General features: G+C 35.3%; 1 protein-coding gene and 1 non-coding gene across 2 annotated transcripts; both read right to left on the reverse strand.

Moving 5' to 3' along the window:
- Positions 1 to 15256: 15256 nt before the first annotated feature.
- Positions 15257 to 26349, reverse strand: LOC148548163 (zinc finger BED domain-containing protein RICESLEEPER 2-like). Its single transcript, XM_088495583.1, has 4 exons — positions 26161 to 26349; positions 18983 to 19139; positions 18729 to 18775; positions 15257 to 16822 (listed from the first exon to the last, which is right to left on the reverse strand). The coding sequence occupies exons 1-4, from the start codon at positions 26347 to 26349 to the stop codon at positions 15257 to 15259; spliced, it is 1959 nt and encodes a 652-aa protein (XP_088351709.1).
- Positions 26350 to 42405: 16056 nt separating this feature from the next.
- On the reverse strand, positions 42406 to 42513 carry LOC148548164 (small nucleolar RNA R71). Its single transcript, XR_015897097.1, has one exon. It is a non-coding gene; the product is annotated as a small nucleolar RNA R71 (small nucleolar RNA).
- Between the last annotated feature and the right edge of the window lie 29576 nt (positions 42514 to 72089).

Genomic DNA, 72089 nt, shown 5'->3' on the forward strand with positions numbered 1-72089 from the left:
AGTGTAGCTTAAATTAGGTTAATTAATATCAAAAATTAAAAAATTATAAGCCTAAAACACTAAAAAATTTTCTAACTATCCAATTGAAAATCCAAAGCCTAAACTCTGAAGGACATAAAAACCCACTAAAAAAATTCAAAAGTGAAATACCTACGATGAAACATACAAAACTAAAATTAAAGTTTATAAAATTCATGAAGGTTGTGTCAAACATCCAAAATTAGAAAATTCTAAGATTAACACAACCAAAAATCTCAAAACTGTTCAAGTAAATATCTGAAACTTAACACGAGAAAAACATCCAAAATCTACTAAGAAAACACCCGAAAGAACTTATTGTAGAGTATCTAAAATTGCAAATTGATGAGTCAAAAACGTTTGAATATTGGCAAGTATATCAAATCGCTCCAAGTAATACCATGATAAATAAATATCATTTTCACGAGAATAAAAAAATTGAATCAAGTAATTTCTGATTAAATCTTTTAATTAGATCAATTGAACCTTTGCAAGAGAAAGAATGTAAATCTTGAAATAATATAGAACCGTGAAAGAGTGTTTGGTGTGAATGAATGAAAGCTTATTACTTTGAAGGAAGAAAACAGTGAATCAAGAATATTAAAGGTTTCGAAAATGTTTAACTTTCAAAAAAGAAAAACCTCATGTTTCTTCGCTTGGATTCATGCAAAAATATTTTTACAACAAATCATATATAATCAAATTCCAATTACTTGGCAATTTAATTTTTCTTAACTTATTTAACCATTAATTCTTTGGTCAACTAACTAAGAAAAGAGATTAATAAGCACAATTACGATTTAACTCCGCACAACTTTCAAAATACTATTCCTAGTCAAGTTGAAAATTATGAGAAAGAGTTTCAAGCAAATTCTGATATTAAATTTTCTAAAATAATAACAGAATTCAAGACAGAATTAGAATATTTTTCAATACTTCTAACCATTAAAGATGAAGAACGAGACTCAATCTTAAAAAGTATAAATGCGTAAATCAAAATGAAAGAAACAATTAAATTACCAATCCATGAAAAGTCAAACAGAACTCCTAACTTTTAAAAAAGGAGGTTTAGTTACTCATGATGAAGAAGAAAACAAACTAAAACTAATGAGATGCTGGATCAATTTCAGTTTGGTCCTTTCTGTGAATCATACATTCACTTATTTATATCCTAACTTCTATCCAGTAATTTAAATTCAAAAACTAAATCTAATCTTATCTTTAAAGAAAAAGATAGTTAAAAATAATAATTTAAATCTAAACAAAAACTAAACCAAATCTTATCTTTTTAGAAGAAGTTAATAATAACTAATCATTCAAATACTGAATCTTTGAGTTGAATTATAGCTTCCTGGGAGAGGAGCATGGACTTGGCGCTAGACTTGCATGATTGGCACCTAACTTGAATGCAATTTTGGACCATTGGGAGTGACAAAATCACTTGAAGGCAGGTTCCAAGAGTTTGCGTTATGTGCCCATGTTGTGTTCTTCAATGGGCGCTGGGCTTGGATCATTGAAGTAGGGTGCTAGCCTTAAAACATCATCAAAGGCGTCGGGCTACATGGTTCAGCACTGGGCTTGGTTGCTTGAAGCTGGCCGCCACCCTTGGACATTGGGATTCTAACTTGGGTGCCTGGCTTGATGTCTTGAAGCTGGGTGCTCCCCTTGTTGGTTTGCATGCTGGCGCTATGCTTCAAATCTTTAAAGTCTGGCACTAGCTTCTCTTCTTCTCTTGGAGTGAATTTTGTGTTTAATTCTTTTATCTTGATTGTTTTAAAAATAAATCCTAAAAATATAATAATTCTAAAACAACTCCAAATATATGATTAGATATGAAAACTTCATAAAAAAAAATATAAGAACTTTTATTTAAATCTAAGAAAACTATTCAAAAAAATATATAAAAATCACTAAAGATTTTAAAGTATCACAAATCCAAAGAACATACATAAGAAGTCATGAATGATTAGAAAAAAAAGCAGATCAAAGGCATCAGAAGAGCATAGACAAAGAATAAAGGGAGGGTATATTATTAATGAAGGAGCAGGAAGGTGGAGGAGCTTATTAGACTAGCACCACATCTAGTGAGACTAACACTCTTCTAGGAAAAAAAATTAAAAATGAAAAGATGACAACCATTACCATCTCAAATTTGAATGGAGTGGAAAATCCGAATCTTGCTCTATCTGGATGGATCTTTATACGTTGATGAACTTATGGTGGAAGGCAACGCTGTGTTGAGCCATCGACCTGGTTGCTATTAGACCAATTTATCTGCCCACAAAAATAACAAGGATCCTCTCATGCAACCCACACAAGCCACGTAAGCACAATAAGATATTTAACAATTTCTTCATCCTTTCTTTTTTCTTCACATGTTTATTTCCTTTTCTTCTAGCAACAGTTAGTTATGGTGATTCATCACTCATACTCACCACAAAGAATCTTTATAGTAATTTTGTATAGATTTTACAGATTTTACAAATTTTTATGATCTATACTTAGAAACACTCTTGTATGTATATTAGTTGCCTCAATCATTTGAATCAATACAGAAAATTCATACACAAAATACTTTCTCTGTCCCTTTTATATTTTCTCTTTTTGGTCTTGTTATTATATCAGAGCTCTGTTGGTATTCATGATGAAAATATCAAACCTAAATAACCAGTCCTTATCCTCTTCTTATTTCTCTCTAATGGCAGAACCATCTTCTAATGTAGCACAAGATCTCACTAGCCCTTTCTATATCCACCCTAGTGAAAATCCTACCTCTGCCCTTGTCATTCCTGTTCTTACTGGCAGTAACTATCACTTTTAATGTCGATCCTTTTCCATGGCCATCATCTCCAAGAACAAATATGGCATCCTCAACGGTTCTATTCCTTCTCCTCTACCTAATAATACTCTATTTTCAATCTGGGAGCGTTGCATTAACCTGGTATTGTGTTGGCTATTTCATTTCCTCTCTCCCTTAATTACTCAAAGCATTGTTTATTTTTCTGCTACCTCCTTTATATGGACTGACCTTAAAGAACATTTTTCTAGAATGATCTTCTTCGTATTGTAGAATTACAAGAAGAAATTTATCCTCTTAGACAAAGAAATTAGTTAGTAACAGAATTTTATACCTCTTTGAAGACCTTGTGGAAGAGCTTCACAACTCACGTCCTCCTTCCGTATGTGTTTGCCCAAACAAAACACATCGCTCATAGGATTTCATCATTTGATTTCTTAAAGGTCTTGATGAACACTTTTCTGTAGTCCGGTCACAAGTTCTTCTTCTTGATCTGCTTCTGCCTGTAACCAGGGTCTTTTCTCTTGTTGCTCAAGACAAACGTCAACTTCAAAATGCATCTGGGATTCTGGATAATCAACAAACCATTGCTAATATGGCAGAAGCTCGGTGTCCTCCTCTTGGCCATGGTTGTGGGTATGCCTCTTCGAACCCAAGACGCAACAGTAGTGATTCCTCGAAGGTTTACTTTTATTGTGGTCAATGAAGGCACACCGTGGATGTTTGTTACAGCAAACACAACTACCCTCCCGGCCACCCGCGTCACCTAGGGAGACCACGATTCCATGACCGCACCTCTACCTCCGTCAATGTTGTTGTTGTGCCATCACCGCCTCCTGGCTCTTCCACGGTGCCAGTTTCCTCTCATACCCTAATTCATGAAGAAATGGCTCCTCATCAAAGAACTCACACATAGTAGGCTTTGGGCCTCACTCCAGCCCAAACGACATTCTTCTAGCATTTCTAAAAAAGGCAAAATCTTAATCTTCAGATAGCAAGGATAAAAGTCCATCACACTCCAACCAAATTGTCTAGCCTAACTTTGGGTACCTATTGTTTGTGTTCATTCCGCACTTATTCTAGTTTAAATAATTTTATTGCACAAAATAAATTTATAGGCATTTAGATCATTGATTCTGATGCCACGGATCATATTACCTCCAACTTATCTTGGTTCATATCTTATTCTAAAATTAACCAAATTACTGTTTAGATATCTAATAGTTCTAAAGTTACTTCCTTTTATAAGGGTGTTATCAAATTTTTAACTTTATTAATTTTTCATGATATTCTTTACCTATCCTATTTAATTTTAATATTATTTCTATTTTAAAAGTAACTTCAATAATGCTCAATTGTCAACTCAATTTTTCACACTCTTCTTGTTTCTTACAGAACAACAATTTGAAGATGATTGATTTAGATAGTATGAGAAAATGGTTGTATGTCCTTGAAACTTCCTTCAAAACAAATAATCATTTTCTACTCATACAATAAACACCACTCATTCAACACCGATTACACCTTCCAATTTATGGTATTTTTTAGGGCATCTTTCTCGATGAAGATTAAAATTTTTACATAGACAATTTTTCTTTATTTCTATGTCCCATGATGAGGTTTGTTATTTTTGTTATCTTTCTGAAAAAGGGAACTTTCATTTTCTTCAAGTTTTAATAAAGCTAATATAGTTTTTGAATTATTGTCTTTTAATATATGGGACCGTTTCGACAAAATTCAATTCATAATTATAAATATTTTTTAACTATTGTTGATGATTTTAGCCATTTCACTTAGATATTTTTATTGCAATTAGAAAGTAAAGTACAAACTCATATAAAGAATTTTATTACGTTAGTCGAAACGCAATTTAACTCCTGAGTTATGTATATACGTTCTGACAATGGATCGAAATTTTTCTTATATGATTTTTTTCTTGAAAAGGTATAATTCATCAATGTAGTTGTGTTGAAACACCCCAACAAAATAGGAGAGTAAAATGTACGCACCAACATATTTTAAATGTGGCTCGTGTTCTCATATTCCAATCTAATTTACCTCTATCATTTTGGTCCTATGCTATCAATCACATGATTTATCTAATTAACCAAGTTTCTTTTTCTATAAATAATTTTAAAACAGCTTTTGAATTTTTATTTAATAAATATCCTAACTACATTGATATAAAAATTTTTGGTTGCTTATGCTATGTATCAACTCCTATGGCTAATCACTTTAAATTTGATCCAAGCATAAAGAAAGCTATCTTTTTTGGTTTTAAAAATGGAATTAAAAGGTACATTGTTTATGTTTTGGAAAACAAAAAATTTCAAATTTCTAAAAATATTCTTTTCTATAAAATGCTAATGCCTTTTGCCACTAGGACTAAATCATCTTTAAACATACCAAAAACACACATGTTCAAAATATCATAATTCTATGAAACACCAACCAAGTAGCCTATTTTCCTTCCCATTTGACTTGAACCATTACCCATTGACCCATCCATACTTGATCATCAACCTAATGCACCTTAGTTCATTTCTTTTCCTCATTCGCTCTCCTCAACCACGTCCCCTGCTTCCTAATCAGGCATTATCACTCCTATATCTTCTTTTGAATTCACTCCTATCATATCTGCCACACCTTCTCATATCACACCTCCCACCGAGAAAACCTCCCCTTTATCGTCTTCCCATATCCTTAACCAATTCCCCTCACCACCGTCCTCAACCATTCCTCCCACCATCCGTCATAGCCTCCGTCAACGGCATCCCCCCCACCCCACGTCTTGTGACTACATCTGTAGCTCTTCTCTCACTACTCTAAATCCACTATCTTCAACTTGTAGGTACTTTATTTTCTTTATTTTGTCTCTAAGCTCTCTCTCCCTTCTCATAAAAAATTTATTTTATCCATGTATTATGAAATTGAGTCAAAGTCTTTTCAGAACACTAATAAATACTCTCATTAGTGCAGTGCTATAAAGGATGAATTTGTTACTCTAGATTTAAACCAAACTTGGTCTGCTGTTGATTGTCCTCCTTTGTGAAATCCATTGGCTGTAGATGAATATATCAGGTCAAATGTCATTTTGATGTTCTATGGAATGATACGAGGCTCGTCTTGTAGCAAAATGATTCACTCAAACAAAAATGATGGATTTCTTTGAGATTTTTTTCCCTAGATGTTAACAATGTATTTTTGCACAAAAATTTATCTAAAGATGTATACATGACATTGCCTCCTGGAGTTAGTTCTAGTCATCCAAATCAATGTTGTAAACTGCTGAAATTATTGTATGGTTTGTAGCAATCAAGTCGTATGTGGTATGAAATATTATCCAAACTTTTAATTTCTTATGGGTACTAGCAGACTCTCTCTGATTACAATCCTTTTGTCCAATTTATTGGTGCTGAAATTTCTATTTTGTTGGTCTATGTTGATGATGTTGTTCTAACTGGCAAATCTATTTCTGGGATGGCTACTATTAAATCTATTTTAAATCAGTATTTCAAAATTAATGATTTGGGCATTCTTAAAATATTTTTTCCGGTATTGACGTTGCTCATTCTATTCAAGGGATTTCTTTATCTCAAAAAAATGTATTGTGTTAATTTGTTGGGTGCTAAACCAGCATTTGTTCCCATGGATAGTGATGTAAGGTTATCGTTGGCTTAGAATTTCTTCTCAATAAAGGAAATCACTTCGTTGCAAGTATAGTTCCAAACCGACAAATAACCTTCAATCAAAGTTTAATTTTTGGTTGTCACAAGTTCAACCCAATAAAAATAACCGAGAGTATTAGTCCCGGGTCGTTCTCCCTAGGAATCATAATCGAGTGCTCAATTATTGGTTATGAGTTTCATGGGTTGGGTTAATAAAGAAGCTAGAATTTAAATGACAATAAAATAAAAAAAACAACTAAGGAAAGCAATTACTAAAAAGAGGCATTCATGGCAAGGATTAGGGAATTGAGGCTTTTTATCCTAGTCATTAATTATCATATAATAGTTATCAAGAGCTAATCCTATTTCGTCATCTCCAACATCGGAAGAAGGTATAATATTATCTTCACATTGAGAGAAAGTCAAATGGCACTAGTTAATCCCAATCCATAAGTAATGTTATTGGATACAAGACTAACTAATCACTCTAGATCACCAATCTAAATTGGGTATTAATGACTAAAGATTGCTCAATTTCTCTTTCCAAGCCAAGAATGCTCAAAATCTACTCTAAACCTAAGCAAGCATTTTATCAAACAAATGGAAGGCATAAAAGGAAAGCACATTAAAATAGCAAGAAATATAAATTCTACAACTACCCAATGCAAGGAAAAAACAATAACAACTTAATTAAACATCAATAACATGAAAACATAAAATTGCATTAAAGAAAATCCAAATCCAACAATAGTGCATGAACATAAAAATGACATAAAAGGGAAATTAACAAGAAGACTTAAGAGAACAAAGATGTAAGAACAAGAAATTGCAAGAAAAACTAAATGAAAACAAGAATTAAACCCAAATCTAAGAGAAATCTAACCTAATCTACCCTAATTTTAGAGAGAAGATGGAGCTTCTCTCTCTAGAAAACTACCCTAAAACATGGTCATAAGCTACACTAATTGCTCCCCCTATTCTCCTTCTTGATTTCAGCATCAAATAGCTTCAAAAATGAGTTGGATTTGGGCCTCAATGGCTCAGAAATCGCCCCCAGCATTTTCACTTTAATGAGGTCACGTGACCAACGTCACGCGTGCGCGTGGGTGGCGCGCGCATCTCCTGGAAAATGACCTTCTCACGCGTACGCGTGAGTGACGCGTGCGCTTGGCCTTGAGTTCAGAAAATCCCCATTTCTTCATGAATTCTCCACTTTGCATGCTTTTCTCTTCACTTCTTCCATCCAATCCTTGCCTTATAAGCCTGAAATCACTCAACAAATATATCAAGGCATTGATTGAAATTAAAGTGAATTAAAATTAGCAATTTAAAGGTCTAAAAAGCATGTTTTCGCTCTTAAGCCCAAATTAGGGAGAATTATAAAATCATGCTATTTTATTGAATAAATGTGAGATAAGTTGATAAAATCCCCTAAATTAAGCACAAGATAAACAACAAAATTAGGGTTTATCAGATACTTCTACAAAGTTGTATCAAGATAGTAGCCCTTTGCTTCTTGATCCCTTAATTTATCGTCGTCTTGTTGGCCACCTCATCTACCATACTACAATCCTGCCTGACATTACATACGCTATGTAGCAGCATAGCCAATTCATAACTTCTCCTACTGAATCTCATTTTTGTGAAGTAAATTGGGTTTTGAGATACTTAAAGTCTAATCTAGGCAGATGCTTTTTCTTTCCCGTGACTCCTCTATTCAGATATGTGGATTTAGTGATTTTGCCTAGGCAGGTTGCCCAGATACTCGTAGCACTTTCACTGGTTATTACTTTTTTTGGGAAAATTTTTGATCTCTTGAAAAACAAAGAAGCAATCTATTGCTGCCAGGTCTTCAATAGAAGCAGAATATAGGGCTCTTGCAAATACCTCCTGTGAGCTCCAATGGTTGATAAATATGCTACATTTTCTTCAAATTTCAATTGATCGAACTCCCGTTCTTTATTGCGACAATCAGAGCGCTCTACACATTGTGGTAAATCCTATTTTTTATGAGTGAACTAAGCATTTGCAAGTTGATGCTCATGTGATATGTCAAAAAGCTTAAGCTGGAATGATGACAATTCTTCCTATATCCTCTTAAGCGAAATTGGCCGACATCTTTACTAAGTCATTATCTCCTCATCCTTTTTACCTTTATCTCTCAAAACTAGGAGTTCTTAACATTTTTCATCATCATTGCTGGGGGACATATTAGACTAGCCTAGTTTTTCTACCCATAAAAATAGCAAAGATCCTCTCGTGCAGCCTACACAAGTCAAATCAACACAATAAGATATTTAACAATTTCTTTATTAATTCTCTTTTCTTCACATCTTTATTTTCTTTTCTTTTAGAAATAATTAGTTATAGTGAGCCATCACTTATACTCACCATAAAAAATCTTTATACTGCTTTTGCATAGATTTCATAGATTTTACAATTTTTATGATCGGTACCTAAAAGCACATTTTTATATATATATTAGTTTCCTCAATCATTTGAATCAATATAGAAAATTCATACACAAAATATTTTTTCTGTCTCTTTTATAATTTCTCTTCTTGGTCTTGTTAGTTGCGGCGAAAGGGAGAGAGATACTGCGCACATCACGTTTTGCTTCCTTCCACCTTGTTACTATGCTATCCCACTTGCTATCGTGCCCTTGCCAGCTGTCCATCTCGCCATCACACTTTTGACCCATTGCATCTTTGTCAGTGTCTTTGTTCTGCTATCGTGCCTCTACCTAACCGCACAACTTCTGCCTTAACTGTAACTTATGTTCGTATATAGATACATGAAAGTATTAGGACTCAGGGATAGATTAATAGAGGAGAGGAAAGTCATGAGAGAGAAATTTGTTAGTGTATATTGGAGTAAAGGTAGTGGCATTGTGTAGCATAGAAGAATGTTGGTGTGGGTGAAAGTGAGAAAGAGAAAAATAGTTTAAAAAGAGAAGAAAAAACTTGGTTGAAAATGGCTCTTAAAAAATTGTCTCTCTTTTTACTTTCTTTTTGTGAAATTAGTTGTCATTAATTGTAGGGTTGTGCATTCAGCTGGTTGATCTGAATTTTATTAGACCTAAACCTGGCTTGAATATTTTATCAAGTATATTTTAAAAATCTTAATCTGACCCTAAACTAATTAAACCAAAATATATAGGCTTAAACTAGATTAATTCGAATTATATATTTGTAAATTTTAAGTTTAATTATTCTGTTAGTCCCTATAATTTTATTAAATTTGTCATTAGGTCTTTATATTTCTTTTCAATTGGGTCCCTATACTTAGGTCCTTGTCAGTATAAAAAATATTAGAATTCATAGAATATTTTTTCAAAAATTGAAGGTCCCCACAATTAAGAAATTAATTAGATCTTTGACCACATATTTTGAGAAGAATATTTTGTTAATATTAACATTTTTGACACAAAAAGAACCTAATTACAAAACTAAAAACAATGTAGAGATCCAATTGAGATGAAAAAAAAATAAAGTGTACTTCTTGTCCCTAACGTCTACGATCTTTTTGAAACCCCTAACGTATAATTTTATTCAGTTTTGTCACTAATGTTTTTTATTCCTTCAATTTTATCTCTAAAGTTTTTTATTTGTGTCAAAATTATCCCTAAATTTTTTTTATTTTCTCCTTAACATTTTACATGAAGTTAATGTTCAAGATAATTTTGACACATATAAAATATGTTAATAACGAAATTGATTACAACTAAATGTTAAGGGTATTTTAAAAAAAAAATTATAAATATTAGGAATAAAAAGTATACTTTACACAAAAAAATATAGAAATCTAATTATAAATTTAATAAAATTATAGAAACTAACAATCTAATTAAACCTAAATTTTATACAACAAATTAATAAAATATAACAAATATTATATATATTTATATCATAATAAATAATTTTAAAGATAAACTAATATTATATAATATAAAAATATTAATTAAAATATAAAAATAATATTTTATTATTAATTTCAACATAAAATATGTATTTTAATTATATAATATGACGTCGAATTTTACACACCTTTATTTAATTGTGTGGCTTTTTGTTTCTTGGTCAATGGATATTATCTGGTGTTAATTATGACCTATTAGTTGCTGTGCTGGGTTATCAAATGTATCGGGTCTTTCAATTTTAGTTTATTTTTGGGGCCAAAAAAAATTTCAATATAAAAATATTATTGGAGATGTGCTCGTAGATGGAAATAGCAGATGTTATTCTTAGGTGTGGTAAGTCCTTTACTTCTCGCTCTATGTGAGAGGACTTAGTAAATTTTTAAAAATTCTTTTCACCATCTCGAAAAATGTAAAAATTGGAGAGGATTCATTTCCCCAAAAGAACTTCCTCCAATGCATCTCGCTTAGTGCAAGAAAGTTTTTTTATTTTTAAATAATAAATTAAACCGTTAACTGTGAAAAGCATGTTTTATTTGTAATAAATTGAATAAATATTGGTTTGACATGATATTTTTTGCAGTTTATCAAGAGCGAAAAACTTACTTTATCAGATCAATCTAATAAATTTAGTCTTTGATTTTGTACAAAATATTCATATTTTAATATTATTTATAACCAAATTTAATTATTTTGAAGAGAAAAAAAATTAAAAAATTAATTTTTACTTTCTTATATAAAAGAGTTAATCGAGTGAATGAGATACAAATTCATTTTCATTTCTCTTCAGATTCACTTTCACTCCTTTCTTTACAATTTGTGATTTCTATGATTATTACCTTCTAAGTATTTCATAGTTCTTTAGTTTATGTGTCATAGTTATTTACTTTAGATAAAGGGTTAAGTACTTTTTTCCATCCCTAACGTCTTTGGTCAAAATCAAAATCGTTATCAACCTTTTTTTCTTATCAACTTCATCTTCAAGGTTAGAAATTGTTTTAAAATCATCAATTTTACATGAAATATTAATTCTTAGACGATTTTGTCCCTAATAAAAATAATTATAATTTAAAAAAATTTATTTCTAGCCAAATAAACTAGTACACTATCCTCTCTAATAGCTATATTTTTTATTCCATCTCCATCAAATACACACTAATATCTCATATCTAGAAAATAACTAGTGCTTATCTCTAGTGTTTTAGTCACTTTTAATAAATTTAATTCTAATTTAAAGATATTAGAACAAAAAATCAAAATTATTCTAATAAAACAATAATAATTCTACAAAAATACTGATGTATATATTCTTCAAAAATAAAAAATAAAAGAAAAAAATAGGAAGAACAAAGAAGAAAATAAGAACAACGAGCAAGAAAAGAGATCAAGGGAAGAAAATAGGAACAGGAAATGTGAGGCCGTGAAGAGTGTGGCTGAGTTGGTCTATTTAGGACAGTAAAAAAAGAAGATTGAGAGAGGTGACGGTGACTGTTACGAGAGTGATATCTTTAAAATTGTAGTATATCCTCTGTCGTTTTCATAATCGCACCACAGTCACAAGCCCACAAATTTCTTCTATCTTTGATACTCTAGGTGAATTGGGTAAATGAGCAAATGCTTCAACAAAAATTTATTGGCCAAAAAAAGATTTTGTCTTTTTCTCTTTCTCACTGTTTCACCACACCCATTACCATTTTTAATGTCTTTTCCTCCAAAAGGGTTAGAGTTTCCATATTTCTTCTATTTTTTTTGTTTTAAAAATTATATTTTTTTATTCATTCATAGAAACCGCTTCTTTTTCGTTTTTCAATTTTTTGTGAGTGCATTTGATTTTGTTCTACATAGGTGCGTAATTGAAGAAGATAAGTACATGGAGAAGGAGGTAAAGTTGAAGGGATAAAATGAGTGATTGTGTGATTCATTCATTTCTCAGGTGAAAAGATCTGAGGTTATCATTATTTTTTTCGTTAGAGGAGTTATGGTAAAAGAGAAGGTAAAAGGATGAATGTTTCCATGGTGGAAATATAGTGAGAGAAAATGACTTGAAAAAAGAGAACAACGGATTAGAGTGAACATGTTATTTTTTAAATTAGGGTAAAGTACTAAATTAGTCTCCTACGTTTGGGCATAATTCTGTTTTAGTCCTTAAAGTTTAAAGTGTCCTATTTGAATCTAAAAAAGTTTCATTTAGTTTCAATTTAGTCCCACTGTGAGCTCAAAATTAAATAATTAACTAAATGTCTTAAATAACAGCAGTACAAGAACAAGGTCGATAATTTGGAGAATAAATACAAGCTTTCGAGGCACAAAATCAACTGTGGATGCATCAATACATTTATTTATTATTTTTCTTATAACTTAAATGACATATTTTATATAAAACTAAGAAAATGATAAATACATGTATTGATGCATCCACGGTTAATTTTGTACCTCTAGAGCTTGTACTTATTCTCCAAATTATCAACTTTGTCTTGTACTACTGTTATGTAGGATATTTTATTAATTATTTAACTTTGATCTCACGGTGGGACTACATTGATGCTAAATAAATTTTTTTTAGATTTAAATAGGACACTTTAAACCATAAGGACTAAAACAGAATTACGCCCAAACGTAGGGACCAATTTAGTACTTTACCCTTTAAATTATAATTATGGGGATAAAATTGTCTGTAAATTAATGTTTTGTGTGAAAATGATAATTTTAAAATAATTTCTAACCTTGAGGATGAAATTGATAAGAAAAAAAGGTCGGAGACGATTTTGATTTAGACCCAAATAAAATATTAGGGATGAAAAAATACTTAACCCTTAGATAAATGTAAAAATTTTGTTGTAAGAGTAACGGAAGCTAATGTGAGTTTACCGGTATATTTTGATGGTGACGTTATACTATATACAACTGAGGGTATACAATTTATTTGTAGATGTCTAACTTCTTTTACTGTTACTTGCACGTTGTTATTTGCAGAGTGAAAAAATGGAATATGGCAACACATACATGGGAATATTTTAAAAAAAGTTAGCAACATTTTATACAAGCAACAGCTGTTATTTTTCGGTGGTGCAATACAATTTAATTAATGAATGTGACTGATGAGGCCACTATGCTAGAGATGTTAATGATTTGTACATATAATCAAGCCCATGTGCTGATTTTGGAGTTGTATGTTGAGTTGAGCAATTGGCTATTAGTAACGAAGCAAACGAATCATTGCTAAGTGAAGGAGACAACATATATTGGGAACAAAACAACAGTGACAGTGAAGAAGAGTTCTTAGCCAATAATGACATGTTGGGAGGAAGCGACGGAGAGAACAAAAGTACTGATAGGGAAGTTTATGATTCAATAAACATGGTAGCAACTAGGGGTGTTCATGGTTTGGTTAATCTAAAAACCAAACCAGTTTTTTAGTTAACCAAAAATATAGTATTGGTGAATTAACCAAATTGATTTCATATGATAAAATCAGTTATTAACCGGTTAGTAAAATTCAAAACCGGTTTTTAACCGGTTATTAAATTAAAAATCGGTTTTAAAAAATAACCGGTTTTTATATAGAAAAATTGGTTTTTATATAGAAAAACCGGTTTTAACACTGAAAACCAGTTTTTATATCAAAAAACCGATTTTTACACTAAAAGATTGGTTTTTATACCAAAAATTTTTTTTACAAATAAAAACCCAAATTTTTTACCTTTTTTCTTTTAAATTATTTTTTTAATCTAAAAATTAATTTTTTTTCTAAATAATACAAATAACATTTGTAAATAATAAAATTCCTTCCATTATAAATTATAATTACTTTTCAAAACTTTTGGTGGCAATACTTATCACATACACCTACTAAAGATAATGGAAGTGAAACTTTAAATATTGGGTAGAAAAATAGTTGGTAAAGCAGGCTAATAGGGTGATAAAAGAAAAAGAATGGTCTCAAGAGCATTCCCTGTTTAATCTACCATGATTAATGATGAGAATCATTTCTGGGTCAACTTGCACAAAGTGCATACACAAAGGAAAATGTAAACAATACCTAAATTCAGAAATTACAGCTGGAAATGTGGACAAGACAAGGTGTATAACATCATAGATTAGTGGACATAAATTTTTGACAAGTTTATCATACATTGCAAGACTAAAAGAAGCAGCAAAGAATGAGCATCAAAGAAAAGAACCCAAAATTCTCATCTAGGGAAAGCTACCGCCATCAACAATTAACTTAGTAAGTCTAATCTCTTCACCACTTATAAAACAAACAATCAAGACTTTCTAATCATCCTCAAGCGCAATTGAACCTGGACCCACTGAACAAGTAATGTCCTCTGATAAAATCAAATCTGCATACAAAAAAACTATAATTATAAATTTTAAAAAATTATAATTATAAGTTAAACTAAAATATTTTCTAAGTAAATCATATGATATATTTAAGAAACATTTAATATTCAATTTACCTTGCTCGACCTTTTCATGCTCTTCGAAATTCTCAGGTGCAAGACAAGAGAAAAAGTCTCCTTTAAGCCAATCTTCGGTACATACAAGAGCTTCTACCATCTTAGGAGTCAATGAGCTACGATATTGATCAATGATTCTTCCCCCCATACTAAAAGCAGACTCAGAAGCCACTGTTGAAACTGGTATAGCCAATATGTCCCGTGCCATATTTGCTAGGATGGAAAACCGATTCGAGTTAACCTTCCACCATCCTAGAATATCCAAAGGCTTATCATCTGGCTCACATTCTTCATTCAAATAGCGATCAAGCTTAGATTTAAGATTGGATTTGTGACCGGTTGATCGGCGATATAACCCCATATCATAAATGTCTTTGGCTTTATCACTTGCACTCGGTTAGGAGAGGGTATCATCTTGGTTTCCTTCTTCTACACCTTGATATAAATTATAAAGTGAATGAAGACAAGAAGACAACTTTGTCTTCAATTCACCGCCCACTTCCGCACCAAAAGAATCAACTAGGCACCATTCAATATAATCCAACTTATGGCAAGGATCTAGAACTACAGCAATTAACAACAACATGTTAATAGTTTTTGCATTTCCCCAATACTTGTTGTATTTTGCTTTCATCTTACTTGCCATAAGACTTATGCTCAAATCATCATCATCACGATATTGTTGAATCCTCCTTCCAAGAGCAAACACTTCTTTCATGTACAAGTTACTGGTAATATAAGAGGATCCAGAGATGCGAAGTGTAGCATCGTAAAACATCTCTAAAAATGGTAAGACGGACTTAGCATAATCCCAATCTTGAATTGAAGGTACCCCTCTTCCCTTGTTTAATTCTTCAACAAATTTTTTGTCTTGCATCTCTAATAGCTCAAATGCCTTCTGATGCTTTAAGGCTGCTACTAACATTAAGTATGTAGAGTTCCATTGCGTTTCAACATCTATGCAAACAAGATTCTTATGTGGAATATTCTCTTGTGCATTACATGCCTTGAACCTAGTTAATCTTAAATTTGAGGATCTAACATACTTCACAGCATCCCGAATTTTGGCGATCGAATCATCAATCTCCTTCAATCCATCCTTCACAATCAGGTTTAAAATATGAGCACAACACTGCATATGGAGATACTCTCTATTCAAAACTGAACTCTTCCAAGAAATCAGCCTTCTTTTTAAATACATAACTCCTACATCGTTAGACGATGCATTATCAACTGTCAAACTTAAGATCTTGTTCAACTTCCAGCTATTCAAGCAAGCTTCAACATTTTGAGCCATAATCTCTCCCGTGTGGCCGGTGACTTGGCAAAAATTTAGTATTTTCTTTTGCAACTTCCAATCCACATCAATGAAATGAACAGTCAAACACATATACGCCATATTCTGACACGAACTCCAATTATCAGTTGTAAGACAAACTCTTCCTCCGTATTTGGAAAAGTATTTTTGAAGTTGAACCTTCTTTGTTTCATAGAGCATCAAGATGTCACGTGCCAATGTAATACGTGAAAGAGTGTTGAATCCTGGTTGTAGAGCCGCCGAATATTCTTTAAAACCTTGACTTTCTACAAATCGAAAAGGAAGCTCCTCGCGAACAAACATTGATATCAATTTTTTCCGGGCATATTCTGCATCAAACCTACCCACTTGTGCTTCTAGGCTAGGCGATGTGCCTGTTTTCTGTCGTTTGCCTCTATCTGAACTGGGATTGCTTATGCAAATCTTTAAATGTGATCTCATTGCACTTGTTCCATTCCCGCACTTGATCACTTTCAAACAGTGTTGACATTGAGCCTTATTTTCATCATCAGATGTTCTCTTGAAGTGGTCCCAAACTGTTGATCGATTTTTGCGTTCAGATGATGTGGTTGGGAGAGGAGGTAATGTAGAAGCCGAATGCTCTGCAGACTCTGACATGGGAATATCACGATCGGCTACCTCATTCTGAATAAGAAGCCATAAAATCTAATTATTAAATACTTCAACAAAGAAAAGTTATCAAGCACAAAGCCAAGTTCAAACAATATATACATATACTTTGAAACTGATTCCAAGGGTGTTCAAAATGTTGATGTTCACAATATAAACAATATATGTGCTAATGCCTAATGGATAACATATATATTAATGACCCTCTTCCATTTCCTTTTTATATTTTTTTGTTTATATTTTTTGTTATTAAACTGGGCTTGCTTTCATTTCCTTTTAAATATAACTAGGTAAACACAGATATAATTTTATACAAAGTACAACAAAGTACAACGGCATCGTGCTATCTACATAGTTGATCCCACTGAATATAAGGCTTAGTTTAGCTATTATATTAGAACGCACTACCAAATGATGACATGCAACTCTGGTTACTTTCCTACCAAAGGAGATAAACCATATGGATGTTGTACTACTTATTAGTTTAGCTATTATATTAGAATGCACTACCAAATAATGACAATGCAATTATTACTTATTAGTACATTCTAATCTAAGCCATCAAATGTTCCAATCTGATATAAAAACAGGAATAGGAGTATAAAACATAAGCTTCTTTTGTTGACCACTATATTTTATGGGATTAAAAAAGTTATAGTAAATTATAGACATGTATCAGTCATTCAGTTGCATATTAAAATTAAGTCATTCTTCTTCTATGACACACAATCAGACAGTTTTTGTTCTCTAAACAAATTAAATATTAGTCATAAATCACACCAAAATACAATGAAGTATCTCTCCAAATAAAATAATTTGAAAAATAAATAAAAATGCATTCTCTGTTGCCTTTTTTCCATAGATAAAACAGAACCAACACAATTAAATATAACTATAGAGTTGTTCAACAGTCAAAACAGAGGTCTGGAACCAAAATTACTTGCTTTTGCTTTCGATAGATTTTATATATAACTAATTATTGAGAATGATCGCATAAAAAAAGATAAAATACTAGGAAATTGTTTTATCTTCACTTTGTATTAGAACTTTTAATTACAACAAAGTAACTGATTTAAGCATACAAATACTGATCCTTCCTAAAACAATTGCTAGAAGCACATCCAAAGTATATCATTATTAAGCAAAACAGAAGCAACCTGTATTGTTCCTATAAGGATTAAAATCTAATAGCTGACCTAATCATGTTCTAATAGCTGACCTAATCAATAAGGATTAATACCTATTTATATTTAAAAATGAAAGCATATTAAAAGGAATGGATAAAAAATGAAAGCATATCAAGTGTTATCCCCATGAATAGAAGTGTAGCTTATCATACCCAGCAAGAATTCAACTTTCTAGAATACTAGACCACTAGCAAAAGGTGTCAAAGTCTCCCACCAAACTAAAATGATGAAAATTTAGTAATGGAAATCTTAACCTGATCACAAATTATTTTTTATACAAGCATGGAAAATTTGTTGGAATTTTGAGCTAATTAACTTTAGATTAAGAAATTAGTATATCTGAAAGAACTTGAGTTCATTAGTTCTACTTTCTATACAATATTTTTTCTGTTATTAGAAAAGACCATTATATTCCAAGTTCTGTGAAATGAATGCTAAAAGTTTAGTTATTATGCTTCTAAGATTAGAATAAAAATTGTTGCCCAGTGAAGAAATTTGCAGCTGTAAAGTTGCAATAGAGTGAATAATGCATGATGAGATAGATAATTAGAACAACAATTCTCCATTCAATTTATAGTTTAATGGTGCAAAAACACAGCATAATGCAGCAGCCAGAACAACAATTCTCCATTCAATGAGACAGATAATTAGAACAACAATTCTCCATTCAATTCATACAAATTAATTAAGTTTTAACAAATCAAAAAGTGAACCACAATGAAGAAGAAACTTACAGTAGGATCCATTGAAATGAAGAGTTCAATAGTGAGAGATTTAAAATCTGCACATTTTCAATCCATTAAAATGAAGAAGTCAGAAGTATACTAATGAAGAAACAAAACAGAACAAATCAACAAAATAGAAAAAAAACCCAGATAACAAATCCAACTCAGAACTCAGAACCAAGGGCAAGGAGGGGGTTTACCTCAATTGATGAGCTCCGGCGAGCCACCGACGAAAGAAGAAGAGAACCGAAAAAGAGAGTTACTCAGGCGAATCAAAGTGAAGACAGAGTCGCGAATGGGAGGTCGAGGCAGAGAGATAGAGTCGCGAATCAAAGTGAAGACTCGAAGAGGTAGAGGTCCGACGAGCCACCAGCGAACTCCGGCGAGAGGCGGAGGAGGAGAACTGTTGACGATGGCGGACTGGAGAATTGGGTTTTGTCGAAGTATCGAAGACGAAGAGTGAATTTGAAATTAGGTTTTGATTTAGGTTTTAGTTTTAATTTGGTTTTGGTTTTGGTTAACCGGTTAAAAACTGGTTTTTTTAAATTTGGTTTTAGTTAACCAATTCTAAAAAAAATGGATATGGTTTTTAAATTGTTTTATTAAACTGGTTAACCAAAATGTGGTTATGGTTTTTTAACCGATTAACCACATTTTGGTTATTTTTTGAACACCCCTAGTAGCAACCAACATTCCTTTGGTGTGCCATTTTTTATGCATGCTCTAGACTTCAACGCTATGCACGCACTATAATATCCTGAGCTTGCAAACCTAAGTATATGTGGCTTTATCATTTTTAAAGAATTTTGGTTAAATAGTTTTTTTTAAGAATGTTGATTATTTCAATGTTTCAAGATTTCACATGTCTTTACAATTGTTGTTAATAAGATTCTTTTGCACACAAAAAAAAAAGAAACAAATAAGTTTCATTATTTTGCTTGATATTGTAAGTTCATGAATCAAAATGACTACAAATCAGTGACATTTTAATTTTATTTTGAGTTTAAGACGTTAAACACTATGAGATATACTTTTTAGAACTTTGAAGTTGTTATTCCTTTTTGGAGGTGTTTCCTTTGTGCAAAATAGTGAATTTGCTATTGGAATAGAATTTTGTTCTAGAGAGACTATGGTCATGGCAATTAGGAATTATACTCTTTCTAAAAGGGTCGACTACAGGGTCCACGAGTCTGAGCCTTTAATGTTTTATGCGAAATGACTACAATATGGTAGAGGTTGTGATTGGCTGATTCGGGCTAGTTTGATTCAGCAAAAGTGTTGTTGAAAAATTAAGCGATACAATGGAAGTCATACGTGTACTATGGGGACAATTTCTTAAGACCATTTGAAACTGGATTCAGACACAATTGCGGATACTATAAGGCCTCTAGTTGAAGTCGACTCATCCTTGAAGGTCCGACTTGTCATTGAAGATGTTCAATCAAAGTTCAAATATACGATAAGCTATCGTAAAGTTTGGTTGGCAAAGCAAAAGTCAATTGCAAAAATTTTTTGTGGTTGGAAAGTTTTTTATGAGTGTTCGCCGGCATGTTGTATGAAAATGTGTGCTCAGAGCCAAAGATCTATAGTTCAGGTGGATACTGTACCAACATATCATGGATTTGAGGTGGAGAAAGGCGCCAAAATAATGAGTCGAGTATTTTGGAGTTTCCATCCATGCAATAGAGCATTCCGACACTACAAACCACTTGTGCAGCTTGATGGTACACATCTGCAAGGAAAATACAAAGGAGCTCTTTTGGTTGCTGTTTCTTAAGATGTTAACCAAAATATCATGGCACTTGCTTTTTCCATCATTGAAGGAGAGACTGCGAACACGACATTCTTTTCTAAATAATCTATGGAGGAATGTCGTTAGGAAGGATGGTGTTGGTATTGTTTCTGATCGACATGACTCTATTAGCGCAACAATGGCTAGATGTAACTGTGCGTGGAGTCCTCCGAAGGCATTTCATCTTTTTTGTATCAGGAATATCACATCGAACTTCTTATGAAGATTTAAGGCACTATACTTGCAAAAACTCATTGTAAATATGGGTAAAATAGGTTTTTTTTATATAAAGTTGTTCTTTGTTGAATTTTTATTTGTTGTATACTTTTTAAATTAGTAACGAGTTGTATTATCTTGAAACAAATTTCTATGTAGGGTGATCAAAGACAGAACAATAATACACCGAGTTGTACTAGCGAATACGGAAGTAGAGAGAGGCATATACTCAATGGTGTGACAAGATTGATCATCGATAGTGGGTTATGACTTTCGATGAAGGGCATCACTGGGATTATATGACAATCAATCTGGTTGACTGCATAAACTCTGTGTTGAAGGGTACGTGCAACCTCCTTGTGATGTCATTGATAAGGGCAACGTTTTACCGCTTGAATGAGCTATTTATCCTGAAGAGCATGGAGCCTCAATAATGCATCAATGATGGACATGCCTTATCAAAATTTGTCATTACAAAGTCGCCGGAAAATTTACATCCATTAGAGAACATACATGTGCATCAATTTGATAGATGCAATAAAGTTTTCAAGGTTCGTCAATGCCTAATGGAGTGAATACATGGTTGACCTTAGACACAGTGTCTGCGGTTGTGGTAACTTCCAGGTGACTCGCCTTTCATGTCGTCATGTTTTTTTATGTTGTCCCAACTAGCATCTCGAATGGCAAGTTTGACATCTCGTCGTGCCAGACGCACGACATCAACCTCCTTTCCGCGCAACTCTCTGTTCAAAACGCTTTCTTGCGCCGATTTTTCATCCACGCGTACGTGTCGCAGATTCCATTCCTCTCCTTTTTTCTCCTTTCTTATTCTCTCCTCCTCCTTTCTTACTTTCTTCTCCTCCTTATTCTCTTTCACTTATTTTCCTCATTGCATTTGCATACTTTCATTCATTGTATTTTAATTTTGTGCATGTTTTTATTTTCTTTTCAAAATGTGCTACTTTAATTGGTGTTAAAATTTTCTTACTGTTGCATATTTCCTGCATTATTTTAGGTGCTTCTTAATTTGTTTGCTATTTAGTTGACATGCCATGTACTTCCATTGTTCCCTCACTTGCATGTTGTAGCTACCATGTGGTTGAGAACCGTATTGTTTGGCAATAGCCCACATATATTTTATTTCTTTTCATATCTTTATTCGTGGGTTATTCTTCTTCCTTTTTCCTCTTCTTTCAGGATGGCCACCAAGAAGGAAAACGGAACACTTCTAAATGGAGCGACAGATAAGTGCCTGGCGCACATTCTTTGGAGAAAAAGCATCAGTTGGAGCCACCCGTCCACTTGCACATCTCTGCATGCACCAAGGACGGTCAATACCGACTTCCATGGGTTAGTTACTTCCTTTTCAACACCAATTCTTACTCTTTTTTTTGTAGTTAGTTGTTGCATTTTCATGTTTGATTGCATTATAGTTAGACTTTGTGCATATTTTACCACTACTTGGTTGAAGTAATGATTTTCTTTTCAAGAAACTATTTTAGGTATTTCACTAATTTGAATTAAAATTTTTGTATTGAACTTGTTTGGAAAAATATTACATTGGAACATGGTTTAGAGCTTGAACATACAAAACCAGTGAGATTTTGAGCCTATTCGATTGGTTGTATTTTATCAACCAATATTTTATTTTTTGTGTATGTTGTTCTCTCTATAATTATGATCTTTGTCTTGCTTAATTCTATATATCCATTGTTTGATGTATGCATGCACTTATATGATTGAGGCCTTGTTTCACTAAGCTTACATACCCATATGGCCTTAACCTTTTTATTATCCTTTGTAAACCAATGTTGAGCCTACTTATCCCATTTATTCTTTACTCTAGCTCATAACTAACTTTAAGCGAAAAACAATAATGTCCTTAATTTGAATCATTGGTTAGCTTAGACTAGTGAGAGTGTTCATGATTTAAGTGTGAGAAAGTTGGGTTTAGAAACATTTGGTTTGAGAATTGGGTGTTGTATATTCTTGTGAAAATATGCAAAACAATAGTTGAGCATATATTCTTGCATTCAATAATTTAATCATATGCATTGAGAAAAACAAAAGAAAAATAAAAGAAAAAAAAGAGAGAAAAAGAAAAGAAAAGAAAAAAAAAGAGCAAATAATAAAAAGGGGACAAAATGCCCCAAAGTAAATGGTGTTAGCAATGCATATGAGTTGTACTCAAATTGAGATGCATGAATATGTGGCAAAACATAGTTAATGGATAGTTAGATTTTATATTCTGATTACATGGATTGGCTTAAGTTAGGTGGAAAGTTTAAGTTAATTAAGGATTCAGGTTTTAGTCCACTTGACCAAATACAATCCTACCTTGACCCTAACCCCATTACAACACCTTAAAAGACCTCTTGATATGTGTATTTGTGCATCAAATTATTTGTTGATTGGTAGAAGAAGAGCAAATGTTAGAAAGCAAGGTTAGTAGAGAATTGAGAGAATCAAACCTTAAATACATGAGTGATTAGAGTGTATACACTTCCAGTGAGGATTCGATGCTCGATTCTTTGTTCCCGGCTTTTATGAGCTATTTTCTTCTGCAAGTCTATTTGTACTTCATTTTTATGATTTGAATTAGTGAACACCAATTTATATTTGTTCTTGAAAAGTTTATTTACTTTTCACCAAGTAGGTAAAAGCCTTTTGCATTTAGCTGCATTCATACAGATAGGTTGCATTTCATACATCCTACCATTTTGCCTTCACTCTTTTAGTTCTCTTGAGCTTAGCATGAGGACATGCTAATGTTTAAGTGTGGGGAGATTGATAAACCACTATTTTACGGTTTATCTTGTGCTTAATTTAGTGGATTTTATGATTTATTCTCACACTTATTCATAGAAATCGCATGTTTTACATTTTCCTTCCTGATTTTTTGCTATGATTGAAAACATGCTTCTCTGGCCTTAAATTTGCTAGCTTTAATCCTCTCTTATTACCATTCGATGCCGTGATATGTGTGTTAAGTGTTTTCAGGATTTACAGGGCAAGAATGGCTTAGAAGATGGAAAGGAAGCATGCAAAAGTGTAAGGAATACAAGAAATTGAAGGAATTGCTGAAGCTTGACCTCTTCGTACTAAATCGATCATAACTTGAGATACAGAGGTCCAAATGAGACGGTTCCAGTTGTGTTGGAAAGCTAACATCTGCGGCTTTGAAATGATATAAAATTTGCTATAGTTGTCTAGCATTTAAGGACGCGTACTGGTGCATCATGCGTAGGCGTGGATGGTGCGGCAGACAAGCGATGCGTACGCGTGACATGCGCCACATGCAAAAATTGCAGAAAGCACTGGGGGTGATTTCTGGGTTCCTTTTGGGCCCAGTTCCAAGCACAGAAAACACAGATTAGAGGCTGCAGAGTGGGGGAATCATTCATTCACTTCTTAGTAATTCATTAACACAACTTTCATTCACATAATTTTAGGTTTTGGAGATGTAGTTTTCTAGAGAGGGAGACTCTCTCCTCTCTCTAGGTTTTAGGGTTCCTTTTAGTTCTTCTCATTTTCAGATTTCTATCTTAGTTTAATTAGTTTCTCTTCTACTTTTATTTGTCTTAGCATTCTAGTTTATTTATTTCCCTTGTTGATTATTCTATGTTGCCAATTTAGTTTATGGATTCTTATATTATATTTGATTTTCTATTTAATGCAATTTGAGGTATTTCATATTTATGATTGCTTTCTTTAATTTATGTTATTGATGCTTTCAATTGGTTGTTTGGATTTTATTATCTCTTATTGCTTTTCTATGCTTTTATGTTGTGCCTTCCAAGTGTTTGATAAAATGTTTGGAAGGATGCTAAAGTAGATTTTTCTCCTCTTGGCTTTGGTTGAGTAATTGGAGACTCTTGAGTTATCAAACTCTTTTGTTGATTGATAGTTGAAAGTTGCTAGTTGATTTGAATTCCACTAACTCTAGTTTTTCCTTAGGAGTTGACTAGGACTTGAGGAATCAAATTGATTCATCCACTTGACTTTTCTTCATAGCTAGAGGTTGACTAAGTGGGAGCAATGGACAATCGATGTCACAATTGAGGAAGATAATGAGGATAGGACTTCTAGTTCTCATACCTTGCCAAGAGCTTCTTAGCTATTAGTTTACTTTCTTGTCATTTACTTTTCTTGCTCCTTATTCCAAAACCCCAAAGATATACAATTCATAACCAATAGCAAGAACACTTCTATGCAATTCCTTTGAGAGACGACCCGATGTTTGAATACTTCGGTTATTATTTTAGGGGTTTGCTACTTGTGACAAACAATTTTTTTGCATGAAAGAATTATTTGTTGGTTTAGAAGCTATACTCGCAACGAGATTTCATTTGTGAAGTTCTTTACTAGTCTCAAAGGAATTGCAAGGAATTGTTCTTGCTATTGGTTATGAAAAATTAATAAGAAAAAATAAGAAAAAAATACGAAATAAAAAAAATAAATGAAAATATATATCCAAACAACCAATTGAAAGCATCAATAACATAAATTGAAGAAAACAATCATAAATATGAAATACCTCAAATTGCATTAAATGAAAAATCAAATCTAACATAAGAATCCATAAACTAAATTGGCAACATAGAATAATCAATAAGGAAAATAAATAAACTAGAATGCTAAGACAAATAAAAGTAGAAGAGAAACTAATTAAACTAAGATAGAAATCTGAAATTGAGAAGAACTAAAAGGAACCCTAAAACCTAGAGAGAGGAGAGAGTCTCCCTCTCTATAAAACTACATCTTCAAAATCTAAAATTATGTGAATGAAAGTTGTGTTAATGAATTAATGAGAAGTGAATGAATGATTCCACCACTCTACAGCCTCTAATCTATGTTTTTCTGGGCTTGGAACTGGCCCAAAAAAAGCCCAGAAATCGCCCCCAGTGCTTTCTGTAATTTCTGCACGTGGCGCATGTCACGCGTACGTGTCGCTTGTCTGCTGCACCATCCACGCATATGCGTGATGATATCATTTCGAAGCTCCGGATGTTAGCTTTCCAATGCAACTGAAACCGTCTGATTTGGACCTCTGTAGCTCAAGTTATGATCGATTTAGTACGAAGAGGTCAGGCTTGACAGCTTAGCAATTCCTTCAATTTCTTGTATTCCTTCCACTTTTGCAAGCTTCCTTTCCATCCTCTAAGCCATTCTTATCCGGTAAACCCTAAAAATACTTAACACACATATCACGGCATCGAATGGTAATAAGAGAGGATTAAAGCTTGCAAATTTAAGGCCAGAGAAGCATGTTTTTAATCATAACACAAAATCAGGAAGGAAAATATAAAACATGTGATTTCTATGAATAAGTGTGAGAATAATGGATAAAATCCACTAAATTAAGTGCAAGATAAACCGTAAAATAGCGGTTTATCAGACGTCTACAAGATGGATAAAATTCGTAGAGTTTACCAGACTGAGTTTATACCAGTTGGAAATCTGAGCACATGGCCTGCTGACACCGGGCCACGGTTGATCCCTAATTCTGCACTCAGGCGAGGCGATAAAGATTGACCCAAATCTGCCCGATATTTGAACGAAATGGATTCTTGCCAGATACGTGGTCCGCAACGATGCAAAGTTTGTGGGAGTGAGGGACATAGTCGCAGTCGATGCCCTCATCGTGCCGGGTCGAGTTCAGCTGGTGTAGGTCCTGTTACATAGGTAGTTATGTTGTTGTGTTCTGAGGATCAATATATTTGTAGAGATTATATGATTAATTCAGCCTTCAGGTGTTGTCTTTGTGTGTCATGCATTGCTGTGGTTGTGATTAGACTGTTATTGTTGTAACATATTAACATTAAGTTGTTGGTTCTTACTTTAATTTTTTTTCTACCTTTTTCCAATATATTTGTATTGTAATGACATCTCATGTAATGTATTAAAAAACACGACGATTGAAGTTAATTGCACCATTTTCAAATTAAGAAAGTTGCATTCATAGTACAAGTCGAAATATTAATTACTGAAAATTAAATCAGGAAATACATATGTCCATTGGTACGAAGGAGTTCAGAATGCATAAGAATTTTACATCACAGCATACACATGATAGTTGCTACCTAAGACTATGCTACACTGAAAATTACATGAAGTTCATTTTTTTCTTTTTCCCTAACTAACTTGGTTCGCCAGTTACAAACTCCATTCCCCATTTAAGTATTTTCATGAAATGTGATGGACTGAGCTTATCCAACAATGCTACATAGTCCAGAGAAAATATGCTCTATCATGCCCACTACTACATTAGCAGTTGCCACCAGCACTACCACTTGGGGAGTCATGATGATCATGGCCATTGTCGTTGTCACCCATGCTTGTGTCCTCGGATCCCTCCTCATGTCTTTGTTCGAATCGCTACATGTTTTTTTTTCCCACATTTGCTAGGCTTGTTCAGTCAGGCATGTGTCAACCCTCTCACACATGTATTCAAAGCCACCGTCAGAGAAACTACCTCTGAAATTCATAGACATTCACGTAGTAGATTGCCCAGCATTGCTAAGAAAATGATGAGCACGAGCATCTAGTGACTTAGGACCAGGAACTGATTGACTCCAAACGGAACTTGCATGTGATTTCTCATTATTCTGTGGTCATTGTTGCTGAGCATTACTTGTCATCAATGTGGCAAGACTCCAGCATTCCCTTCTTGTTATTGCCATTGTTGTTGATGGATCTGAGGTGGTGTAGGCACTACAACATTTTTTGTCTAAGGTAACCCTTATTTGAAGCAACATTTAATAAAAGTTACCTTAGATAGAAAAATACAACATTTTTTAAGAGTTGCCTTTGAGTAAGGCAAAGATAACAAATTTTTTTGCCACCCACAAAAATTGTTGTCTTTAATATATAAAGCAACACTTAAAAAATATTACAATATAAAATATTTAAGACAACATTTTTAAATAAAAATACAACATTTTATAAAGGTTATCAAAAAAATTAAATAAATAACTTTTATAAAAAGTTGCCTAAAATCATTCATAGCTAAAAATTTTAGAGGGAAACTTTTCATCATATTCCCTCCAATAATTATTTTCCAATCAAATAACATAGAAAAAAAAGAAAAGACCTTTAGTTTCCTTAGATCATTTCTACTATTGCTTCAGTTCATCACTACCCAGCACCCACCATAAGCCCTAACTTTCCTAATCAACCCACACAGCGACACAAACGGCAGCAGGTCTCATTCTTGTATGACTTCTGGTCTTGTTCGCGGTGCTGTCCACCCCAACCGGCGACGGCACGGTGCTCCCTTTCATAGGCATCGGCGTGTTGCGGTGCTCTTTTCCAGGGGCGTCGGCACGGTGCTCTCTTCCAAGGGCGTCGGCGTAGTGCTCTCCTTTGCGGTCATCATCTCCACGCACGCTGCTCCATGGCTTCTCCTCCTCCTGTCTCGGCTCCACGTACGCGGTCACCTTTGAGAAACGCCTCTCGTTCTTCCTCTTCTTCCCCTATCTCGCCTCCTCCTCTTCGCAAGCTCTGACAACACTACATGCAGCTGTGACCCCCTTCCTCCTCCTTTGCATCTTGGTAAGAAGCTTCTGATTTTTACTATGGAACGGAATTTCTGAATACATTGATTCTGAATAAAGATTGGGAATGTTCTGAATTTTAGTATGAAAATGGAATTAAATGCATTTATTCTGAATTTCCGCCATGGGAATGTTCTGAATGTACTGAATTTTAGTAATACATAAAGCTGTTATATCATGGGTTTCATGTTGATGCTGATTTAACAGATAGGAAGATTCAAAAGAAGGTGACAAAATGGAAGATTCAAAAGAAGTTAATGTGTTGAGTTTGTTATGACTAATCTCTTAGCCAAATAAATATCTTAATTGAAAGTTATGCCATGCTACAGGTGCCAGAGGCTCAGCTAGCATAGTAGAACTACATCTTGGTTGTTGGATAGCAGGAAGCAAAAACTGGACAGGTGCTTCTTATTTTCGCTTTGGATGCTGCATTAACAGTTCTCACTTTCAGATATAGTTGTTTAGTTGAGTTATATTGAATCCATTTGATGATATTTTGATTGTTGTTATGTGCTTAATCCATGCTATGGTTTTCAGTAAGAATTGAATTCATGCACTTTAGCTTGTCTATACTTTATAGTAGCATTTAGTGATGCATTATTAAGCAAAGTTGCTCTTATAGTCTTTATGAATTTGATTGTTTTCCTCCACCTTAAATTGAGAAAGGTGGAAACACTGAATAATAATGTTTTTTTTAGAGATTATTCTCTGCAGGTCCTTGTTTGTTAGATTATGTTACTTTTCGATTGCAGGATTTTAAAGTAGTTCGTATATTAGAGCTCTCGATATTTATTAAAGTATATGTCCTAGTTCTTTGAAGTTATCATCTGTAATCACATGCATCTTACGTTTTCGAACTAATATTTCTGCGAGCCTGCAATTTTTTAATATCTATATTCATGGTGTTTCTTTTCTTCTCTTTTCTCGCCTCCTCCTCTTTGCGAACTAGAGACTACAAAACCGTAGCAAACCCTGTTCCATTGGCGAGCTCTAACGCGTTCCGGTGACCACCCCTCCACTGCTCTATTACTCCGGCGACACTATAGCGCAGCTGCAACCTCCTCTCCCCTGCCTTCTTATTTCTCTATTCTTCAGTTTTCAAGTTTTTGCAAAATCTCATTTTGATATTCTCCATTTTAATTCATTACAGTTTAGTTAGGGTTTAATTCTTAGTAATTTTATTTAGTCAAACTAGTTTTTGCTGAATAGGTTAATTTAAATTAAAATTAGGATTCTATTATGAGCATTTATCTTAGTTCATAGGTAATTAAGCATGCTATTATGATTCTTAGGTCTAGAATTTCAATTCGTTTGGGCTGGCTTGATTGATTTTATGTTGAATTTCAAGTTCTCCTGGGTTTATCTCTTCTTACTTCGGGTCTTATTCTTCACTTCACTAATGGTGAACTCTAATTAACTAAGTGTTCAGCTAGAATATCTTTACTATATATTCTAACTACTCACATGTTACTTCTTTGTGCGCCGCAGCCATTCCTTTGAATAAGAAATGGTATACACTATGCTATATTTGATAAACATCTGGAGCAGCAATATTAGTATTTTTAGCCTTCTATACAATGATATTATTATATACTATGAAAGTTCTAGTTGCCATTGTATCATGATAGTGATAGATAAATCTTGTACATTGGATTATTGCATTGCATGTTGATATTTGGAGCTTGAAACTATGGTTCATGCCTTTGAAATGGATTGGCATGAATGCCATGTTTGTGTACATTATGGCAGCTGAGGGTATCAAAGGTAAGATTCTTAAGTAGGTAATCAAAAGAGTGGTGGTTACTTCCTAATATATTGAAGCCCTTAAAAAATTTATTTACTTGCAGATAAATACAGTTGCACATGATGAGGGTCACCACATTACATTGGAAAAAAAACTTATATTGAAAGATGCTATTTCTGACCTTTCTCTGGTATATTTTAATTTTTTATTCATCCTTTTATTGTCTTTACGTTTTATGATAATTTGGTTGTTGATGAATGTTATTAACCTATTCAGATTGAGAATGATGATTATGCTTTAACTTGTTTGGTCCTTATATTGTGTTACGTTTACACTATATATTTGTTTTCTTTAGTATTGAATATGGTTTTATTCTTTGATTGGTATTTTATATGATACGAAGATGTTTAGCTTAATAGGTTACTTGTTGTTTGGTCACTGGTGAGTATGGTTGGACTGCAAACATGGAGAGGATTATGAAGGCACAGGCCTTGAGAGATAACGACATGACTGACTACATATCTAGTAAGAAGACTATGGAGATCAACCCTGACATACATCCGCATTATGGAAGAACTGACGAAGAGAACAGAAGATGATGAAATTAGGCATTTTTTGTTTTTTGTTTTTTTTTGTTTTTTGTTGAAGTTCATGAGAAAACATGTATTTTTTTGGTTTAGTCATGTGTATTTTGATTTAAATTGGCAATTGCAAGTATATGTAATTAAAATTTACATAGTTGGATTTGAAACAACTTTTTAATTTAAATATATATGCAATATATTAGTTTATTAGTGTATTTTTTCTTTCTATTTATTAAATTTAGTTTAAATAATTAAATTTTATTAAAGTGTGCTATATATCCTTTTAAAAAGACAATTCCAAATAAATTTAGATAAATTTTGCTTTAGATATATGAAAAGGCAATACAGAAAAATTTAGGTAAGTGTTGGTTTAAGTTTATGAAAAAAGTAACTTAAGAAAAATCTGAACAAGTGTTGTTTTAGATATATGAAAAGGCATCTTAAAAAAATTTGAATAAGTGTTGCTTTATGTATTAGAAAATACAACTCGTAAAAAGTATTGCCATAAAGTCTTATCCAAAGCGTTGTGTTTGGGTACTCTAAGGCAACTCTTTCATGGAGTTGCTTTTTTTGTAGAAAAAGCAACGTTTTTTGAAGGTTGTCACAAAAAGGGTTCCCTTTGATACACAAAAACGTTTCCTTAGACCAAAGGTAACGGCTGTATAGCCAACCCCCCAAAAAGCGTTGCGTTTTGTCAGAAAGTGTTGCCTTTGATAAAAGGCAACACTTTTTCTTATTACAGACAATGTTTTTAAAGGGCTACCTCAGCCCGAATTTGTTGTAGTGAGGTATTTTCTGTAGTGGATAGTGTGGTTGATAGTATAGTGGTGGAGATGGATACTGCAATGAGTATTGTGGTGGGTAGTATGGTGGATATTGTGGTGGTAGTGGTAGGGGCGGATAGTGTGACTGTGGTGGTGGTCGTTGTCATGGTGGTGGTCGTTGTTGTGGCAGGGGTGGTTGTTGATGTGGCGGGTGTGGTTGTTGTGTAGCAAACAAGTCGACCCAAACTTTGTCACATATGATCAAATGATCATCAAACTCTCTTTTATACCAACTTATGTATTCAACTGTAGGTGAATAAGAATCTACCTAAAAGTCATCAATGGTATAATGGCGTCGGTCCACATTCCACGTTGCAATTCAGTTGCTATGATGTTGTATCCAATCGGTATTTTGTTGCACAGACTCTGGAGTGACCAACGCCTTCGCATCACGGATTTGTCTGATCCATGACATCTTGATCGTACTAAATACATGATCATTTTTGCCTGAAAATATCTCAAAATTGGCCACATATTCATCAACTAAGTGGGTAAAACTATTGTTCGTTCTTCTATTTACAGCACAACCGTCGGCCAGGAGACCATAGATGTGTGCCACATCTTTCGGTGTGATTGTACATTCATCCATTGGAAGATGAAAAGTATGTCTCTCGAATCACCATTTATTTATTAATGTCATTATTAGAGATGATTTATATTTTATTCTTCTTATTTTAAATACGTAATAGAAATCGATTTTTTGTAATGCATTAGTCACTAAATAACTATATCGTTGTGGTAGAACTAATTTTTTCAATTTTAAAACTCTTATTGCCTAAATATGAATCAACATGAAAAAGACAGACAAAAAAGGTATTAAAACTATGGTTATAACTAAAAATACTTTATATATTTTAAATAACATAGATATATATTATTTAAAATATATATATATCTTCAGTAAAATATATATTCCATTAATCTTAATCTTAATTATATATGTTATTAGCATTAATCTTAGGTTAATACTATATTCATTAATAATATATTTATGTATCTTTAGCACGAATAATTAAAATAAATATAATTTATTAACATTAATGTATAACATACTTTAATGTTAATATATATATTATATATATATATATATATATATATATATATATATATAAAATAACTTGGATATTCGATAATAATTTATCATAATCAGAAATATGAATATTAACATATAATATTGTTTTAACATATTGAATAATGTGCAATATTCATTATATTAATACTAATGTCATAATTTTTAAAACTTATAATAATATATAATGTTTATTACACGTACAATATTAGTATAGATATCATTAACAATAAAAAAAATTAAAAAGCCATTAACGTACTTTTTTTTCTTAAAGTATACATATTACCTAATAATGTTAATATTTAGGATATGTACGAAGATATCATTCTAATAATATTAATATTAGTACTAATAATTTACCTTAATATTTAAAATAACAGTAATATTAACTATTCAAACAAAAAATAACAAAATAATAAAACAAACATATCGATATAAATAATTTAATAAGATAATAACTTACATATCGAAAAATTGTATAATATGCATATTTTTTTGATAAAGTTAAATCTGGTATCATTTTTTATTTATTTAAAACATACATCAAATCCTAATAACTTCGCACACTTTTAATATTATTATAAAGAAAATATATATTAGAGTTTTCACTTTATCATTCTTTCTTTCGAGAAACAAAACTCACACAACCCTCCTACTACTACTACTAAGCTTACTAATACTCTTCCATCTACTGGCTGCAACGAGAAAGAAGAAGTCTTTTTCTTTCTAGGACTAAAACTCACACACGACTACTAAGCTCACTAATACTCTTCTATCTACTCGGCTACAACGAGAAGGAATAAGTTGATTTTTTAGAAGCTCTGGTGATGGGGGATAGCCACACAGCATGCATGGGTGTCACTTTTTTTCTTTCGCGCACTTCACAGGTTACCAAGTTGCAAGCGATACTGGCCATGCACCAGACCCACATGGACACGTGGTATTTGGTAAGATCTAAAGCTTTTAAAAAGTCTTATTAAAAATTAATTTTAAATTATATCTTTATTTATAGTTTTAGTTTTAAAAATTATTTTATTAAAAATAATTAAAGACAGTTTTAATTAATAAAATTTAAAATAAATTAAGATTTTTATAAAAATTCTATTATTATGAATTATTTTTTTATTTATAATTTAAAGTCCTAAAAATTTAAAAATAATGAGGTTTAGTTATTTAAAATAGAATTTTATTTAATTTTATAATTATTGAGTTATTTTCTATATTTAAAGTATAAAGTTAGTAATTGTCAAATAATAAGAATTTTATATGATTTAATTTAAATACTTTATATTTTTATAATTCAATACTTTAAATTTTAGGAATAATAGAAATTAATTATATAATCTTATATTTTCAGTTAGAGTATTTGATTGAAAACTAATTAGTATTTTGATACAATAAATAATATTTAAAGTAATTTTAAGGATTTAATTAGATTTCAAATTAAACCCAGAATTTTCAAATTGAAACTCTAACCCTAATTAACACAATTTTTTTACCTACCCAAAGAAACCTTAGCCCCCATGTCGCCACGTTAGAGAGAGAAAGAAAGAAAGAAAGAAAGAAAGAAAGAAAGAAAGGAGAGGGGAGCCGCAGGATAGGGAGAAGGGGGAAGAACAGGGAGGGGGCGCGGTGGGTGTCGCTGCCACCGTCGCCACCACCGCTGTTGACAGAGAAAGAGAGAAAATCCGAGAGAGCCGATGGAAGAGGGAGGAGCTCGCGCCATCCTCACGAACCGCTGCTGCCTCGCTTCCATCGTCGTCTTCGCGGGGTCCCTGTCGCCGTCGTCGTCCTCGCTATAAAGTCCGTCGCTGCTGCTAAAGCTGTTCGCACCGTCGTTGTCGCTGAGGGGACCAGCATCGCCCTCGTCCATGGGTGAAGCAGAGGAGAGAAGCTCGCAAGGAAGGGAGGGCCGAAACCAGTCCATTTGCCACGCCTAGTAGCCGTTCGTGTCACTAGCTCTATCTTCGTCTGAACCGCCACTAGATCCACCGCTGCCAAAGCTTCTGGCCGAGCCTTTGCTGCCACTGAAACCCACTGTCGGTAAGGGTTTTGAGTTTGGTTTACGTTCTTTTGAGTTTTTGGGAGCTTTATCGTCACTACATGTTTGTTACAATCGCCATCGCCAGAGTTCTTGTCACCGCTATCGCTTGGGATGGCTGCTGGGGTTGCCGCTAAACCAGTTTAGCGTTCGCCGCTAAATTGCTTGGAATTTTCTCTGATTTTGTTAAATTGGGGATTTCTGATTGGTTTGATTTGAAATGATTTTGATAGTTTGAAATTCTGAATTTTGTTTTATTGAAAACTGATTTGGTTTTGAACCGTTGAAAAGGGTTGATGATTGGTTTGGTTGGGACCCAAAAAGAGTGGCAAAGTCCAAGTTTAAGGGGAGGTGCTGCTAAAATTTCTATAAAATTCGAGACTTTGTTTGAAACGTTATTTTAAAAATAATGAATTATGCCTTGAATTGAATTATTATAAATGAATTATGTTTGAACTTATTTAATAGGAAAGTTATTATATTTTTAACGCAATTTATTTAAGATGAAAATACTTATGTTTTGAAAATTGATTAAATCAGAAAAATTGGAGGAGTTTAAGTGGATTTAAGGGAAACATGAATTTCGATTGACTAATTTCACTTTATGACATTTTAGGAAAAGTTTGAAGTATTCTTTGAAATTTTGATTTAGCAAAACTAAAACAATTCCCGAGTCTTTGGAAAACACTTCAGATTTAAGAATGAAATTAAGAATTGGTTTTGGTTCAAATTATTTGGTTTTGGTTTAAGTAAGTTGATTTTGAAATTAGTTCAGAATATTTGGATACATGACTTGGTTTTGTTTAAATTCTATTTACTTATTTTTATTTATTCAAATAAAAAAGCTAAGGTTTTAGAGATTTTCAATGCATTTAAGGAAATGAGTTAGTTTATTCTCCCCTAAAGTCTTGAGACTCTGCTGAGAAATTTAAGACTAAATCCTGATTTAGAATGAATGATTTTGAGTCTTTCAGAAGAGATTTTGAACTTGGCATGGTTTTGAAGTCGTTTGGGAGTTTTGGAAAGATGTTACAAAAAGTGGCTCTGTTTTGAAAGAAAATTGATTTGAGAAAAAGTAGTTCTTGAATACGTTTGTTATTTGAAAGTGAATGGGCCAATGATGAGTTTGATTATATTTTGAGACTGTTTTGGTAACCTATGATTGAATGATGAATATATGTTGAGATTGGGGACGAGATGAGAATATGACCAGTGACAATTGAACTGTTTTTAAAATAATTTTCTGTTTTTGACTGGTACATATGTATTCTATAAAGTATCCGAGCACTATATCTTACGAAAAGTGAGCCGAGCACTATATCTCTGGGAGTAAGCGTAATACGGTGATTAATCACGTACGCTGAACAATCTTTCGGTTATATGAGTTAGCCGAGCACTATATCTCTGGGAATGTGGTCGGGCACCATAACCCTGGGGAGGGTACCACTTTTTATAAAGGTAACCAAAAGTGACATCCCCATGGAAATGTGTCAGGTTGGTAGTTAAACCGACAATGTGATATCACAGTCAGTAGGACATACATTCATCATTTGCATTTATGTGATATTATTTGGGTGTGCATATTGGAATTAGTTTGTCTATGTGAATACTTATGTTAACTGCTAACTGTTATACTTGTTGTAATTGCTCTTGATTGTGCTTGAACTATATTAATTGTGATTGTGTATGATTGGTTGGTTTGTGATGAATTGGTTGATGATTGAGTTGTTTTGGTCGGGGGCTGTGTTTATTTTTGGATGGGCCTGAGGCTGTGATTGGTATGTTTGAGGTCTAGTCCTATATGAAAAATCAAACTGGTTCAGCATAGAATTAAAGAACTTATGCTTGGAATAGGTTGGTCATTCATACTGTCTAGGAAAACTTTTAAGATTTTTTCAAGAAAGGAAAAAGGTTTTGGACTTTGAGGAATTAACTAAGTTCTCTTTTAAAAAGGATTTTTGGATTTTTTAATGTGAACCTTTGGTTGTTGAAAAGGCACATAAGACGAGAAATGATCAATGTAGTTCAAAAGTCTTATTTGTATCTTATTATAGCAATTTCTGTAACCCTATAGTAAGAACCAGCGAGGACGATGTTCTCACTCCCCTACAGGTTTTTCCTTTTCAGGATTTGGGTGGCTAAGTTTTAGAAGAGTTTATTTCATTTTCAGTTTATTCGATATTTTTGTATTATCTTAGTTATTATTATTTTCCCTTGCCTTTATCTTTACCAATTTTGTAAGAGGGATAGGAATTTGTGATATGTATGTTTATAAGTTATCGTGATGTATATATATAATTTTAAAGTATTGTATTTGGACTGTATGATATATATATATATATATATATATATATATATATATATATATATATATATTCAATGAAAAGTGTTTTTGAAAGGTTACGCAGTTTTAAGTTTTAAACAGGCTCCTATTTTAGTATTAAATATGTTTAGGGTCGTCGTAATATCCAAGCTATCAGAGTAGCACAGCCGAAAGCATGAAATTCTAATAGTGAGGATGTTACATTTGTGGTATCAGAGCAGTCTTTCCTGTAGAGCCTGAGGAATGGACTGACTATGCTTTAATTGCATACTCTGAGCGTCTATCATATAGTAGTCTTGTTTGAATAATGAGAATTAGAGCTTTATGCACATGACGGTCTATTGATTAATGTTGTTAGCCTTGCATTGCATACTTCCTGGTATTAAGTTTGGCCGGCTTAAAACTAGTGGATTATGTATATGGAAGTACTAATGGGTAGTCATAAACGATATACAAGTTATAGATAACGCGAGTCGTGGGTTTTGGGAATTGTTAGAAACTATTTTTCGAGGTTACTCAGTTATGTGTCTTGAATTCTGTTGGAGTCATGTGACTTGTTCTTTTCTAGCCTATCATGAAGTTCTTGTTGCCTTTTCTTTTAGATAGTAGTTTGATTTTTCTAACTCTATTCCTCTGTTCATATGCATTTTTGTTTGATCCTAATTGCATATGCCTGTTTGAAATTCTTTGTGTGTCTATCTTTCTCTGTTTAAACTCTTCTTCTTGATTCAGGTATTCTTTGACATAACTTTGAACTTATTTTGATGCAGTATATTTTTAAGTTCTTATTCCGAGTCCATTTTTTTAAAGAAATTGTGATTGTTTTTCCCTTATTTGATTGTATTTAAAACCATTTTTCAAATTTTTATAAAATCGCTTTTGAGTCGATATACACTTCTCTATATAAAACTTTGAAAATTCCTTATACAGTTTTAAAAAAAACTATTTATTTCTAATACATCGCCTGTTCTTTTACTGCTTTACAGGGATATACTTACTTTAAATACAACTTTATTTTCTAACAACTTTACTACAGTTTCTATGCATATCTTTACTTGATTATGTACTTAGGTATTTCTAAAAAAATTTTGAAAGAAAGGATTTTCGCCTTTATTCCAGTTGAACTTCGTTTGACAAACTTCACCTAAATTATTTTAATTTGGATTTGGTTTAGCATAACACATTACTTATGCAATTATTGTTCTTTTGAAAATATTGGACTCATATCTTTTTTTTTAAGAACGGACCAATTCCTTCTTAAACTTTTCATTTCTATGGATGTTATACTTAATTTTGTTTTTAATTATTCTTTTACATCTTGTGATCATTATCATTAATCTTAGTTTACCTTCTCTTGTGAATCTCATTCTTATCTGAGTTAGCTTGATTTTGTTCCAATTTAATGCATCGTTTATCCTCTTATTGTTTTTACTAGAGTTCTTTAGTCGAAGAGTCCTCCTTGCGAGTTTGCTATTGATGAGTTGAATTCCTTTTTAGCGTATCTTAATCTTCTTGAATGATTCTTGTGAGGTGGTGATTTCAAGTATACTCTTGGAGTTTTGTTTTGAACCTTTTTGAAGAAGTTTTGAATTCGGATGAGCGGATAATTTATACCCTTTTTGGCATTATTTTTACATAGTTTTTAGTATGTTTTAGTCACTTTTTATTATATTTTTATTAGTTTTTATTCAAAAATCACATTTCTAGACTTTACTATGAGTTTGTGTATTTTTCTGTGATTTCAGGTATTTTCTGGCTGAAATTGAGGGACCTGAGCAAAAATCTGATTCAAAGGCTGAAAAAGGACTGCAAATGCTGTTGGATTATGACCCTCCTGCACTCGAAGTAGATTTTCTGAAGCTACAGATATTTAATTGGTGTGCTCTTAATTGCGTTGGAAAGTAGACATCTTGGGCTTTCCAGAAATATATAATAGTCTATGCTTTGCTCGAGATTTGATGGCCCAAAGTGGTGACCAAAGCCAGCATAAAACTTCCTGGCGTAAAACGCCCAAACTGGCACCAGAATTGGAGTTAAACGCCCAAACTGGCACCCAAGCTGGCGTTTAACTCCAAAAACAGCCTATGCACATTAAAGCTTCAATGCTCAGCGCAAGCACACACCAAGTGGGCCCCGAAAGTGGATTTCTGCACTATCTGCACTCAGTTACTCATTTTCTGTAACCCTAGGTTACTAGTTTAGTATAAAAACTACTTTTAGAGATTTATGTTAGGTCTTTTGACCATCTTTTGATCATATGTAACTTTTTACATCTTGGAACCTCCTTTGGAGGCTGGCCTCATGGCCATGCCTAGACTATTTTCACTTATGTATTTTCTACGGTGGAGTTTCTACACCCCATAGATTAAGGTGTGGAGCTCTGCTGTTCTTCATGAATTAATGCAAGTACTATTGTTTTTCTTTCAATTCATGCCTACTTCTTCTCCAAGATATACTCTCGTACTTAATTCAGTTAAGTCAAAATGAAGGGGTGACCTGTGACAATCACCCACTATCTTCGTTACTCGCTTAGCCAAGATCCGCGTGCCTGACAACCACAAGCGGTCTACATGATGTTCAACGTAGTCATTAGACGACAGCCGAAGTATATTCTCTTGGGTATCTAATACACGGACTGAGTCCGTGAGATTAGTATCTTCGTGATATAGGTTAGAACCAATTGGTAGCATTCCTAGGATTTGGAAAGTCTAAACCTTGTCTGTGGTATTCCGAGTAGGATCTGGGAAGGGATGACTGTGACGAGCTTCAAACCTGCGAATGTTGGGCGCAGTGACAGTGTGCAAAAGGACAAGGGTCCTATTCCGACGCTAGCGGAAACCGACAGATGATTAGCTGTGCGGTAGCTGTACATGATATTTTTCATCCGAGATGAGAAATCCGACAGTTGATTAGCCGTGCAGAGATCTTACCTGGTATTTTTCATCCGAGAGGATCATACAGCTTTCCATGGAAGGGAGCACGCATGGTTGGAAGAAGGCAATAGGAAAGCAGAGGTTCAGAAGCAACAAAGCATCTCCAAACGCTTATCTGAAATTCTCACCAATGAATTACATAAGTAACTTTATTTTATTTTATGTTTTATTTATCTTTTATTTATCAGAATATCATAACCATTTGAATCCACCTGACTGAGATTTACAAGATGACCATAGCTTGCTTCAAGCCGACAGTCTCCATGGGATCGACCCTTACTCACGTAAGGTATTACTTGGATGATCCAGTGCACTTGCTGGTTAGTTGTGCGGGGTTGTGAAAAGTGTGAATCAAAACTCCGTGCACCAAGTTTTTAAAATTTATTTTAAAAATGTGTTCTTCAGAGTTTTTAAGAATGAATTCTAGAGATTCATGGAATATGTTGGAACCTGGCTGGCTGTTAAGGCATGTCTGATCTTTTGGACCGAGGTTTCTACTTTCCATTGTAGAAAGGACATGTCTATATTTGTATGCTGAAGCTTGGCTGGCCATTGGCCATGTCTAATCTTTTGGACCAAACCTTTAGACTAACATTACCGGAATCCTGGAATTCTTATTAAAAATTTTGAATATCTTTATTTTCTTTTTCCAACATAATTTTCAAAAAATACAAAAAAAAATCAATAAAACCATAAAAACCAAAAATTTTGTGTTTATTTTTTGAGTCTAGTGTCAGATTTTAAGCTTTATGTCAACTGCATCTTTTTTGTTTTTCTTTAAATTTTTGAAAATTCATGCATGTGTTCTTCATGATCTTCAAGTTGTTCTTGAGGATTTTCTTTGTTTGATCTTTATATTTTCGTATTTTGTGTCTTTTCTTGTTTTTTCATATGTATTTTTGAATTCTTAGTGTCTAAAGTTTAAAAATTTTTAAGTTTGGTGTCTTGCATGTTTTTCTTTTCTCAAAATTTTCAAAAACATGTTCTTGATGTTCATCATGATCTTCAAAGTGTTCTTGGTGTTCATCTTGACATTCAAAGTGTTATTGCATATTTCTCTTGTTTTGATTCATAATTTTTATGTCATGTGTCATTTAGATGTTTTTCTCTCTCCTCATTAAAAATTCAAAAATAAAAAAAATATCTTTCCTTTATTCTTCTCATAAATTTCGAAATTTTGGGTTGATTTAGTCAAAAAGTTTTAAAATTTAGTTATTTCTTATTAGTCAAGTCAAAATTTCAATTTAAAAATTCTATCTTTTCAAATCTTTTTCATTTCCCTTCTTAATATTTTCGAAAACTTTAAAATTGATTTTCAAAATCTTTTTCTTATTTTTATTTCATATTTTCGAATTTATTGCTAACATTTAATGTTTTGATTCAAAAATTTCAAGTTGTTACTTGTCTAGTAAGAAAGGTTCAATCTTTAAATTCTAAGAATCATATCTTTTAGTTTCTTGTTAGTCAAGTCATCAAGTTTAAATTCAAAAATAAAATCTTTTTAATTTTCTTTTCAAATCTTTTTCAAAATAAATTTCAATCATATCTTTTCAAAATTTAATTTCAAATCTTTTTCTAACTTCTTATCTTTTCAAAATTGATTTTTAAATCTTTTTCAATTAACCACTTGATTTTTTTGTTTGATTGTTTATTATTTCTTATCTTTTTCAAAACTACCTAACTATTTCTCTCTCTAATTTTCGAAAATAATTAACATCTTTTTCAAAAATCTTTTTTATTAACTAATTGTTTTAAATTCTAATTTATTTTATTTCTTTTAATAATTTCGAATTCTAACTATTAATTAAAATAAAAACAAAAATATTTTTCTTTTCTTATAATTAAAATTCGAATTTCTTCTCCCTCTTATCTCTTTCTATTTATTTTATTTATTTACTAACACTTCTCTTCTTAAAATTCGAACCCTCTCCATCTCTCTGTGTTCGAATTCTTCTTATTCCTCTCTCTCCTCTCTAACCTCATTCTTCTATTCTTCTACTCACATAAAGAAATCTCTATACTGTGACATAGAGGATTCCTCTTCTTTTCTGTTATCTTCTTTTTCATATGAGCAGGAACAAGGATAAAGACATTCTTGTTGAAGCTGATCCTGAACCTGAAAGGACCCTGAAGAGGGAGCTAAGCGAAGCTAAAGCACAACTCTCTGGAGAAGACCTTGCAGAAATTTTTAAAAAAGAAGAAGACATGGCAGCCGAAAACAACAACAATGGTGGAGATGCAAGGAAGATGCTTGGTGACTTTACTGCACCATCTTCTGACTTCTATGGAAGAAGCATCTTAATTCCTGCAATTGGAGCAAACAATTTTGAGCTTAATCCTCAATTAGTTTCTCTAATGGCATATAATTGCAAGTTTCATGGACTTCCATCAGAAGATCCTCATCAGTTCTTAGCTGAATTCTTGCAAATCTGTGATACTGTTAAGACCAATAATTCTGAGGTCTACAAACTTATGCTTTTCCCATTTGCTGTAAGAGACAGAGCTAGGATATGGTTAGACTCACAACCTAAAGAAAGCCTGAACTCTTGGGAAAAGCTGGTCAATGCTTTCTTAGCCAAGTTCTTTCCACCTCAAAAGTTGAGCAAGCTTAGAGTGGAAGTCTAAACCTTCAGACAGAAGGAAGGTGAATCCCTCTATGAAGCTTGGGAAAGATACAAGCAATTGATCAGAAGGTGTCCTTCTGACATGCTTTCAGAATGGAGCATCTTATGTATATTCTATGATGGTCTGTCTGAATTGTCTAAGATGTCATTGGACCACTCTGCTGGTGGATCTCTTCATCTGAAGAAGACGCCTAAAGAAGCCCAGGAACTCATTGAAATGGTTGCAAATAACCAATTCATGTACACTTCTAAAAGAAATCTTGTGAATAATGGGATGACTTAGAAGAAAGGAGTTCTTGAGATTGACACTCTGAATACCATATTGGCTCAGAATAAAATATTGACTCAGCAAGTCAATATGATTTCTCAGAGTCTGACTGGAATGCAAGCTGCATCCGACAGTACTAAAGAAGACTCCTCTGAAGAAGAAGCTTATGACCTTGAGAATCCTGGAATGGAAGAAGTAAATTACATGGGAGAATCCTATGGAAACACTTACAATTCTTCATGGAGGAATCATCCTAATCTCTCATGGAAGGATCAACAGAAGCCTCAACAAGGCTTCAATAATAATAATGGTGGGAGAAATAGGTTTGGCAATAGCAAACTTTTTCCATCATCTTCTTAGCAATAGACAGAGAATTCTAAGCAGAGCCTCTCTGACTTAGCAACCATAATCTCTGATCTAAGACCACTCACAGTTTCATGACTGAAACAAGGTCCTCCATTAGAAATTTGGAGGCACAAGTGGGTCAGCTGAGTAAAAGAGTTACTGAACTCCCCCCAAGTTCTCTCCCAAGCAATACAGAAGAGAATCCAAAAAGAGAGTGCAAGGCCACCAATACGTCCAACATGGCCGAACCTGTAGAGGAGGAAAAGGTAGTGATTTCCAGTGAGGAATACCTCAATGGACGTCCACTGGCCACTAAGGAGTTCCCTAATGAGGAACCAAAGGAATATGAGTCTCATACAGAGACCATGGAGATTCCACTGAACTTACTGTTGCTATTCATGAGCTCTGATGAGTATTCTTACTCTGAAGAGGATGAAGATATTATTGAAGAGCAAGTTGCTCAATATCTAGGAGAAATCATGAAGCTGAATGCCAAGTTATTTGGTAATAAGACTTGGGAGGATGAACCTCCATTGCTCATCAATGAACTGAATGCTTTGGGGCAACTGAAATTACCTCAGAAGAAACCGGATCCCGAAAAGTTTTTAATACCTTGTACCATAGGCACCATGACCTTTGAGAAGGCTCTGTGTGACCTGGGGTCAGAAATAAACCTCATGCCACTCTCTGTAATGGAGAAACTAGGAATCTTTGAGGTACAAGCTGCTAGATTCTCACTAGAATTGGCACACAAATCAAGAAAACAGGCTTATGGACTTGTAGAGGATGTCTTAGTGAAGGTTGAAGGCCTTTACATCCCTGATGATTTCATAATCCTAGACACTGGGAATGATGAGGATGAATCTATCATCCTTGGAGGACCCTTCCTAGCCACAGCAAAAGCTGTGACTGATGTGGACAGAGGAGAGTTAGTCCTTCAATTGAATGAGGACTACCTTGTGTTTAAGGCTCAAGGATCTTCTTCTGTAACCATGGAGAGGAAGCATGGAAAGCTTCTTTCAATACAGAGTCAAACAGAGCCCCCACACTCAACTTCTAAGTTTGGTGTTGGGAGGCCACCATTAAGCTCTGAGTCTCTGTGAAGCTCTCTAAGAGCTCACTATCAAGCTATTGACATTAAAGAAGCACTTATTGGGAGGCAACTCAATGTTAATTAATTATATTTATATATTTGCTTTCCATTGTTATTTTATATTTTCTTTAGGTTGATGATCATGTGAAGTCATAAAAATAACTACAGAATCAAATCGGAATCAAAAACAGCATTGGTGCACGAATCGTAATTCACACTTTTCATAACTCGTACCACTAACCAGCAAGTGCACTGGGTCGTCCAAGTAATACCTTACGTGAGTAACGGTCGATCCCACGGAGATTGTCGGCTTGAAGCAAGCTATGGTTATTCTGTATTTCTTAGTCAGGAAATCAATTATAATTATTAGTTTGGATTGCGAAAAAAACAAAAGAGCATGAATTAAATACTTGTTATGCAGTAATGGAGAATATATTGGAGTTTTGGAGATGCTTTTTCCTCTGAATCTCTGCTTTCCCCCTGTCTTCTTCTTCACGCACGCAAGGTTCCTCCTATGGCAAGCTGTGTGTTGGTGGATCACCGTTGTCAATGGCTACCATCCATCCTCTCAGTGAAAATGGTCCAGGTGCGCTATCACCGCACGGCTAATCATCTGTCGGTTCTCACTCATGCTGGAATAGGATCCATTGATCCTTTTTGCGTCTGTCACTACGCCCAACCCTTGTGAGTTTGAAGCTCGTCACAGTCATTCAATCCCTGAATCCTACTCGGAATACCACAGACAAGGTTTAGACTTTCCGGATTCTCAAGAATGCTGCCAATGGATTCTAGCTTATACCACGACGATTCTAATTAAGGAATCCAAGAGATACTCATTCAATCGAAGGTAGAACGGAGGTGGTTGTCAGTCACGCGTTCATAGGTTGAGAATGATGATAAATGTCATGGATCATCACATCCATCATATTGAAGTGCGAATGAACATCTTAGATAGAAACAAGCGTGTTTGAATACAAAACAGAAATAATTGCATTAATTCATCGAGACACAGCAGAGCTCCTCACCCCCCAAAAATGGAGTTTAGAGACTCATGCCGTCAAAGAGTACAAAGTTTAGATCTAAAAATATCATGAGGTACAAAATAAATATCTAAAAGTTGTTTAAATAATAAACTAGTAACCTTGGTTTACAAAAAATGAGTAAACTAAGATAGATAGTGCAGAAATCCACTTCTGGGGCCCACTTGGTGTGTGCTAGGGCTGAGACTTGAGCTTTACACGTGCCTAGGCTGTTTCTAGAGTTAAACGCCAGGTTGTAATCTGTTTCTGGTGTTTAACTCCAACTTGTAACCTGTTTCTGGCGTTTAACGCCAGAATGCAACATGGAACTGGCGTTGAACACCAGTTTACGTCATCTATCCTCGAACAAAGTATAGATTATTATATATTGATGGAAAGCCCTGGATGTCTACTTTCCAACCCAATTGAGATCGCACCAATTGGACTCTTGTAGCTCCAAAAAATCCATTTCGAGTGCAAGGAGGTCAGAATCCAACAGCATCAGCAGTCCTTTTTCAGCCTGAATCAGATTTTTGCTCAGCTCCCTCAATTTCAGCCAGAAAATACCTGAAATTACAGAAAAACACATAAACTCATAGTAAAGTCTAGAAATATGAATTTTTCCTAGAAACTAATAAAAATATACTAAAAACTAACTAAAACATACTAGAAACTACATGAAATTAGCCCCAAAAAGCGTATAAAATATCCGCTCATCACAACACCAAACTTAAACTGTTGCTTGTCCCCAAGCAACTAGACAAATAAAATAGGATAAAAAGAAATCAAGAAGCAATAATATCTCAGAGTTTTAAGTGAAGCTCAGATTCTAATTAGATGAGCGGGACTAGTAGCTTTTTGCTTCCGAACAGTTTTGGCATCTCACTTTATCCCTTGAAATTCAGAATGACTGGCATCCATAGGAACTCAGAATTCAGATAGTATTATTGATTCTCCTAGTTTAGTATGTTGATTCTTGAACACAGCTACTTTATGAGTCTTGGCCGTGGCCCTAAGCACTTTGTTTTCCAGTATTACCACCAGATACATCAATGCCACAGACACATAACTGGGTGAACCTTTTCAGATTGTGACTTAGATTTGCTAGAGTCCCCAATTAGAGGTGTCCAGAGTTCTTAAGCACACTCTTTTGCTTTGGATCACGACTTTAACTACTCAGTCTCAAGCTTTTCACTTGGACCTGCATGCCACAAGCACATGGTTAGGGACAGCTTGGTTCAGCCGCTTAGGCTAGGATTTTATTCCTTTAGGCCCTCCTATCCACTGATGCCCAAAGCTTTGGATCCCTTTTTATTACCCTTGCCTTTTGGTTTTAAGGGCTATTGGCTTTTTTTCTGCTTGCTTCTCTTTTTTTTTCGCAAGCTTTTGTATTCACTGCTTTTTCTTGCTTCAAGAATCAATTTTATGATTTTTTAGATTATCAATAACATTTCTCTTGTTCATCATTCTTTTAGGAGCCAACAATTTTAACATTCATAAAATTCAATATCAAAAACATGCACTGTTCAGGCATTCATTCAGAAGGCAAAAGGCATTGCCACCACATATAAATAATTAGAATTTTCCTTATTAAAAACTCGAAAAAAAATTATTGCCTCCTTATTCTAAAAATCTGCTATTTTATTCATGTTTGATGATGATGAGAAAAATAAATTATAGCTTAATTAGAGATAAAATCAAAATAGATATACTAATTACTACTACTCATATATGACTTCTAAGGTAAATTTCTAATAAGAATAATTATCACAGAGTTAAGGTTAAGATTAGAACTCAACAACCTTGAATTTGGGAGGTGGATGCCTCTTTAGTCTGTGGAGTGCTTGGCCCTTCAAGAGATAGCTTCTGGCGCTTCAGTTCCTTCAGTTCACGCCCTTGCTCTTCTTGTTCTCTAAGCAGTTTGCAGATCATGCTATTTTGATTTTGTTGTTCTTCCTTCAGTTGATCTACAACTTCTTGCAACTTGGTGACAGATGCTTCTAGGCACTCCCAGTATTCAATTTGAGGGATTTCCGGGAGGAACTCCTGTGCTCTCCTCTTGATGGGGTCGTCCTGCACTTGTTGTCCTTCCATAGACTTTTTGGTGATTGGTTGCTCAACTGGGATATACTCATCTAGTCCCATTTTTACCCCAGCATCTTTACATAACAGAGACACCAAGCTTGGATAAGCCAATCTGGCATCTTTGGAGTTCTTGTTTGCAATTTTATAAAGCTCACTAGAAATTAGCTGATGAACTTCCACTTCTTTTTCCAGCATAATGCAATGAATCATCACTGCTCTTCTGATGGTGACCTCAGAGTGGTTGCTAGTGGGCAGTATAGAGCGCCCAATGAAGTCCAGCCAGCCTCTGGCGACTGGTTTGAGATTCCTCTTTTGAGTTGGTTTGGGGCACCCTTTGTGTTGGTTGTCCATTTGGCTCCAGGGAGGCATATGTCCTCTAGGATTTTGTCCAAGCTCAGGTTTGGTCTCATCATTCTCCTATTAAAGGAGTCTGGGTCATCTTTCAGTTGAGGCAACTTGAAGATCTCCCTTATTTTGTCAGGGTGGGTGTGAACAATCTTCCCTCTGACCAGAGTTCTATAGTCATAGAATGCGGTTCCCACTATTTTCTGCCTGTCTGTCTGCCACAGATTTGCGTAGAATTCCTGAACCATGTTTCTTCCCACCTTTGTTTCAGGATTAGCTAGGACTTCCCAGCTTCTGTTTCGAATTTGCTCTTGGATCTCCGGATATTCGTCTTCTTTCAGATCGAATTTAACTTCCGGGATCACTGACCTTAGACCCATTATTTTGTAGTAATGGTCTGAACGTTCTTTGGTTAAGAACTTCCTTGATTCCAAAGTGGTTTTGGAATATTCTCTTTCTTGCCTCTTAAGTTGGTTTGTTTTCCCTTAGGAGCCATGATCTTAGTGGGTATTGGCTTAGTGATCACGGATAGACACACCAAACTTAGAGGTTTGCTTGTCCTCAAGCAAAAGAAAGTAAAGAGAAGGGATATTAGGAGAGCCAAGATCGAATTGTGAAGGTGGTAGGGGGGAGGCCGAACTAGGATTTAAAGGGAAGGGGGTGGGTTTTCGAAAATTTTGAAGAAGATATGATAAAAGATATGATTTGTAAAAGATGAGTATGATAGGAACATGATGCACTTTAAAATTTAAAAGATATGAATAATGTGAAAGATATTTTAAACAGATAGCTATGTTTTGAAAAAGATATTGATGAGTTGAAAAAATTTGAGAAGGAAAAGAGATAGGTTTGTTTTGAAAAAGATTTGAAAAGAAGTTGAAGGGGATTTAAAAAAAAGGTTTATGTTTAGAGTTAAGATACATTTGATATTTTTGAAAAAGGATTTGAAAAAATTAGGATTTGTAATATGTTTATGCAAGAAATCATGCATTGAAACAGGAAAAATGGAAAAAATTTGAAGTGAAAATGAAATTACCTACTCCCCACAATCCTGGCGTCAAATGCCCAACTGTTACATGTTTTGGGCGTTTAACGCCCAGTTGGTGCTTGGTCTGGGCGTTTAACGTCCAGCTGTTGCTTCTAGCTGGCGTTAAACGCCAGAAACTCCTTTGTCACTGGGCGTTTTTCTAAACGCCCAGGATGCTGTAAATCTGGCGTTAAACGCCCAGAAGCTGCTTCTTTCTGGTGTTTAACGCCCAGATGGCTATCTCTACTGGCGTTAAACACCCAATAGATGCTCCTTTTGGGCATTGAACGCCCAAAACAGCTCTTACTGGCTTTTTTTTTCGCACTAGTGAGCTTCTTTTTGCTGTTTTGTATTCTGAATCCTTCTGCAACCCTGTGAAATTATGCAATTGATTCTTTACCTTGAAGATTATTTATATTAAACTTGTATAATAATAATAAAAAAAATAAATAAGAAAAAGTTTTGCTAATGACTTGGTTGCCTCCCAGCAAGCGCCTCTTTATTGTCTTTAGCTGGACCTTGCTGAGCTTTTAATCTAGCCTCAGCCTTGAGCACTCTTGCTCAACATTGCCTTCAAGATAATGCTTGATTCTCTGTCCATTAACAATGAACTTCTTATTAGAATCGAAGTCTTGAAGCTCCACATAGCCATATGGTGACACACTTGTAATCACATATGGTCCCTCCACCGGGATTTCAGTTTCCCAGGGAATAGCCTGAGTCTAGAGTTAAACAGCAGAACCTTCTATCCTGGTTCAAAGACTCTAGATGATAGCTTTCTGTCATTGGTGCGCAGAAATTGTGATTACACTTTAATTATGTAAAATTCATTGCTCTTTCTTTCCCTGGTAATGGCGCCAAAAACATGATGCCAATACCATGGTTCACAACTTCGCACAACTAACCAGCAAGTGCACTGGGTCGTCCAAGTAATACCTTATGTGAGTAAGGGTCGAATCCCACGGAGATTGTTGGTATGAAGCAAGCTATGGTCACCTTGTAAATCTCAGTCAGGTGGATATAAAATAGTAATGGGGTTTTCGAAAATAATTAATAAAATAGGGATAAAAATACTTATGTAAATCATTGGTGAGAATTTCAGATAAGCGAATAGAGATGCTTTCGTTCCTCTGAACCTTTGCTTTCCTGCTATCTTCATCCAATCAGTCTTACTCCTTTCCATGGCTGGCTTTATGTAATGCATCACCATTGTCAATGGCTACTTTCGATCTTCTCTCGGGAAAATGATCCAAATGCCCTGTCACGGCACGGCTAATCGTCTTGAGGCATCACCCTTGTCAATGGTTACATCCTATCCTCTCAGTGAAAGTGGTCAACGCACCCTGTCACGGCACGGCTATTCATATGTCGGTTCTCGATCATGCTGGAATAGGATTTACTATCCTTTTGCGTCTGTCACTACGCCCAGCAATCGCGAGTTTGAAGCTCGTCACAGTCATTCAATCATTGAATCCTACTCGGAATACCACAGACAAGGTTTAGACTTTCCGGATTCTCATGAATGCCGCCATCAATCTAGCTTATACCACGAAGATCCCAATATCTCGAACTCGGTCCCCTGTATTAGTAATCTAAGAGATACTCATTCAATCGAAGGTAGAACGCGAGTGGTTGTCAGGCACGCGTTCATAGGGAATGATGATGATTGTCACATTCATCACATTCAGGTTGAAGTGCGAATGAATATCTTAGAAGTGGAATAAGTTGAATTGAATAGAAAACAGTAGTACTTTGCATTAATCTTTAAGGAACAGCAGAGCTCCACACCTTAATCTATGGAGTGTAGAAACTCTACCGTTGAAAATACATAAGTGAAAGGTCCAGGCATGGCCGAGAGGGCAGCCCCCAAAACGTGATCACAGGATCAAAATACAATCCAGGATGTCTAATACAATAGTAAAAGGTCCTATTTATAATAAACTAGCTACTAGGGTTTACAGAAGTAAGTAATTGATGCATAAATCCACTTTCGGGGCCCACTTGGTGTGTGCTTGGGCTGAGCTTTAACTTTCTACGTGCAGAGGCCATTTGTGGAGTTGAACGCCAGGTTTTGATCCATTTCTGGCGTTCAACTCTGGTTCTTGATCCATTTCTGGCGCTGAACTCCAGAATTGGGCAGAGAGCTGGCGTTGAACGCCAGTTGACGTCGTCTATCCTCGAGCAAAGTATGGACTATTATATATTTTTGGAAAGCCCTGGAGGTCTACTTTCCAACGCAATTGGAAGCACGCCATTTCGAGTTCTGTAGCTCCGGAAAATCCACTTTGAGTGCAGGGAGGTCAGAATCCAACAGCATCAGCAGTCCTTCTTCAACCTCTGAATCTGATTTTTGCTCAGGTCCCTCAATTTCAGCCAGAAAATACCTAAAATCATAGAAAAACACACAAACTCATAGTAAAGTCCAGAAATGTGAATTTAACATAAAAACTAATGAAAACATTCCTAAAAGTAACTAGATCCTACTAAAAACATACTAAAAACAATGTCAAAACGCGTATAAATTATCCGCTCATCACAACACCAAACTTAAATTGTTGCTTGTCTCCAAGCAACTGAAAACCAAATAGGATAAAAAGAAGAGAATATACTATAAATTCCAAACTATCAATGAAACATAGCTCCAATCAAATGAGCGGGATTTATAGCTTTTTGCCTCTTGAATAGTTTTGGCATCTCACTTTATCCATTGAGGTTCAGAATGATTGGCATCTATAGGAACTCAGAGTTCAGATAGTGTTATTGATTCTCCTAGTTCAGTATGATGATTCTTGAACACAGCTATTTTATAAGTCTTGGCCGTGGCCCTAAGCACTTTGTTTTCCAGTATTACCACCGGATACATAAATGCCACAGACACATAATTGGGTAAACCTTTTCAGATTGTGACTCAGCTTTGCTAAAGTCCCCAATTAGAGGTGTCCAGGGTTCTTAAGCACACTCTTTTTTTGCTTTGGACCTTGAATTTAACCGCTCAGTCTCAAGTTTTCACTGGACACCTACACGCCACAAGCACATAGTTAGGGACAGCTTGGTTTAGCCGCTTAGACCAGGATTTTATTCCTTTTGGGCCCTCCTATCCACTGATGCTCAAAGCCTTGGGATCCTTTTTATTTGCCCTTGCCTTTTGGTTTTAAGGGTTATTGGCTTTTTGCTCTTGCCTCTTGGTTTTAAGAGCTTTGGCTTTTTCTGCTTGCTTTTTCTTTTTCTTTCTATATTTTTTTTCGCCTATTTTTTTTTTCTGCAAGCTTTGTTCTTTGCTGCTTTTTCTTGCTTTAAGAATCATTTTTATGATTTTTCAGATTATCAAATAACATGTCTCCTAGTCATCATTCTTTCAAGAGCCAACATATTTAACATTCTTAAACAACAACTTCAAAAGACATATGCACTGTTCAAGAATTCATTCAGAAAACAAGAAGCATTGTCACCACATCAATATAATTAAACTAAGTTCAAGGATAAATTCGAAACTCATGTACTTCTTGTTCTTTTGAATTAAAACATTTTTCATTTAAGAGAGGTGATGGATTCATAGGACATTCATAACTTTAAGACATAGTTACTAACTACTAATGATCATGTAATGAAGACACAAACATAGATAAGCACATAACATAGAAAACGAAAAACAGAAGAAATAAGAACAAGGAATGAATCCACCTTAGTGATGGTGGCGTTTCCTTCTTGAGGAACCAATGATGTCCTTGAGCTCTTCTATGTCTCTTCCTTGTCTTTGTTGCTCCTCCCTCATTGCTTTTTTGATCTTCTCTTATTTCATGAAGGATGATGGAGTGCTCTTGATGTTCCACCCTTAGTTGTCCCATGTTGGAACTTAATTCTCCTAGGGAGGTGTTGATTTGCTCCCAATATTTATGTGGAGGGAAGTGCATCCCCTGAGGTGTCTCAGGGATCTCTTGATTTGCAGCCACATGTTCTACCACTGAGCTATAGATCCTTTACATAATTGTTTTACCACACCGAACTTAGAATGTTGCTCACCCTCGAGCAAAAGAAGAAGGAATAGATGAAGAAGAAGAGGTGGAAAAAACTAGGATTATGAGGAAGGAAGGTGGGGATCCTATGGGGTCCACAGATCCTGAGATGATCTTGTGAGGTCCACAGATCTTGAGGTGTCAAGGCATTTACATCCCTGCACCAATTTAGGCATGCAAAATGCCCTTGCACACAACTCTGGGCGTTCAGCGCCAGGTTGGTGCTCATTTTGGGTGTTCAATGCCCATTTGTTGCCCATTTTTAGTGTTGAACGCCAGAACCATGCTTGTTCTGGGCATTCAGCGCCAGCTCTTCTCCAGGATGCAATTCTGGCGTTCAGCGCCCAGATGATACCCATTTTGGGCGTTCAGCGCCCAGATACTACCCATTTTGGGTGTTCAGCGCCAGAACCATGCTCTGTTCTGGCGTTGAACGCCAGGCAGATGCTTCCTCCAGGGTGTGATTTTTCTTCTGCTGTTTTTGATTCCGTTTTTAATTTTTGTATTTTTTTTGTGACTCCACATGATCATGAACCTATAAAGACATATAACTAAGAAAAATATAGTTAGATAAATAAAAATTGGGTTGCCTCCCAACAAGCGCTTTTTTAATGTCAATAGCTTGACAGTGGGCTCTCATGGAGCCTCACAGATGTGCAGAGCCTTGTTGAGACCTCCCAACACCAAACTTAGAGTTTGGATATGGAGGTTTTGGTTGACTCTGCTTTGAGAGAAGCTTTTTTTGCTTCCTCTCCATGGATACAGAGAGAGATCCTTGAGTTGTAAACACAAGGTTGTCCTTATTTAATTGAAGGATCAATTCTCCTCTGTCCACATCAATCACAGCTCTTGCTGTGGCCAGGAAAGGTCTTCCTAGGATGATGGATTCATCCTCTTCCTTTCCAGTATCCAGGACTATGAAATCAGCAGGGATGTAAAGGCCTTCAACCTTTAGTAACACGTCCTCTACTTGTCCATAAGCCTGTTTTCTTGAATTATCTGACATCTCTAATGAGATTTTAGCAGCTTACACCCCATAGATTCCCAATTTTTCTATTACAAAGAGGGGCATGAGGTTTATCCCTGAACCAAGGTCACACAGAGCCTTAAAGATCATGGTGCCTATGGTACAAGGTATTATGAACTTTCCAGGATCCTGTCTCTTCTGAGGCAATGTCAATTGATCCAGATCACTTAGTTCATTGGTGAACAAGGGAGGTTCATCTTCCCAAGTTTCAATACCAAATAATTTGGCATTTAGCTTCATGATTGCACCAAGGAACTTGGCAGCTTGCTCTTCAGTAACATCCTCATTCTCTTCAGAAGAGGAATACTCATCAGAGCTCATGAATGGCATAAGGAGGTTCAATGGAATCTCTATGGTCTCTAGATGAGCCTCAGAGTACTTTGGTTCCTCAGAGGGAAGCTCCTTATTGATCACTGGACGTCCCAGGAGGTTTTCCTTCTTGGGATTCACGTCCTCTCCTTCCCTTACAGGTTCGGCCATGGTGCTTATATCAATGGCCTTGCACTCTCCTTTTGGATTCTCTTCTGTATTGCTTGGGAGAGTACTAGGAGGGATTTCAGTGATCCTTTTACTCAGCTGGCCCACTTGTGCTTCTAAATTTCTAATGGAAGACCTTCTTTTATTCATGAAACTTACAGTGGCCTTGGATAGATCAGAGACTAAGTTTGCTAAATTAGAGGTGTTTTGTTCAGAGTTCTCTATCTGTTGCTGAGCGGATGATGGAAAAGGTTTACTATTGTTAAACCTATTTCTTCCACCATTATTAAAGCCTTGTTGAGGCCTTTGATCCTTCTATGAGAGATTTGGATGATTTCTCCATGATGGATTATAAGTGTTTCCATATGGTTCACCCATGTATTTTAACTCTACTATTGCAGGGTTCTCAGGATCATAAGCTTCTTCCTTAGAAGATGCCTCTTGAGTACTGTTGGATGCAGCTTACATTCCATTCAGACTCTGAGAAATCATATTGACTTGCTGAGTCAATATTTTATTCTGAGCCAATATGGCATTCAGAGTATCAACTTCAAGAACTCCCTTCTTCATAGGCGTCCCATTACTCACAGGATTCCTCTCAGAAGTGTACATGAACTGGTTATTAGCAACCATGTCAATGAGTTCTTGAGCTTCTGCAGGCATTTTCTTTAGGTGAATGGATCCACCTGCAGAAGTATCCAATGACATCTTTGATAGCTCAGATAAACCATCATAGAATATATCCAGGATGGTCCATTCTGAAAGCATCACTACAAAAAAAAAGGCCTATGGTCACGGTAAAAAACCGTGACCATAGCTAGTAAAAAGGGTGACCATAGATCTATGGTCACAGTTTTAGACCTATGGTCACGGTTTTTTACCGTGGCCTATTCTCTCGTGGCCATAGGTCTATGGTCACGGTTTTTTTATCTATGGTCACGGTTTCTATGGTCACGGTTTCAATTTTCAAAATCTAATACTTTAGGCCACATTTTTTCACCGTGACCATAGGTTAATCTATGGTCACGCGTAAAAACCGTGACCATAGCCTTATCTATGGTCACAGTTTTGACCGTGACCATAGCTTCTATAGTCACCCCTCCTTAAAACCGTAACCATAGCCTTATCTATGGTCACGATTTTGACCGTGACCATAGCCTCTATGGTCACCCCTCTCTAAAACCGTGACCATAGCCTTATCTATGGTCACGGTTTTGGCCGTGACCATAGCCTCTATGGTCACCCCCTCTAAAACCGTGACCATAGCCTTAGCTATGGTCACGGTTTTCACCGTGACCATTGCCCCTATGGTCACCCCTTCTTAAACCGTGACCATAGCCTTATCTATGGTCACGGTTTTTCGCCGTGACCATAGCCTCTATGGTCACCCCACTTTAAAACCGTGACCATAGCCTTATCTATGGTCACGGTTTTCACCATAGCCATAGCTTATCTATGGTCACCCCTCTTTAAAACCGTGACCATAGCCTTATCTATGGTCACGGTTTTTCGCCGTGACCATAGCTTATCTATGGTCACCCTATTTTTAAATGGTGACCATAGCCTATTTTGTTTTATGAAATCTAATTTTTTTAAAAACATAATCACATCCCAAAATGATGATAATCACAAAATAAATCTAAGAATGAGAAATTCAATAAATCTAAATCATAAAAATTTTATTAAAAAATAAATATCCATTACAACACTAATCAAAATAAGGTGCAATTTATCCATTACATGTAATATCGGATAAAGTCTCTTATTAAAAAGTAAAGAATATTCGAAGTTGTTATAAACGGTGCCGCAGAAACTAGTCAACTCCTGTTGTCTTTACCAGTACGAAAAAATTATCCTGTACACAAAACAAAGCCAAAACAAATTTCAAGAGAAGGTAAAGAACATTCGAGAGTAGGAAAACAAAATAATCAATTAACAAATACTAATCCTAAAAGAAACGAAAAGAAAAAGATAAAAGAAAAAAGCATTCCCTACATAGTTTATCTCCATCAAGATACAAGAACTTAGAACCCAATTGTATGAAAGTAATTAAATTATCCCAACAGAAAAATGAAAAAGAAAGTCTGCATGAAGACTTTAATTTAGTGACCAAATTTATTGATAATATAACCAATCTTTGTTCATCAAATTTAGTGAAGACTTTAAATTTATTGATAATATAACCAATCTTTGTTAAATTTATTGACCACATCTGGAACCACACACAGCCAAAGGGATTGTTTTAAATTTTTCAGCTATATTGTCCAAACAACAATTAATTATCACATAAATTACTATATAAAAGAAAACTTATACCAAAAAATTAGTGAAATAAGTTTAATCTTTCAGCTTTCATAAACACACCCGATGTTCCAAAATGGTCAAAGTAGAAGGAATGTTAGTAATAAAATATGTATGCAATTAACAGAAGAGGAGTTCACCTGCAAAATGCATCCAACTGTGCAAGTAGGAGTTTGTTTGACAGGTTTAATAATTCACCTACATCTTTTGATGTATTATAGAAGGTAAGCTCTGGACTAACAACCTGCAATGAGATATCTAAATCAAATAGTAAGACAAGCGAATTAAAGAGGGACATGGAAATGACAACCATTGTCCCTTATGAGTTGTCATAAGACAGTCTTGGTGCCATACTTATAAAGAAATGATCATGCATCATATAGTTGGAAAATCAACACAATAATTAGGGAGAAAGAAACCACCGCTTACAATTTCAAATCTGAAAGTCCTATAAACCGAAAGACTAGACACTACTGAAATCTTAAAATTGCATAATCAACTGCATCATAAACCAAATCTTAGCAGAGCGCAAACAGATATTCAGCATAAAAGTCTCAATACAAACATGTTTCCGGAGTATTTTTTAATCCAAAAGGGAGAACAAAGAATGAGAGGAAAACAAAAAAGAAAACCTCACCCTAAGTATAACAGCTTACTATTAAAGTCTTCACAATTCACTAAACTTCTTTTTCACAATTGACCAAATTTTTTGGTTCATCAACCTCAATCTCCACAATTCACTAAACTTCTTCTCAACAACAATCAGAATAGCAAGGTTCTCAACCCATTCAATTTAGTGACCAAATTTATTGATAATATAACCAAAATTTACAACAAGCACTCATTCTCTATTCAGAAAACAGTTACAATCAAACCATCATTACAATAATTTCAGACCCAGCACAAGCCTAGATCAATTCAACACTCAACACAATATTATCCAGTCAAATTAAATTAACATATCCAGTAACCAATGATTCTCAAACAAGTTTTCAACAATATCCAAATAAATCTCAATTCCACAACTAAATCAAGAAGTCAGCATAACCAAGAATTCGAGCAATTAATCACTTTCAAACAATTAAATCATTATTCACAAATCACAACCTCAAGTCAAAATCAGTCTCAATACCACACCAATCACATTTTTTTACAACCTCAAACAGAGCTTAATTTCGCCAATTAATCACTCATAACAACAAAACCAAGTTGATTTTTATCGATTAATCACACAAAACATTCACAAATTATTTGCAGTTACTCACTAAACTTCATTGGCATTCATGAATTTAAACAGTTAATTTTAAAATAAATCCCCTACCTTAATTAACTGGAACTCGAAGAAATCTATAACTGCCACAAATTCCTTTTTTACCTATCTCGCAGCAGCAGTAAGCTCACACAGAACCAGCAACAGCTACAACAGTCCCAAAACAGCATCGACACCAATACTAGTTGTAACAGAAATTTAGAAGCAAAGTGGCGGAACTAAAATAAGAATATATGTGACTATGATTAGAACAAGAACATGGCAGAGGAACAAGTTTGAAGCAGAACAAGGATGAGAGGGTTACAGTTTCAAAAATGGAGGAATCGGAACCAGAACAGCAACTCCGGTGTTCTTCTCCAGCATCAAGGGCAACGTTTGGTTCACCACCATCAGCGGCACACAGCTCGACGGCGGACTCCACCCGCGGTCACGGTGGCAGCGGCAGGGCAACAACGGCAACGACAACGGCTCCTCTAGCTCGCGGTTCCTTCTCTCCCTTCGCGAGCTTCCTCGGTGGTGGCAGAAGCTCCGGCCACGGCGACGCGACGTGGATCTAACGGCGATGATGTGCAGCTCGCGATGATGGCGGCGATGGCTCCACGGCGCCGGAACAGCGACGGGAATGGGTGACTCGGCTGCAGTAAGGAGGCAAGGCGGCTAGGTGACAGCGCTGCTTCCTCTTCTCTCTCGAATCACTATCTCTCTTTCGACCTTCCTCTCTCGCGCACGGCTCCACCGAGAAGACGACGGCGGCATCAAGACGCGGTGGCGGTGCGGCAGCAGTTCCCCCTCCTCTCTTCTCTCTTCCCCATCGCAGCCTCACTCTAGGATCGATCTCTCCCTTTTTTTTCTTGCTTCTAATTTCTGTTGCTGTGTGTTGGTATGTTAGAAGAAAGGGGAAGCGATGTGGCGATGGTAAGTGGCAGTGGAGATTAAAGTTTTATGTGTGTTTTAAAATTAGGGTTAGGATTGACATTATTGAGTATTGAGTATTGAGGTAATTTTAATAAAATTTAGGAGGAGTAGGGTAAATTAAAAATTAATTTTAGTCAAACATTAATATTTATAAAAATATTATATTAATTATTAATTTATAAATTTATTTTTAAATAAATATTTTAATTTAATAATTAAAAATAACTAAATTAATTTTTTTTAAATCATAAAATAAAATTTTAAAATTTAATTATTTAAATTAAAGCAGATAAAATATTTATTATTTTTTAATTATTAAAATTTTAAATCACTAATAAAAAATACTCAATTAATATACAAAATGTTCGAAAATATATTATGGAATAAATAAAATAAATTATAAATAATTTAGTTTTAGGGTTTTTGACGTTTGTTTGTTTTTTCTTTTTTTTTTTAAAAAAGTACAAAACTTAATAATTATTAAGTTTAAATAATTTTTAATTTAAAATTAATAATATTTAACTTAATTTTTATTTATAAAATTAGATTTAAAATTTTAATATTTTAAAGTAAATCACATAAAATTTTTATTAAATTTTAATTATTAAAATTTTTAAATTTCAAATATATAAAATATTTAAAATTATAAAAATATATAAAAAAATCGTGATCATAGACCCCTTTAGGTCACCTCCTAAAACCGTGACCATAGACTCTTTTAGGTCACCCCCCAAAACCGTGACCATAGACCCCTTTAGGTCACCCCCCAAAACCGTGACCATAGACCTTTTTAGGTCACCCTTCCGAAAAACCGTGACCATAGACCCTTTTAGGTCACTGTAAAAAACCGTGACCATAGACACCTTTAGGTCACCCCCAAAACCGTGACCATAGACCCTTTGAGGCCACCCCCAAAACCGTGACCATAGACCCCTTTAGGTCACCCCCAAAACCGTGACCATAGACCCTTTTAGGTCACCCTTTTTTTAAAAACCGTGACCATAGACCTTTTTTGGTCACTGTAAAAAACCGTGACCATAGACCCTTTTAGGTCACCCCCAAAACCGTGACCATAGACCCTTTTAGGCCACCCCCCAAAACCGTGACCATAGACCCATTTAGGTCACACTCCAAAACCGTGACCATAGATCCTTTTAGGTTACTCTTTTTTAAAAAACCGTGACCATAGACCCTTTATAGTCACTGTAAAAAACCGTGACCATAGACCCCTTTAGGTCACCCCTCAAAACCGTGACCATAGACCCTTTTAGGCCACCCTTTTTTAAAAAAACCGTGACCATAGATACTCTATGGTCACCCTTTCCAAAAAAATCGTGACCATAGCTTTTTTTTTTTTGGTCACGCTGAAAAACCGTGACCATAGAGGGTCTATGGTCACGGTTTTTTACCGTGACCAAAAAAACCGTGGCCATAGACCCAAAATGTTGTAGTGCATGTCAGAAGGACACTTTTTGGTCAGCTGCTTGTATCTTTCCCAAGCTTCATAAAGGGATTCACCTTCTTTCTGTCTGAAGGTTTGAACATCCGCTCTAAGCTTGCTCAGCTTTTGAGGAGGAAAGAACTTGGCTAAGAAAGCCGTGACCAGCTTATCCCAAGAGTTCAGGCTGTCTTTGGGTTGAGAGTCCAACCATATTCTAGCTCTGTCTCTTACAGCAAAAGGGAAAAGCATGAGCCTATAGACTTCAGGATCAACTCTATTAGTCTTAACAGTATCACAGATTTGCAAGAATTCAGTTAAGAACTGAAAAGGATCTTCAGATGGAAGTCCATGAAACTTGCAGTTCTGCTGCATCAGAGAAACTAGCTGAGGTTTCAGCTCAAAGTTGTTTGCTCCAATGGCAGGAATGGAGATGCTTCTTCCATGTAAATTGGAATTAGGTGCAGTAAAGTCACCAAGCATTCTCCTTGCATTATTGTTGTTGGGTTCGGCTGCCATCTCCTTTACTTGTTCGAAATTTTCAATAAGGTTGTCTCTGGATTGTTGTAATTTAGCTTCTCTTAGTTTTCTCTTCAGAGTCCTTTCAGGTTCTGGATCAGCTTCAACAAGAATGCCTTTTTCTTTGTCCCTGCTCATAAGAAAGAGAAGAGAAAAAGAAAAGAAGAGGAATCCTCTATATCACAGTAATGAGGTTCCTTATTGTTAGTGGAAGGAAGGAAGGTGACAAAGAATGTAATGTAAGGAAAGAAACACAAGGGTGAGGAGAGCAGAGATGTGAGATGAGGAGATGTTAGTAGATGAATAAATAAAATAGAATAAGATGAGAGAGGGAAGTGAATTTTCAAAAATAATTTTTGAAAAAGGGTTAGTGATTTTCGAAAATAGTTTTTGAAAAAGGTTAGTAGTTTTCGAAAATTAAAATAAAAAATTAAAATAATTAGTTAATTAAAAGGAAATTTTGAAAAAGGGGGAAGATATTTTAGAAAATTAGAGAGAGAGAGAGTTAGTTAGGTAGTTTTGAAAAAGATAAGAAACAAACAAAAAGTTAGTTAGTTAGTTGAAACAAATTTTGAAAAGATAAGAAGTTAGGAAGTTAGAAAAGATATTTTGAAATCAAATTTTTGAAAAAGATATGATAAGAAGATATGAAAAGATATGATTGAAATTAATTTTGAAAAAGATTTGATTTTTAAAATCACAATTAATGACTTGATTCATAAGAAATCACAAGATATGATTCTAGAACTTAAAGTTTGAATCTTTCTTAACAAGTAAGTAACAAACTTGAAATTTTTGAATCAAAACATTAATTGATTATGTTATTTTCGAAAATTTGATATAAAAATAAGAAAAAGATTTTTGAAAAATATTTTTGGAATTTTCGAAAATAACTAAGAAATTTGAAAAAGATTTGATATTTGAAAAAGATTTTGAAAAAGATAAGATTTTCAAATTGAAGATTTGATTTGACTCATAAGAAACAACTTGATTTTAAAAATTTTTGAAAAAGTCAATCCAAATTTTTGAATTTGATGAGAGAAAAAGGGGAAGATAATTTTTTGATTTTTGAATTTTTAATGATGAGAGAGTAAAACAAGAAAAATGATGCAATGCATGAAAGTTATGGATCAAAACAATGAATGCATGCAAGAATGCTATGAATGTCAAGATGAACACCAAGAACACTATGAAGATCATGATGAACATCAAGAACACAATTTTGAAAAAATTTTTAATGCAAAGAAAACATGCATGACACCAAACTTAGAAATCTTTAATGCTTAGGCACTAAGAATTCAAGAATGCATATGAAAAACAAGAAAAGACACAAAACATGCAAATGCAAAGATCAAACAAGAAGACTTACCAAGAACAACTTGAAGATCATGAAGAACACTATAAATGCATGAAAATTTTCGAAAAAATGCAAGATGCACATGCAATTGACACCAAACTTATAACATGACTCAAGACTCAAACAAGAAACACAAAAATATTTTTGATTTTTATGATTTTATGATTTTTTTTGTATTTTCTTTAATTTTTTTTTCGAAAATCTTTTTGAAAAAGAAAAATAAGGATTCCAAAATTTTTAATATGAATTCCAGGAATCTTGCTCTTTAGTCTAAAGCTCCAATCAAAGGGTCAGGCATGGCTTAATAGCCAGCCAAGCTTTAGCATGTAACAGGTAGATCATGAACAGTAGTAGGTGGATTAGCACCAACTAGCTTGCTCTTGATAACAAATTGGAAGCCTTAGTCCAAATGAATTTGGACATGGCTTTACAGCCAGCCAGGCTTCACATGCTTCATGAAACACTAGAATTCATTCTTAAAAATTTTGAATAAAATTATAAAATTTTTGAAAACATTTTTATTTTAAAATTTTTTTTTCGAAAACAAAGGAAAAATTGTTTTGAAAGATTTTTGAAAACTTTTTGAAAACAAAATTAGAAGAAAACTACCTAATCTGAGCAACAGGATGAACCGTTAGTTGTCCAAACTCGAACAATCCCCGGCAACGGCGCCAAAAACTTGGTGCGCAGAAATTGTGATTACACTTTAATTATGTAAAATTCATTGCTCTTTCTTTCCCTGGTAATGGCGCCAAAAATATGATGCCAATACCATGGTTCACAACTTCGCACAACTAACCAGCAAGTGCACTGGGTCGTCCAAGTAATACCTTACGTGAGTAAGGGTCGAAACCCACGGAGATTGTTGGTATGAAGCAAGCTATGGTCACCTTGTAAATCTCAGTCAGGTGGATATAAAATAGTAATGGGATTTTCGAAAATAATTAATAAAATAGGGATAGAAATACTTATGTAAATCATTGGTGAGAATTTCAGATAAGCGAATAGAGATGCTTTCGTTCCTCTGAACCTTTGCTTTCCTGCTATCTTCATCCAATCAGTCTTACTCCTTTCCATGGCTGGCTTTATGTAATGCATCACCATTGTCAATGGCTACTTTCGATCTTCTCTCGGGAAAATGATCCAAATGCCCTGTCACGGCACGGTTAATCATCTTGAGGCATCACCCTTGTCAATGGTTACATCCTATCCTCTCAGTGAAAGTGGTCAACGCACCCTGTCACGGCACGGCTATTCATATGTCGGTTCTCGATCATGCTGGAATAGGATTTACTATCCTTTTGCGTCTGTCACTACGCCCAGCAATCGCGAGTTTGAAGTTCGTCACAGTCATTCAATCATTGAATCCTACTCGGAATACCACAAACAAGGTTTAGACTTTCCGGATTCTCATGAATGCCGCCATCAATCTAGCTTATACCACGAAGATCCCAATATCTCGAACTCGGTCCCCTATATTAGTAATCTAAGAGATACTCATTCAATCGAAGGTAGAACGGGAGTGGTTGTCAGGCACGCGTTCATAGGGAATGATTATGATTGTCACGTTCATCACATTCAGGTTGAAGTGCGAATGAATATCTTAGAAGTGGAATAAGTTGAATTGAATAGAAAACAGTAGTACTTTGCATTAATCTTTGAGGAACAGCAGAGCTCCACACCTTAATCTATGGAGTGTAGAAACTCTACCGTTGAAAATACATAAGTGAAAGGTCCAGGCATGGCCGAGAGGGCAGCCCCCAAAACGTGATCACAGGATCAAAATACAATCCAGGATGTCTAATACAATAGTAAAAGGTCCTATTTATAATAAACTAGCTACTAGGGTTTACAGAAGTAAGTAATTGATGCATAAATCCACTTCCGGGGACCACTTGGTGTGTGCTTGGGCTGAGCTTTAACTTTCCACGTGCAGAGGCCATTTGTGGAGTTGAACGCCAGGTTTTGATCCATTTCTGGCGTTCAACTTTGGTTCTTAATCCATTTCTGGCACTGAACTCCAGAATTGGGCAGAGAGCTGGCGTTGAACGCCAGTTTATGTCATCTATCCTCGAGCAAAGTATGGACTATTATATATTGCTGGAAAGCCCTGGATGTTTACTTTCCAACGCAATTGGAAGCGCGCCATTTCAAGTTCTGTAGCTCCGGAAAATTTACTTTGAGTGCAGGGTGGTCAGAATTCAACAGCATCAGCAGTCCTTCTTCAACCTCTGAATCTGATTTTTGCTCAAGTCCCTCAATTTCAGCCAGAAAATACCTGAAATCACAGAAAAACACACAAACTCATAGTAAAGTCCAGAAATGTGAATTTAACATAAAAACTAATGAAAACATCCCTAAAATTAACTAGATCCTACTAAAAACATACCAAAAATAATGTCAAAAAGCGTATAAATTATCCGCTCATCAGTCATGCCACCTTTTTGCTTTTTCTTTGTAAAGCTTGGCATTTTCAAAAGCAGTGGGTCTGAATTCCTCTAGCTCATTCAGCTGGAGTAATCTTTTTTCTCCGGCTAAATTGGCATCGAAGTTTAGGAATCTGGTTGCCCAGTAGGCCTTATGCTCCAGTTCCACGGAAAGATGACAGGCCTTACCATACACAAGTTGGTATGGAGAGGTCCCTATAGGAGTTTTGAATGCTGTTCTGTAAGCCCACAGAGCATCATCCAAGCTTCTCGCCCAATCCTTTCTACGGGTACTTATAGTCCGTTCCAGGATTCTTTTTAGTTCTCTATTAGAGACTTCAGCTTGCCCATTTGTCTGTGGATGATATTGAGTTGCCACCTTTTGGCTAATTCCATACCGGACCATAGCAGAGTAAAGCTGTTTGTTGCAGAAGTGAGTGCCCCATCACTAATCAGTGCTCTAGGGACACCAAACCTGCTGAAGATATGTTTCTGGAGGAACTTCAGCACTGTCTTAGTATCATTAGTGGGTGTGGCAATGGCCTCTACCCATTTGGATACATAGTCGACTGCAACCAGAATATAAGTGTTTGAGTATGATGGTGGGAAAGGCCCCATGAAGTCAATACCCCATACATCAAACAACTCAATCTCCAAGATTCCTTGTTGAGGCATGGCGTAACCATGAGGCAGATTACCAGCTCTCTGGCAACTGTCACAGTTACGTACAAACTCTCGGGAATCTCTATAGAGGGTAGGCCAGTAGAAGCCACATTGAAGGACCTTGGTGGCTGTTCGCTCACCTCCAAAATGGCCTCCATATTGTGACCCATGGCAATGCCATAAGATCTTCTGTGCTTTTTCTCTAGGTACACACCTTCGGATTATTCCGTCTGCACATCTCTTAAAGAGATAGGGTTCATCCCACAAGTAGTACTTTGCATCAGTGATTAATTTTTTCTTTTGTTGCCTGCTGTACTCCTTGGGTATGAACCTTGCAGCTTTATAGTTTGCAATGTCTGTAAACCATGGCATTTCCTAAATGGCGAACAAATGCTCATCAGGAAAGGTTTCAGAGATCTCAATAGAGGGAAGGACGCCCCTTCTACTGGCTCTATCCGGGACAGATGATCAGCCACTTGGTTCTCTGTCCCTTTTCTGTCTCTTATTTCTATATCAAACTCTTGCAGAAGCAACAACCATCTTATGAGCCTGGGTTTTGAATCCTGCTTTGTGAGTAGATATTTAAGAGCAGCATGGTCAGTGTACACAATCACTTTTGATCCTACTAAGTATGATCTAAACTTGTCAATGGCATAAACCACTACAAGCAATTCTTTTTCTGTAGTTGTGTAATTTTTCAAGGCATCATTTAAAACATGGCTAACATAATAAATGACATGCAGAAGCTTGTCATGCCTCTGCCCCAATACTGCACCAATGGCATGTCACTGGCATCACACATTAATTCGAATGGTAATGTCCAGTCTGGTGCAAAAATAACTGGTGCTGTGACCAGCTTAGCTTTCAGGGTTTCAAACGCCTGCAGGCACTCTATGTCAAACACAAATGGCGTGTCAACAGCTTGAAGGTTGCTCAGAGGTTTTGCAATTTTGAAAAATCCTTTATAAATCTCCTATAGAATCCTGCATGCCCCAGAAAGCTTCTGATTACCTTAACATTAGCAGGTGGTGGTAATTTTTCAATTACCTCTACCTTAGCTTGATCCACCTCTATTCCCTTGTTCGAAATCTTGTGCCCAAGGACAATCCCTTCAGTCACCATAAAATGACATTTTTCCCAGTTTAAAACCAGGTTAGTCTCTTGGCATCTTTTCAGAACCAGTGTCAGGTGATCAAGACAGGAGCTGAATGAGTCTCCATATACTGAGAAGTCATCCATGAAAACTTCCAGAAAATTTTCCACCATATCAGAGAAAATAGAGAGCATGTATCTCTGAAAGGTTGCAGGTGCATTACACAGCCCAAATGGCATCCTTCTGTAGGAAAATACTCTAGATGGACATGTGAATGCTGTTTTCTCTTGATCCTGGGGATCTACTGCAATTTAGTTGTAGCCTGAATAGCCATCCAAAAAGCAGTAATAATCATGACCTGCTAGTCTTTCTAGCATCTGGTCTATGAATGGTAAAGGAAAATGATCCTTTCTGGTGGCTGTATTGAGCCTTCTATAGTCAATACACATGCGCCACCCTGTAATTGTTCTTGTAGGAACCAGTTCATCTTTTTCATTATGAACCACTGTCATGCCTCCCTTTTTGGGGACAACTTGGACAGGCTCACCCAGGGGCTATCAGAAATAGGATAAATAATCCCAGCCTCCAGTAACTTGCACTACAAGAAAACACGTCTTTTGCCACGCTTTTAAAGCGTGGCGAAAAGCTGAAAAAAGGGTGGCGATAGCTTTTCGCCACGCTTTTTGTGCTACCGCCACGCTTTTTGCAGCCTATTGCCACGCTTTTTTACAAACTGCCACTTGTAAAAGCGTGGCTGTAGGTGAGAAATACGGCCACGCTTTTAAAGCGTGGCGATAGGTAGAGATATGGTCACACTGTAAAAGCGTGGCAATAGGGCAGATCTGGCCACGCTTTTCAAGCGTGGCAGTAGACCAGATATGGCCACGCTTTGAAAGCGTGGCAACAAGAGCAGATATGCCCACGCTTGTAAAGCGTGGCAAAAACAGGAGATAAGGCCACGCTTTTAAAGCGTGGCAAAAGGGGAGGTACGGCCATGCGTGTAAAGCGTGGCGAAAGCGTGGTAGTAGAAGAGGTATGGCCACGCTTGAAAAGCGTGGCGAAAAAGCTTAGATACAGCCGCGCTTTCTAAGCGCGGCAATAGACAGAGATATGGCCATATGGCCACGTTTTTAAAGCGTGGCAAAAAAGATGGTCAGTAACCTAGTTTCCTTTTTAATCTTCATAAATAAAACCTTACATGAATTCATAGATAATTTTATAATTTAGTCAATGACCAATAATCAAGTAATCCAACTTTCATAAAATTGTCACCAAAATAAGTGTGTGATCACATAACAACATACACTAACAAAATACCAAAAGTGAAAATCATAACTACTCATGAATTCCTAATATATGAATTAGAATTCCTAATCAAAGTCTTCTTCAAAATACCAAAAGTGAAAGTCATAACTTCTCATGAAATTTCCTAATACATGAATTAGAATTCCTAATCAAAGTCTTCTTGTACTTCATGCCAAGATATAAAAATTTCATGTATCATTGCAAGGTAAATTGTTTTGACTTGTGCCCTGCAAAATAAAAAACACAAATGAACAACTACAAATGAAAAATGGATGATGCAGTAAACTTCAGCCCACTAATTTTTCTAACAATCAGATTTGACATCAAACTTAATTTTTGTAACATAAAAAGCATTCTAACAATCAGATTTAATTTTGCTACATATATCCACTAATCTGCACAAGGATTCTCAAAATCTCCTTTAAATTTGATATCAAACAAACAACTTATTGTTCAATAAATAAATCTGATTTATAGCATCAATGAAAACGTCATACATCATTCATGTTCCCTCAGCCAATGTTTGATATTCTATTATTGTCCCATGTATTTGTTTAATCTTGTGCTGTTGAATACTAAAAGTATAGTCATTCTTTTAAACTTCCTCCAGCTCTAACATAACCTAGTTACAAACTATTGGATGGAAAAATCATATTTAAACATTCAACTTGCCTCAGTATTAAGTATTTAAGTTCATTTGCCAAAATAAAACAATTATAATAGCATAATTGTCCTTACTTGTTCAAGAACTAGTTAAATTTACTTGTCCATACAACTTTTTCTTATTCTGAATTCTTGTTCTTTACCTGTGTGTGAGTTGCTATGCCTCTCATCTGAGCTCGACTACCTTGAAGGTTAGCGATCTGCTGCGTAAGCCTTACCAACTGTCGAGCAAGAACTTTAGTTGCAGCCTGAATATTGCACAGGAAAAGAAGAATATATTAGCATGTTTGGCACAATAAATTATCTAGAGACTAGAGAGAAATAACAGTTTTTAATACTTTCAAAACTTTTGATAGAAGGCTATTTCAATATATAAGATGTTTCAAACCAAAAGTAAGCCAATTCGAACACATTCAGATCAACGTGACAGCTTCTCAAGTAATTATGCATAAGAAACCTATGAGAAAACGTGGATCATACCTCGGTGACAAATAATTAAGCACAAATAGTTATCTCGACAAATCCCAAAACATATAATCAATACTTCGATCCTTTGCTTGATAATCAAAACAATACGATCAAACTTTCAACATAAAGTCACAGCAGTACTTAATGAATGGTTGGCTTAGGTTAGGTGATTGCTAATTCATGTCCAAAGAGTTTTGTAGAGAAGCCAAATGGCAATGAAGAGAATGCCAGTTCAATAGGCCATAATTAATAACATCTTTTTAAACAACTATTGGGATTAACAATTTCTCCTTTATTATTTTTTCTTTTTTCATCAACATTCACCACAAACAAAGCGTTTTCAAGAAGCAGTGGCTTAAGAAAGCAGCAAACAAACACACCTGAGTCGCATAAGTCCGCTGAAAAGGGCTCTTCTCTGCATTGAGCTGAAAGAAAAGATTCAAAAGAACAAATTATGCTTCAATTTAGAGAAACTTAAAAACACGATTACTTGATTCACTGCTATCTACGATAGCAAATTTTACCCTAACTATTCTGCAAAATCCTTTTAACTTGATCACACACACACACACACACACAAACTGTTCAACCTTTATGTAAAAACTATGATCGATACCTACATTCCAGTTGCTAACGAATTCTGAAGTAAAAAAATTTATTCACAAAGACTATGTTCGCCACTTAATTAGCTATAATTAAAGAAGCCTAGCAGGATACTGAAATCCAGTAATCTACCGAGTCTCACGAAAATGACAGAATAAGTTAAAAGGAATCAAGTGAGAGATAAGCGAATTAAGCACGATGAGAGTGAAGCAGAAGTCATTCTCAAACAGGAACTACAGCTTCCTCAGATCAACAAGCACACACAAATCATCTTTGAAATAACAATAAAAAACGAAGGAAAGTAATGAAAAACCTAATTATCAAAAGCTAGTAAACGAAACGGCGATCAAAGAGAGAATTGAAGTGAGGAAGGGTTTATGAAAGAGAGAGGGAGAGTACGGACATCTTTGAACTGAAGGAGGCCATAAGGTCACCGAGGTAGGAGACAGTGCGATGAGCGGATTCGATGAGCGGAAGACGAAGATGAAAATTAACAAGATGAAGAAGGGTGAAGGGCTAAGGGCGAGTGACGAAGATTAGTAGTGCGATGAGCGGATTCGATAAGCGGTTTCGAGTGACGAAGGCTAAGGGCGAAGGGCGAAAGGTGAAGGGCGAAGGGCGAAGGGCGAAGGGTTCAGGGCGAAGTGCGAAGGGTGAAGAGTTCAGGGCTAAGACTAATGGGAGGCGCTCTTCCAGGCTTAGGGTTTCGAGTGATTAGGGTTAGTATCTTTGGGTTGGGGACCGGGTTGGGGCCGGGTTGGGAGCCGGGTCAGGGGCCGGGTTAGGGTCAATGGGTTGGAGCCCCTCTCGCCACGCTTTTAAAATGTCACTGTTTTGCTCTAAAGCCACGCTTTTGAAGCGTGGCAGAAAAGAACCTTTTGGCCACGCTTTTAAAGCGTGCCAAAAGCATACTAGGATATGGCCACGCTTTGTAAGCGTGGCCGTAATGAAACCCTGTCGCCACGCTTTCAAAACGTCCTTGTTTCTCTCTATGGCCACGCTTTTGAAGCGTGGCAAAAAAAAGCGTGGCCGTTTCTCTAACCAATTGCCACCCATACAAAAGCGTGGCCGTTGATACTTTTCGCCATGCTTTTGAAGCATGGCAATAAAAAAAGTGGCCAAATCTCTAATCTATTGCCACCCTCATAAAAGCGTGGCCATTGACCACTTTTGGCCACGCTTTTGAAGCGTGGCAAGAAAAAAGCGTGGCCATAGGCCTTTTTTCTTGTAGTGTTGGTGACCTTTTTCTGCACCACTTCCTTCATGGCTAGATTTAACCGCCTCTGTGGTTGAACCACTGGCTTAGCATCATCCTCCAATAGGATCTTGTGCATGCATCTAGTTGGGCTTATGCCCTTAAGGTCACTTATGGACCACCCAAGAGCTGTCTTGTGTGTCCTTAGCACTTGAAGTAGTACTTCCTCTTCATGTGGATTTAAAGCAGAGCTTATGATCACTGGAAAAGTGTCACCTTCTCCCAAAAATACATATTTCAGGGATGGTGGTAATGGTTTGAGCTCGGGTATCGGAGGTTTTTCCTCTTCCTGAGAAATTTCCAGAGGCTCTTTCAATTCCTCTGAATCCTCCAGATCAGGCTGAACAACTTTAAAGATGTCTTCCAGCTCTGATTCTAGACTCTCAGCCATGTTGATTTCCTCTACCAAAGAGTCAATAAGATCAACTTTCATGCAGTCTTTTGGTGTGTCTGGGTGCTGCATGGCCTTGACAGCATTTAACTTGAACTCATCATCATTGACCCTCAAGGTTACTTCCCCCTTTGGACATCAATGAGAGTTTGTCCAGTTGCTAGGAAAGGTCTTCCTAGAATGAGAGTAGCACTCTTGTGCTCCTCCATTTCCAGCACTACAAAGTCAGTGGGAAAGGCGAATGGCCCAACTCTGACAATCATGTCTTCAATCACGCCTGATGGGTATTTAATGGAGCCATCAGCAAGTTGGAGACATATCCTGGTTGGTTTGACTTCTTCAGTTAAACCAAGCTTTCTGATAGTGGATGCAGGTATTAGGTTGATACTTGCCCCAAGGTCACATAAAGCTGTCTTGGTACAATCACCCTCTAATATGCATGGTATCATAAAGCTCCCGGGATCTTTAAGCTTTTCTGGGAAGCTTTTCAGAATGACTGCACTGCATTCTTCAGTGAGGAGAACTTTTTCAGTTTCTCTCCAATCCTTCTTATGACTCAATATCTCTTTCATGAACTTGGCATAAGAGGGTATTTGCTCAAGTGCCTCTGCAAACAGAATCTTTATTTCAAGAGTCCTGAGGTAGTCTGCAAAGCGAGCAAATTGCTTATCCTGCTCCTCTTGGCAGAGTTTTTAAGGATAAGGTATATTGGCTTTGTATTCCTCAACCTTGGTTACTGCAGGTTTATTTCCTACAGAAGTGGTTGCAGAAGCCATTTTAGAAGGGTTGTTATCAGCACTTGTGTGTGTCTGATCCCTCACTGGCATTTGAATGCCAGGGTTAGAAGCTTGATTGGCATTGGATGCCAGCTTCTTACCTGTTTCTGGCATTTGAACGCCAAAACTGAGCTTCCATTGGGCGTTTGACGCCAGCTCCTTGCCTGTTCTTGGCGTTTGAACGCCAGAACTGCGCGTGGGTTGGGCGTTTAATGCCAACCTTGCATCCTTTTCTGCCGTTTGAACGCCAGAGTTGTTCCTCTCTGGGCCCTTACTATCCTCAGAGGGATTTTGGATAATTTTTTGCTCATCCTCTGTCAGTTGTTCTTTTCTTGGCTTTCTGCTGCTCTGAAGTGAGGTATTTAATGTTTTTCCACTTCTTAATTGAACTGCCTGGCACTCTTCTGTTATTTGCTTTGATAACTGCTGTTTTGTCTGATTCAATTGTGCCTCCATATTTTTATTAGCATTTTTAGTGTCTTGTAGCATCTCCTTGAATTCTGCTAGCTGTTTTGTTAGAAA

This window comes from Arachis ipaensis, chromosome B8 (genome assembly GCF_059453495.1).
Source record: "Arachis ipaensis isolate K30076 ecotype BB chromosome B8, ASM5945349v1, whole genome shotgun sequence".
Lineage (NCBI taxonomy): Eukaryota > Viridiplantae > Streptophyta > Magnoliopsida > Fabales > Fabaceae > Arachis > Arachis ipaensis.

Excerpts from the sequence above, each read along its gene's own strand:
- LOC148548163 (XM_088495583.1), bottom strand. The coding sequence starts at position 26,349 with ATGTCCCTCACTCCCACAAACTTTGCATCGTTGCGGACCACGTATCTG. Across the intron at positions 19,140-26,160 it reads ACTGGTATAAACTCAGTCTG|TCCGCCATCGTCAACAGTTC; the intron begins GTAAACTCTACG and ends CCAATTCTCCAG. Across the intron at positions 18,776-18,982 it reads CTTCACTTTGATTCGCCTGA|ATTTTAAATCTCTCACTATT; the intron begins GTAACTCTCTTT and ends GAAAATGTGCAG.